The sequence below is a fragment of the Oncorhynchus tshawytscha genome, linkage group LG20 (assembly GCF_018296145.1).
Source record: "Oncorhynchus tshawytscha isolate Ot180627B linkage group LG20, Otsh_v2.0, whole genome shotgun sequence".
Taxonomy (NCBI): domain Eukaryota; kingdom Metazoa; phylum Chordata; class Actinopteri; order Salmoniformes; family Salmonidae; genus Oncorhynchus; species Oncorhynchus tshawytscha.
The window spans coordinates 39,276,628-39,330,523 of NC_056448.1; the positions used below are offsets into that span (position 1 = coordinate 39,276,628).

Genomic DNA, 53,896 nt, shown 5'->3' on the forward strand with positions numbered 1-53,896 from the left:
GGCCCAACACTCTAACCACTAGGCTATCTGCCTAGGCTTTAGCTAAAGCTTGTTATTGGTGTTCTTGGCCTACTGATAATTTATTTTCAAATACATTTAGGCCTAAATCACACAATTTTGTGGGAAGGGAAAGGTGAATGTGTGTTAAAGGTAATTATGCTTGTTATGTTTTAGGTCTCTCAATGTTCTCTGGAATGACAGCGGCTTCAACAATGCCAGGGAATGTCAGTCAAGCAAACACTGTCACTAATGCGATGTCAGTCTGTGCAGGTAATCCTTCAAATTATGTTATTTTGAATAATTGTTAGCAAACCAAGGTCTTAATTACTAGGAACCAAACAGAAGCAAATGGGCCAAAACAGGGCATAGGCAGCCAGTGAGAGGTGTCACCACCAATGAGTGAATGGTGTCGTCTGCGTAGATGTAGATCAGAGAATCACCAGCAGCAAGAGCCACATCATTGATGTATACAGAGAGAAGTCGGCTCGAGAATTGAACCCTGTGGCACCCCCATAGACTGCCAGAGGTCCGGACAGCAGGCCTTCCGATTTGACACACTGAACTCTATCTGAGAAGTAGTTGGTGAACCAGGCGAGGCAGTCATTTGAGAAACCAAGGCTGTTGAGTCTGCCGATAAGAATGTGGTGATTGACAGAGTCGAAAGCCTTGGCCAGGTTGATGAATACGGCTGCACAGTATTGTCTTTTATCAATGGCAGTTATGATATCGTTTAGGACCTTGAGCGTGAGGTGCACCCATGACCGGCTTGGAAACCAGATTGCATAGCGGTACGGTGGGATTCAAAATGGTCGGTGATCTGTTTGTTAACTTAGCTTTCGAAGGCCTGGGTAGGATAGATATAGGTCTGTAACAGTTTGGGTCTAGAGTGTCTCCCCCTTTGAAGAGGGGGGTGATGACCACGGCAGCTTTCCGATCTCAGACGATATGAGAGGTTGAACAGGCTAGTAATAGGGGTTGTAACAATTGCGGCGGATAATTTTAGAAAGAGAGGGTCCAGATTGTCTAGCCCAGCTGATTTTTTTTTGGGGGGGTGCACATTTTGCAGTGCTTCCAGAACAGAAACTTTTTGGAGTTTGTGCTACAGGATGCAAATTTCTGTTTTAAGAAAGCTAGCCTTTGCTTTCCTAACTGCCTGTGTATATTGGTTCCTAAATTCCATGAAAAGTTCCATATCGCGGTGGCTATTCGATGCTAGTGCAGTACGCCACAGGATGTTTTTGTGCTGGCCAAGGGCAATCAGGTCTGGAGTGAACCACGGGCTATATCTGTTCCTGGTTCTACATTTTTTTGAATGGGGCATGCTTATTTAAGATGGTGAGGAAAGCACTTTTATAGAATAACCAGGCATCCTCTACTGGCGGAATGAGGTCAATATCCTTCCAGGATACCCGGACCAGGTCGATTAGAAATGCCTGCTCAATTAAGTGTTTTAGGGAGCGTTTGACCGTGATGAGGGGTGGTCGTTTGACCGCGGACCTGTTACGGACGCAGGCAATGAGGCAGTGATCGCTGAAATCCTGGTTGAAGACACCAGAGGTGTATTTAGAAGGCAGGTTGGTCAGGATGATATCTATGAGGGTGCCTGTGTTTACGGATTTGGGGTTGTACCTGGTAGGTTCCATGATAATATCGGTGAGATTGAGGGCATCTAGCTTAGATTGTAGGACGGCCGGGGTGTTAAGCATATCCCAGTTTAGGTCACCTAACAGTACAAACTCTGAAGATAAATGGGGGGCAATTACTTCACATATGGTGTCCAGGGCACAGCTGGGGGCTGAGGGGGGTCTGTAACAAGCGGCAACAGTGAGAGACTTATTTCTGGAAAGGTGGATTTTTAAAAGTAGAAGGTCAAACTGTTTGGGCACAGACCTGGATGGGATGACAGAACTCTGCAGGCTGTCTCTGCAGTAGATTGCAACTCCACCCCCTTTGGCAGTTCTATCTTGGTAGAAAATGTTGTAGTTGGGGATGGAAATTTCAGAATTTTTGGTGGCCTTCCTAAGCCAGGATTCAGACACGGAATGGACATCAGGGTTGGCGGAGTGTGCTAAAGCAGTGGGGAAAAAAACAACTTATGGCGGAGGCTTCTGATGTTAGCATGCATGAAACCAAGGCTTTTACAGTTACAGAAGTCAGCAAATGATAGCGCCTGGGGAATAGGAGTGGAACTGGGGGCTACAGGGCCTGGGTTAACCTCTACATCAACAGAGGAGGAGTAGGATAAGGGTATGGCTAAAGGCTATAAGAACTGGTCGTCTAGTGCGTTGGGGACAGAGAATAAAAGTAGCAGATTTCTAGGTGTAGTAGAATGGATTCAAGGCATAATGTACAGACAAGGGTATGGTAGGATGTGAGTACAGTGGAGGTAAACCGATGCGTTGCCTCCAGAGACGAAACCTCTCATCGTCACGCATCAATTAACGTAGGTGAGGTCTCCGCATATGTGTGGGTTGGGCCAAAAGAACTAAGACATTTTGAGCGGGACTGAGGGCTCTACAGTGAAATAAAACAAAAACTAGCCACGGCAGCAGTAGACAAGGCATATTGACATTAGAGAGGGTCATAAAGCAATCACAGGTGTTGATCAGGAGAGCTGAGACAACAACGGGTAAATGGCGATGAATGGGCAGAGCGGGTCAGCTAGGTACATACAGGACCTGAGTTCGAGGCTGGGGCTGACAGGTAAACAAAATGAGGTATTGTGTTATTGAAACAGTCCAGGGTGCATCAGCTGTGTAGCCGAGTGATCATAGGGTCAAACGAGTAGCAATAGTTGAGTCAGGGTGCTGTTCTGTAGTCACTACTACGCTGGGCAAGCAGAGGACACAGCGTTCAGAAAAAGCTAGCGGGCCGGGGCTAGTAGATGGTTCTGCTGCGATATCGTAACAGAATAGCCTGTTGAGACCACATTGGGAAATCACGTCGGCAGTCCAGTCGTGATGGATCGGCGGGGCTCCGTGTTGACAATAAAGGATCGGATCCAGGCCAACTGGCAAAGGAGGTATTGTAGCCCTAGAATTAGCTGGTATATGAGCCTAGCTCAAGGCTAGCTGGTGCTTGCTTCGGGACAGAGGCGTTAGCTAACAGTAGCCATTCGTTTGCAGCTAGCTAGCTGCGATGATCCGGAGTAATGATCCTGTGTAATGATCCAGAGCGGCAGGAATCCGGTGATATGGTGGAGAGAGGCTGTCCAATATGCTCTGGGTTGTTATCGCGCTGTGTAGACTGGCAGGTGATTGTCCAAGCTAAGGCTGGCTGATTCCGGTGGGGGAAAGGCGAGGACCGCTAGCCGTGGCCAACAAAGACTAGCAGCTAGTTAGCTGGCTAGCTCCTGGTGGAGGTTCCAGTTATAAGGAATAAAAAATAAACTGATCCGTACCACATTACATTGGGTGAGGCATGGAGACTTCATGGATGTGTGCTCTGTTTTATACACCGGTCAGCAACAGGTGAAGCTGAAATAGCCGAATCCACTAATTCTAAGTGTTGTCCACATACTTTTGTATGTATAGTGTAGCTCAGATATAGAGGATGGGAGTGTCAAGTCATCAGAAAATGTTGAAGTGAAACGCATGCAACATTCTAAATGAATTAACTTTGAAACCATGATGTCTATCAAAATTGAATCAATAGAGGATATATTGCTTCATGGCAATTGAATGAAATGTATTCTCTCAGGTAAAGCAACAATTTTCAGAATCAGTTCCAGAAAATTCAAATGTTACAATAACTGAGGACATGATGGTATATTATACCAAGAAAGGAAGACACTAGGGCGGCAGGTAGCCTAGCGGTTAAGATTGTTGGGCCTGTAAGTGGAAGGTTGCTGTTTCCAATCCCCAAGCCAACTATATGTGAAAAATCTGTCGGTGTCGTTGAGTAATTTTGCTGGAAGTTTTTATGGTTTTTAACTACTGTCAACTCTTAACAAAACAGGATTTAAACATGTTTTGAAGATGATGTTCATATCCACACGTTTGCTTCTGTACTGTTTTTAAACTATAGAAGTCAATGGGGGGTGTTACAGCAACCTGTTACCTGAATCTAGACGAATGTAAGATAATGGTCAAGCTGAAACAAAAGATTCTGAATCAATGGTCTTGGAAACCGTGTCTATGGATGAAATAGATTTTTTTTTGTCTATCAAAGTGGACTCAATTGATGGAAACAAGAACATCAAAATAGTCACTTAGATACAGATCATGATGTTGACAATCATAACAACTGAAACTGTTAACGTTGAGACTGGTGTTTTGCGAGTACTATTTAATGAACCAACCAATGAGCTGGGCTTTACGGGAGTATCCGGAAACCATGTTTCGGTCGCAAAATGTAGCTACTAACCTTGTACGACAGCATGCCTTTTCATTTTGGACAAAAAATTATAAGGATATTCAGAGTTATGAAAACTGGTTGTTTTGCAAATGTTGAACTTATATAGCTACTAATACTTGGAAAGCTAAATCAAAGTCCAAGTATACAGATTTGACAATATTCTTGCAGAAAAATGGAATGAGTGATGGTTGCTGATAATGGACCTCTGTACGCCTATGTAGATATTACATTAAAAATCAGCTGTTTCCAGCTACAATAGTCATTTACAACATTTAATATCTACACTGTATTTCTGATCAATTTGATGTTATTTTAATGGACAAAAAGTGCATTTTTAAGTGACCCAAAACTTTTGAATGGTAGTGTATTTCGGGTCTGGGTGGGAAAGCCCCAGGTCTATTTCAGAAGGGGTCCAACTTTTTGTACCCATGAAGACCTCTAATTGGGTAGTCATAAATGTAAGATTATAATAACTTTCAATTTGCAAAAAATAACATTCTGAACCAATGCTTTACTTTTTCTTTGCACACATTCGGAGAATTTGCCAAGCTGCTGAAATTGCGTGCTTCCTAACTTTAGGCTATGCGATTTTAAAACCATCCACAATTATATTTTGGGAGACCCTAATGATCCTCTGTGGCTATATCATGCTCTGTGGTTTAGTATTTTGAATAATTTGATTTATTTCTGTAGACAGGAGTAATTTACATATTTTGGGCAAATGTAATTAAATTGACTTAGGGGGAAGCTTAGCTAACCTATTGGACGCGCTGCCTATGGGGAAGGGACTACCTCAATGTTTGTTTTCACTTTCCTTTGCAAAACGTTTTGCTACAGTGTGCACTACTGAATATGGACCAGTTGTTTGAAAACAATTCAAAGGCTTGTAAACGTATGTTTATTTTAATGCTAATGTAAAAAAAAAAGATTCAGACTGGAGTCCTGTCCAGCTGCTTTATTTGTACATAATCAAGATGCCTCATGCTACATAAACAGAAGATCTATAGGCTCCGGTTATATGGGCCTTTCTAACTCGGACAAGGCTACTTATTTTTAATTAATGAAATTAGTTTGTGTAATCCTCATTTGTAAAACCTGCTTAATTTAATTTATAGTTTTTGTGTGTGTGTGTGTGTGTGTATAAATGTGTGTATATATACTCATAATCCTTTTGTCTTTAGGTCCTGCAAAGGTTTGCAGTAAACCCACAGAGATGTCTTCATTGGAGAATGACTCCTCTCTGGGAGACACAGATGGACTGAATACAGACCCCTCACCAAGAGACACTGAATCCAACGTTGAGCATATGAGAGCTGCTCTGCCAGGGAGCAACGAGAGAGACGGCCATGAAAGCCAGAAAAACAGCAATACTATTAAAAGGATGCGATCCAAAGAAACCAAATGCTTCAAGTGTGATGTTTGTGAGAAGACCTTCAGCCGGAACAACCTACTGGTACAACACAAGCTAACTCACACAAGACCCTTCAAGTGTGATGTTTGTGAAAAGACCTTCAGCAGGAAGGGGTCACTGGAAGCTCACAAGCTAATTCACACACTGGTACATCAGATGTTAATTCACACAGAAGAGAGGCCATTCACTTGTGGTCAATGTGGCAAAACATTCAGAATGTCCAAGCAGCTCGAACATCACATGTTGCGTCACAGAGAAAAAACATTCAGTTGCAAAGTTTGTGGAAATGTTTTGTCTACCAAGAAAGATCTGAAACGACATCAGCTTGTTCATGCAGTGGAGAGACCGTTCAAGTGCCTGACTTGTGACAAGGGTTTCACGTCAAGGAAACTGCTTATCGAGCACGAGAGAATCCACACCGGTGAAAAACCATACACCTGTGCTGTGTGTGGAAAGAGTTACAGACAGCATGGTGGCCTAAATATTCATATGCGAACACATACAGGTGTACGTCCGCATTCATGTTCAGAGTGTGGTAAGGGTTTTATGACAAGCAGCAGCCTCAAAAACCACATGGTTGTTCATACAGGGGAGAAGGCATTTAAATGCGAGACATGTGGAGCTGCTTTCGGCCATAAAGCAAACCTTCAGAGACACCAAGTGCTCCACACAGGGGAGAGACCGTACAAATGTGAAGTGTGTGGGAAAAGCTACCTTCAGTCCACCGACCTAAAAGCTCACATGCACCGTCATGGGGCAACCAAACCATTTATGTGTGACCTATGTGGGAAGACTTTTATGTACAATTTTCAAATGAGACGACACAATCTAAAATGGCACACAGCTGAAGGAGAGAAGCAGAGGGAACGACAGAGAAGAGAGAGAACGAGAGAGAGAACCGCCAGGAGAGCGGGAACCTCAACAAAGCCATTCAGTTGTGACATATGTTTGAACGGCTTCAGCTCCATGCTAACTCTGAAAAACCATCAACGAAGTCACACGGGACAAAAGCAATACTCTTGTTCCATTTGCGGAAAGAACTTTGCCTATAAAAATACTTTGGACTACCACATGAGACTTCACAGTGGGGTGAAGCCCTACGCTTGTAAATTCTGTGAAAAGAAATTTGTTCTTAAGCAAGCTCTAGAAGGACATGAGCGAACCCATACAGGTGAAAAGCCCTTCAAATGCAGTTATTGTGACAAGACTTTCTCAGTCAACACCAATCTCAAAAGGCATGAGAGAGTCCACACGGGAGAGAAGCCATTCAAATGTGACGTCTGCGGGAGAGGTTTCAGCCAAGCCAACAACGTCAAAGCCCACATGCAAGTCCACACTGGAGTTAGGCCTTATTATTGCAAGAGATGTGGAAAGGGCTTTTCTGACATAAGACACTACAAAAACCATAGCTGTAATGGTGTGGCAGCAACACGTGATCGGTCTCGTAAATCTTCAGACCGTTCTTTCAGAAATAAAGGAGGTGAAGACCGCAGTGCTTGTCATAATGCTGCTGTGATGTCGACTCAGTGATATAATCTCTATCATTCACAGTGAGGCAACTTCCTGCTTTCAGACATCAGGAACAATGAGGATGTATCTGTAGGGTTAAATGTTCTGGGATGGGTTTCTGGAAAGCCTCATAGGAAATGAATGTGTGCTTTAGGAAATGAAATGAGTGCCTGCTGTAATGCTTGGAGATATTGCTGTAAGTCTTAGGGTCAATGTTCATGAGGCCAAATTCCTCAAAGACATGACTGTTTATTTCTGACATTGTACTGAATTGTTTAAGATTTTTCCTATTTTTAATTTTATTGTATAAATCATTAAACACCTAATTCATGTAAGTCATTCACATTTTGTCTGTCATTTTGTCTCCTTTGCCAAGATAATCCATAGGATTTCTGTTTGAGCTATACATACTTTTTATTGCCACCAGAGACTCTGGGTTCGCGCCCAGGCTCTGTCGTAACCGGCCGCGACGGGGAGGTCCGTGGGGCGACTCACAATTTGGCCTAGAGTCGCCCGGGTTAGGGAGGGGTTGGCCGGTAGGGAAATCCTTGTCTCGTCGCGCACCAGCGACTCCTATGGCGGGACGGGCGCAGTGCGCGCTAACCAAGGTTGCCAGGTGCATATTGTTTCCTCCGACACATTGGTGCGGCTGGCTTCCGGGTTGGATGGCGCTGTGTTAAGAAGCAGTGCGGCTTGGTTGGGTTGTGTATCGGAGGACGCATGACTTTCAACCTTCGTCTCTCCCGAGCCCGTATGGGAGTTGTAGCGATGAGACGAGATAGTAGCTACTAAACAATTGGATACCACGAAATTGGGGAGAAAAAGGGATAATTTTTTTTAAATAAAAAAATAAACGCAACATGAAAAGTGTACGTATTTCTCTGAAATTTTGGCCTGAATTTTTTTACATCCCTTTTAGTTAACTCCTTTGCCATCCACCTGACAGCTGAGGCATGTCAATAAGCTGATTAAACAGCATGCTCATTACATAGGTGCACCTTGTGTTGGAGACACCAAAAGGCCACTCTAAAATGTGCAATTTTGTCACACAGCACAATGCTACAGTTTTCACAAGTTTTGAAGGAGTGTGCAATTGGCGTGCTGACTGTAGGAATGTCCACCAAAGCTGTTGCCAGAGAATTTAATGTTAATATCTCTACCATAAGCTGCCTCCAACTTTGTTTTGGAGAATTTGTCAGTACATCCAACCGGCCTCACAACCACAGACCACGTGTAACCATGCCAGCCCAGGTCCTCCACATCCAGCTTCTTCACCTGCGGGATCTTCTGGTACCAGCCACCTGGACAGCTGATGAAACTGAGTGTTTCAGGCTGTAATAAAGCCCTTTTTGTAGGGAAAAACTTATTCTGATTGTCTGGGCCTGGCTCCCCAGTGCCCACCCCTAGCTGCACCCCTGCCCAGTCATGTGAAAACCATAGATTAGGGCCTAATGAATTCATCTCAATTGACTGATTTCCTTATGAACTGTAACACAGTAAAATGTGATATTGTTTCATGTTGTGTTTATTTTTGTTAACTATATAGATAGATCTCTTGGCATTAATGCACCTGAAGCCCTTTATTTTTTTTACACACTGATGTTCAGTGGCATCACTCACTGTCTTTTGGTGCTTGGTTAATTTCAATTGGGAGTTTGGAATTAGCTTGGGAATCCAGGATATTTTTATTTTTTTACAATCATTCTCAACAAAAACCTTGCATCAGTTCTACTTTTACAATTATTACATTTACAATTATACATTTATAATTATTTACAGTACCTGTCAAAAGTTTGGACACCTACTCATTCCAGGGTTTTTCTTTATTATGACTATTTTCTACATTTTAGAATAATGGTGAAGACATCAAAACTATGAATTAACACATGGAATCATGTAGTAACCAAAAAATTGTTAAACAAATCAAACATTTTATATGGCTACAGAAGGATAACGCTAGCTGAAGTATCTTTGCCAATACCTTCTTAGGGCTGAAATCCCTTTAATGGGATCGATATGACAACAGCCAGTGAAAGTGCAGGGCGCCATATTCAAAACAACAGAAATCTCATAATTACAATTCCTCAAACATACAAATATTTTATACCATTTTAAAGCTAATCTTGTTGTTAATCCCACCACAGTGTCTGATTTCAAATAAGCTTTACAGCGAAAGCACCACAAACGATTATGTTAGGTCAGCACCTATTCACAGAAAAACACAGCTAAGCCTTCGAAGTAGAAACCGACCACAAACCATTGGTGTCAATCATGTCTAAGCCACTGAATGATTGTCCAATGAGAATCCAGAGAATGTTGATCAGACTGCAAAAGTATGATGTGAAGATGATTTCCATACCGGGAAAGTTCATGTTTGCCACTGACACTCTTTCTCCAGCAGTCGACAAAAAAGAGAGCGCCGACACATAGAAACATTGAGATTCAGGCCTACATCAACATGATCGTAGCACCATTTCCTGTGTCTTCTGAGAAAATGGAGCAGATCAAACGAGAGACCTCAGCTGACCAAACAATGACAGAGTTGAAAGAAACAATACTGATAGGATGGCCCACACAGAAAAACAACTGTCCAAGAAGAACACAGGATTACTGGATGTGCAGAGCGAAGCTCACCATTGTGAATGACATAGTGTTCAAAGGCAACAAGATTGTCATTCCCATGACACTACGCAAAGAAATGCAAAATAAAAAAGAAAGGTGGCCCACTTGAGTGAGGAATAATACAAATGACGAGCAGGAGAAGTAATGTACTGGTCAATAATGAACCAAGAAAATCGGCCAGACCACTGCTTTATGTGAACTGTGTTTACCTACAGTCGTGGCCAAAAGTTTTGAGAATGACACAAATATTCATTTCCACAAAGTTTGCTGCTTCAATGTCTTTAGATATTTTTGTCAGATGTTACTAGTGTCAAAGGCTTTTAATGACAATTACGTGAAGTTGATGCAAAGAGTCAAATATTTGCAGTGTTAACCCTTCTTTTTCAAGACCTCTGAAATCTGCCCTGGCATGCTGTCAATTAACTTCTGGGCCACATCCTGACTGATGGCATCCCATTCTTGCATTATCAATGCTTGGAGTTTGTCAGAATTTGTGGGGTTTTGTTTGTCCACCCGCCTCTTGAGGATTGACCACAAGTTCTCAATTGGATTAAGATCTGGGGAGTTTCCTGGCCATGGACCAAAATATCGATGTTTTGTTCCCCGAGCCACTTAGTTATCACTTTTGCCTTATGGCAAGGTGCTCCATCATGCTGGAAAAGGCATTGTTCATCACCAAACTGTTCCTGGATGATTGGGAGAAGTTGCTCTCGGAGGATGTGTTGGTACCATTCTTTATTCATGGCTGTGTTCTTAGGCAAAATTGTGAGTGAGCCCACTCCCTTGGCTGAGAAGCAACCCCACACATGAATGGTCTCAGGATGCTTTACTGTTGGCATGACACAGGACTGATGGTAACACTCACCTTGTCTTCTCCGGACAAGCTTTTTTCCGGATGCCCCAAACAATCGGAAAGGGGATTCTTCAGAGAAAATGACTACCCCAGTCCTCAGCAGTCCAATCCCTGTACCTTTTGCAGAATGTCAGTCTGTCCCTGATGTTTTTCCTGGAGAGAAGTGGTTTCTTTGCTGCCCTTCTTCACACCAGGCCATCCTCCAAAAGTCTTCGCCTCACTGTGCGTGCAGATGCACTCACACCTGCCTGCTGCCATTCCTGAGCAAGCTCTGTACTGGTGATGCCCCGATCCCACAGCTGAATCAACTTTAGCAGACGGTCCTGGTGCTTGCTGGACTTTCTTGAACGCCCTGAATCCTTCTTCACAACAATTGAACCGTTCTCCTTTAAGTTCTTGACGATCCAATAAATGGTTGATTTAGATGCAATCTTACTGGCAGCAATATCCCTGCCTGTGAAGCCCTTTTTGTGCAAAGCAATGATGACGGCACGTTTCTCCTTGCAGGTAACCATGGCTGACAGAGGAAGAACAATGATTCCAAGCACCACCCTCCTTTTGAAGCTTCCAGTCTGTTATTCGAACTCAGTCAGCATGACAGAGTGATCTCCAGCCTTTTCCTCGTCAACACTCACACCTGTGTTAACGACAAAGCCACTGACATGATGTCAGCTGGTCCTTTTGTGTCAGGGCTGAAATGCAGTGGAAATGTTTTTTGGGGATTCAGTTCATTTGCATGGCAAAGAGGGACTTCATCTGATCACTCTTCATAACATTCTAGAGTATATGCATATTGCCATCATACAAACTGAGGCAGCAGACTTTGTGAAAATTCTCAAAACTTTTGGCCACAACTGTACAGGCCAAAACAGCAAGCAGAGCCGCTAATGCCTCATCCAGTACCCAAACGACCCTACTACAAAATTGGAGGTGACCTTTTTGACTGCAATGGCAAAAGTCACATTATTTTGACCAACTACTACTCAAACTACCCTGAAGTAGCAACACTGCCAACTACCTCCAGCAAATCTGTAATCACCTACCTGAAATCAGTCTTCGTAAGACATGGGGTTGCATCTGAACTGTACTCGGACAATGGCCCGCAGATCATTTGCTAACAACTGGGGATTCCAACACGACACCCCCAGCCCCAACCCAATGGCTTAGCGGAGAGTTCAGTCAATTGTCAAAGGTCTGATGGGCAAAGGCACACGGTGGAAAGGAGGATTTCCTGAAAAGTCTGATCTACTTCAGCCCACCGCTGCAGAACGGACTTTCACCTGCACAAATGTTAAATGAACGTCGCATTGTAACGAACCAACCTACAATAAAATGCAAATGAATTACTAAAAAATCATACAATGTGATTTTCTGGATTTTTGTTTTAGATTCCATCTCTCACAGTTGAAGTGTACATATGATTAAAAAAATTACAGACCTCTACATGCTTTGTAAGTGGGAAAACCTGCAAAATCGGCAGTGTATCAAATCTTGTTCTCCCCACTGTATAGAAACTAAATTTAAAAAATGATCCTATACGATACCAGGAACATCTGCAAAAAGACAGGGAGAGATAATGGAAGAAAAAAGAGAAGCGAGAAGTGAAATCTATCTCTGAGCTTACAAAGCGAAAACAAAGAAACAAGAGATGGCAATGGAAATGTAACCAACGGAATAGAAGACAGACTTTAAAGAGAACACTTGCAATGGAGACCTACCTATCAGGCAACACAACACCTCAGTCACCAGATGACTTGCAGCCATCATACCTGCCCCTAACTTACCTGCCGCTGATGCACATCCTGATACCCCTTCCTCATCGTCTGCAACAGGAATGAGAAGTCGAATACTTGCTGGAAGGAAAAGGGTTGGAAGAGGTCGCTCAAAAGCATACAGAGATCTTAGTATGACAATATGTCAAACTTGATAATGCTTTAAGTAAAGCTGAGAAATACAAAAAAGGTATGATTTGACTGATGAACAAAAGGACAAGATTCCAACAAAGACAAAGACAAAACAGCAAATGAAGGGAACTCCGAAGATCTTGAGAAGGATTTTATTGTTTCAAAATGCCATAATTGCAGAGTTAAAACAAAAGTATTAAAAAAATGTGCAATGCCAAGGACAAACAAGTGGCTTCAAAAATGCTCAGAGGCAACATCCTGAGAAAGTATGGCCTTGTCAAAGCCGCAAACAGAGAATTTGGATTTTCAGCAAAAGCAATAAGGGCAAGTGAAAACAGGCCATCAAGTCTTCAATACTCCAGGAAAAATCAGTGTAACAGAATTAGCACTGCCACAGAAGAGAAAATCATTAGATTCTATGAACGTGATGACAACAGCAGAGCAACAACAGGGAAAAAGGACACACTAACGAGGAACAAGAAGAAAAAGCAGAAGCGCTAAGAAGAAGTTTAAGAAAATTAAAATGTCCTACTGTGATTTCTGCAAAATACGTCCTTTTTGGGTTGTCAAGTCAACAGTCCAGGATAGGGACACGTCTCTGCAAAACCCAAGCCAACCTCCAGTTCATGGCGGACAAACTACAGCATCACAAAGCGATCAGCTGCAGCAACGTTGAGAAAGTTAGTGAGTCTTTGTGCTGTGGGAACCTGATAAAAAGAGTGCATGTACACAGTTCTCCCTTTGCCAAGCAAAATTAAAACATCTGACTGTGATGCTGGTGAGCAGACATGGTGGTTTGAATGGAAAAACAAAGCTGAAGAGAGAGAGAAGAAAAACAAAGAGGGAAACATGGAGAAATTCATTGTACATTTGACAGTAAAATAAAATATATGTGGCACACTGTAGATTCTATTGGAGGACCTCTCCAAAGGATTGAAATGAAGTTGGGGAAACACGTGTACGACATTCGACACCAATACTCCAAACTGAGAGAATTAAAAGAGAATCTGGGGAAAGAGGAGATCATTGTGCATATTGACTTTGCAGAGAACTACCTGTGTAAATACACCAGTGAAATCCAGGCAGTTCACTTTGGTGATTCTCAGAAGCAGGTGACCCTCCACACCTGTGTTGGATATACCACAAATGATACAGTTTCAATTTGCTCACTGAGTTCTTCTATGCGGCATGACCCATCTGCTATCTGGGCCCATCTCTCAAAAACACTGGCCTACTTTCTTGAGCTTTGCCCATCAGCTACTGCTGTACACTTGGTGAGTGATGCGCCTACAACCCAATATAGTTCTAAAAATAATTTTTACTATCTCTCCACCCTTCCCTTTGAAATGGGTCTCCAGAGAGTTATGTGGAATTTCCTAGAAGCCGGACATGGAAAAGGCCCAGCTGATGGGGTAGGAGCAGCTGTGAAACGAAGAGCTGCTGAAATTGTGGCACAAGGCAAGGACCTCCCAAATGCAAAAACTATTTGAGGAACTGTCAAAAGACCAGTCAGCTATCAAGCTCTTATATATCTCAGAGGAGGAGCTAGAGAGCATCGAGGCCCTCCTACCGGATCACCTGGAGACAATCAGTGGGACAATGAAGATACACCAGGTAATAGTTGTGGGTTATTTCATGTTGAATTTCACATTTGTTATACAAACATATTATCACTACACTTTGTACCACTAGACTATGTTATGATTACATATTCCGAATGTGCATAACTTTTTGAATTTCCTATGTTTCCAGATCGTCACCGACAGTCCAGGGGAGATAACTTGGCGGCTACTCAGTTGCTTCTGTTCCTTTCCACATCACTGCAGCTATTTAAGCCCACAGACTGTGACTCTGGTTGAAAAAACTGAGGCAGACCAAGATGGAAAATTCAACTCATCTCAAAGCACCTACCAGCCCATTGAAGATCTAAGTGAAGCATTGAATGGAAAGTGGTATGTAGTTGAGTATGATCAGGACGTTTACCCTGGTATTGTGCAAGACGTTCACGCAGAGAGTGGTGCTTTTGTGAAAACCATGAGTCGCATTGGCCCAACCGTTTTTTTTTTGGCCAATGAGAGACGACATCATATGGTACAGACCACAGCATGTCCTTGGACTTGTCCCTGAGTCCCATCCAGTGACCAAAAGGTACATGGAGCTGGATGCCTTGGTCTGGGAGGAACTTAGCTCTCTTTCTAAGCCTTAGATACACTTGGAAACTCACTATACAGTACATACAAAGCAGGGCATAAAATCATACATTAAATAAAACGTGTAGCTCTCAATGAACTCTTCCCTCTATATATGTGCTAGAATTTCTATTTGTAGCATCTGTAACACATTGTTCTCATGTTGTTCTGGTGATTTGTTCAAAATGTTTGCAATAAAATATTGTTTTCATCCATACATTTTTTTTTTTTTTTTTACATAGATGTCATTTCCACCACGCCCCATATTTTGAGGTAAATTAATATATTATGCATAATTACATACATTTATTTGTTTTAGATATGGAAATCATATGGTTGTTATCATAATCTCACAAAAAGGTTGCCTGGATATATCTTATTTTTCATGATAAATAAATGTTTTCAGCTGTCACCAAGGCAAGTTTATACATTCACGCATCGTGTTGAATTATTCATATTAGGAAAACCTTAAGAATCTCTTTAAATAATATTCAGTACAAGTTCATGTACAAATGTATAAGACATCCGTTATAAATCAACTGTTCGATATTTAATTTTCAACTAAAATGGATGTTTAATGACGTGATGGAAATTACATTTGTCTATGGCTGTCTGGGAAAAATGACAAAAATATATACATTCCTGAATAGTACGATCGCAGCCATTATCAGATATTGTTTCTAGACAAATCAAAGAAGAGTACAATACTGGTAAAATGGTGTTTGAATAAGTTTTAATTTCTGAAAGTTTTGAAGTTGCATAATCACCCATAAATGTCACTAGAAAACAGTTTATGCAAATGCAGCTACTTTGCTGTTATTCTGTCTGTTATTTTGATGACTAAATTAGCCGTAGTTGGCATGGCTAGTAAGCAAGGGATAACAAGGTTGCCAGCCAGTATGGCAATGGAACAATAGTCGCGTCTCCTGCAACCCTAGATTTGTGTCGGGACTACATCTTGTGGAAGGATGAAATAAAATGAATAAATTAATCAAAATAAAAAATCATATGAAAATATATCAGTCATTATTTGAATATGTTGGTAACCCGTTGTATAAAAGTGATAATGCCCTCAAAACCGGTGTTTGGAGGATATATTGGCACGGTTTGCTGGCCCGAGACGAACCCGTACCAATATATCCTCCAAACACCGGCTTTGAGGGTTATTATCACTTAAATAAGGAATCGTGCAAAACATTTACAGTCGAGAGGAATATGTTAGTTAACGTAGAGACAAACAATTATGTCTTGTTTTGCACACTTTGTACAAAATAATAAAAGGCAGTACTACAGGATATTTCTCAACGTAGCTCTTCATTAGCTAGCTATAAGTGGCATGTTCAAGTATCGCCAACTAGGATCAAACTGACCATGACCTAACCAATTGGGTGGTCTTAACCAATCATAGCACAGTATGATATGGCAGTAAAATGCATCTAATTACAATTCAGTATGTTTACACATATGAATATGACATATTATTTAATTTTTTTGGTCATAAAGTTAAGTTACGAAAATCGCTATTTAGCAAGCTAGCTGACTAGCTAATATTAGCCAGCTAGCTAACGTAGCTAGCTTGATGGGCATTGAGTAGGTTATGAAATTGTAATTTGTGTTGTTTAATGTTTTCGGGACTCCTTAGAAAACCACCAAATCGGGTTGTCTTGTTAATTAAACAGTGGATGTAAATAATCTAGCTAGCTTAAGCATTTACTGAAATTGCATACAATTTTGTAAGCTTGCTTTGCTGATACTCGCCATGCAATGCACCTGAAGTAACATAGCTAACTAACTATTTTCTTGCTTATTGTGTAGTGGATGATTTAAAATAACTGTATGCGTATGGAAGTGTAGCGGCCTATGTAGCCGATCTGTGTAGGGACCCTAAAATGTTTGGTATATATATTTGTTCCGAATCTAGCTATGAACCTCAGCTATCATAGCCGGTTGTATCGACTTCAAAACAGTCTGAATGGCATCAATGAAGCCAATCGATTGAGTATAATATAACTTGTGCCAAGGGTGCAAGTTGTATATACATGTAGTTATTACCAAGCATGAGATTCTCACATTGTAGCCAGTACATTGAATATATTCACTGATCATGTATCCTACCTTGGCAAATAAAGGTGCGGTTCAGGTATGAATGTCTGAGAGACATTATTTTTCAGTCATATCCAATACCAGGAGTATCAAACTCCGGTCTTTGAATGCTGCTGGGGTCTGAATACCTTTGGAAAGTATTCAGACCCCTTCATTTTTTCCACATTCTGATACGTTACAGCCTTATTCTAAAATTGATTAAATACATGTTTTTCCTCATCAATCTACACACAACACCTCATAATGACAAAGTGAAAACAGCTATTTAGAAATACCTTATTTACATAAATATTCAGACCCTTTGCAATGAGACTCGAAATTGAGCTCAGCTGCATCCTGTTTCCATTGATAATCCTTGATGTTTCTACAACTTGATTGTAGTCCACCTGTGGTAAATTCAATTGATTGGACATGACAAAAACCAAGCCATGAGGTCGAAAGAATTGTCCGTAGAGCTCCGAGACAGGATTGTGTCGAGGCACAGATCTGGGGAAAGGTACCAAAACATTTCTTCAGCATTGAAGGTCCCCAAGACACAGTGGCCTCCATCATTCTTAAATTTAATAAGTTTGGAACCACCAAGACTCTTCCTATTCCTGGCCGCTCGGCCAAACTGAGCAATTAGGGGAGAAGGGCCTGGTTCAGGGAGGTGATCAAGAACCTGATGGTCACTCTGACAGAGCTCCAGAGTTCCTCTGTGGAGATGGGAGAACCTTCCTGTAGGACAACCATCTCTGCAGCACTCCACCCATCAGGCCTTTATGATAGAGTGGCCATACGGAAGCCGCTCCTCAGTAAAAGGTACATAACAGCCCACTTGGAGTTTACCAAAAGGCACCTAAAGACTTTCTGGTGAAACCAAGATTGAACTCTTTGGCCTGAATGCCAAGCATGGTGGTGGCAGCATCATGCTGTGGAGAAGTTTTTCAGCTGCAGGGACTGGGAGATTAGTCAGGATCGAGGGAAAGATGAATGGAGCAAAGCACAGTGAGATACTCGATGAAAACCTGCTCCAGATCTCAGACTGGGGTGAAGGTTCACTTTCCAACAGGACAACAACCCTAAGCACACAACCAAGACTACACAGGAGTGGCTTTGGGACAAACCTCTGAATGTCCTTGAGTGGCCCAGCCAGAGCCCAGACTTGAACCCGATTGAACATCTCTGGAGAGACCTGAAAATAGCTGTGCAGCAACGCTCCCCATCCAATCTGACAGAGCTTGAGAGGATCTGCAGAGAAGAATGGGAGAAACTCCCCAAATTGTAACCCGAAACAGGTGTGCCTAACTTGTAGCGTCATACCCAAGAAGCTTCAAAACTGTAATCGCTGCCAAAGGTAATTCAACAAAGTACTGATGTAAATTTAATATTTCATGTTTATTTATTTTAATTTTAGAAATGTGCTAAATGAATTGCTTTGTCATTGTGGGGTAACAATACCCCATAATGACAAAGAAAAACACTGGTTTTTAGAAATGTTAGAGCATATTACTATTTTCCTGTGAATAAATTCATGAAATGGAGACTGGATTAAACTATTTACCCATTTAATAACCAGACCTTTATATACTTAATTGTTATGTAAAATGTTTGATGCCTAATCGAACGTGCTGCTATATGCTGCCAGCCCACCCACAGGCGAACCACTCTGGGCGGACCACTCTAATGTACACATACGGTAAAATAGGTTTCTAGCACGTTCAAAATCGACTGGAGTGATATTCTGAAAAGCAGTGCTTGCAGAGGTGTCGTAAACAGAACATACCAATGCTTTTTAGTGGACACAATACAGTAGGTTGATCATTAGGAGAGATAGGTTTAGGGGGAAATAAGCTGTCCTGTGTAACATTACGTACTTTACAAACACAATTATCCAACAAAAGTTCGTATTACAGAACACAAGAGCAACATCAGAACTGGTGAGATAAGTCCCCTGTAGCCAGACATTTTAAGGCAGTCGCACCTGTGTGCCAACAGGTTCCAGGGCTTAGAAGTTGTACAGCCACTTAACAGAGGAGGTGATAGAGAACAGTTGCTGTTACAGAGTGTCATATTATATCCATGCCTTACAGAGACCCTAGAAGCCTTCGAACTCCTGTTAGTTTGCTTCCTGTCAACAACAGGTCAGCTTTTTCTTTGCTTATTATTTATTGTTAAGCTCTTGTGGGAAACAGAAAATGAAAGTAAATTATGATTGAGAAAAAAGAAAGAAGCAGTACTACAATGTGCCATCCTCTATATACAGTGAGGGGGAAAAGTATTTGAACCCCTGCTGATTTTGTACGTTTGCCCACTGACATAGAAATGATCCGTCTATAATTTAAATGGAGGTTTATTTGAACAGTGAGAGACAGAATAACAACAAAAAATCCAGAAAAACTCATGTCAAAAATGTTCTAAATTGATTTGCATTTTAATGAGGGAAATAAGTATTTGATCCCCTCTCAATCAGAAAGATTTCTGGCTCCCAGGTGTATTTTATACAGGTAACGAGCTGAGATTAGGAGCACACTCTTAAAGGGAGTGCTCCTAATCTCAGTTTGTTACCTGTATAAAAGACACCTGTCCACAGAAACAATCAATCAATCAGATTCCAAACTCTCCATCATGGCCAAGACCAAAGAGCTCTCCAAGGATGTCAGGGACAAGATTGTAGACCTACACATGGCTGGAATGGGCTACAAGACCATCTCCAAGCAGCTTGGTGACAAGGTGACAACAGTTGGTGCGATTATTCGCAAATGGAAGAAACACAAAAGACCTGTCAATCTCCCTCGGCCTGGGGCTCCATGCAAGATCTCACCTCGTGGAGTTGCAATGATCATGAGAACGGTGAGGAATCAGCCCAGAACTACACGGGAGGATCTTGTCAATGATCTCAAGGCAGCTGGGACCATAGTCACCAAGAAAACAATTGGTAACACACTACGCTGTGAAGGACTGAAATCCTGCAGTGCCCGCGAGGTCCCCCTGCTCAAGAAAGCACATATACATGCCCGTCTGAAGTTTGCCAATGAACATCTGAATGATTCAGAGGAAAACTGGGTGAAAGTGTTGTGGTCAGGTGAGACCAAAATGGAGCTCTTTGGCATCAACTCAACTCGCCGTCTTTAGAGGAGGAGGAATGCTGCCTATGACCCAAAGAACACCTTCCCCACCGTCAAACATGGAGGTGGAAACATCATGCTTTGGGGGTGTTTTTCTGCTAAGGGGACAGGACAATTTCACCGCATCAAAGGGACGATGGACAGGGCCATGTACCGTCAAATCTTGGGTGAGAACCTCCTTCCCTCAGCCAGGGCATTGAAAATGGGTCGTGGATGGGTATTCCAGCATGACAATGACCCAAAACACACGGCCAAGGCAACAAAGGAGTGGCTCAAGAAGAAGCACATTAAGGTCCTGGAGTGGCCTAGCCAGTCTCCAGACCTTAATCCCATAGAAAATCTGTGGAAGGAGCTGAAGGTTCGAGTTGCCAAACGTCAGCCTCAAAACCTTAATGACTTTAAGAAGATCTGCAAAGAGGAGTGGGACAAAATTGTGGTAGCATTTTGTAGTGTGAATGATTTTACTAATTGCATTTTAGTACTATACAAAGTTAGGTGTGCAATTTGATAGATTCCCCCGCTCCCCCTACCTCGGGCTTCCAGTGGGGAGACCTGAGGTCAACCTACCCCCGCCCCCCTCCCCATCTCGTACTTCTGAGTGGGAGACCTTCCCAGGCAGTAGCCTGCCTAGCTCACAAACTAGAATCAGGGCGCCCATTCCGACAAAGTTAATTGACCCACAGTCCTACACGGTGACATGATATCATTGAGGTGACATGGAAATAAGAGATAGAAAACTGATTGCGCAAATGTCACCAATTCCGATTTTTTTTGTGCGGGCACCCGTTCCGGCCCCGGCAAGATGCCGCCCTAGGCAGCTGCCCATGTCGCCCATACCTAAATCTGCTACTGAGATGGGGAAAAGGTAGTGGAATAGTGTTGAAGTTTTAATAGTGGAGGGCAATTTAAGAGTGGCAGGTAACCTCGAGGTTAGAGCATTAGGCCAGTGACTGAAAGGTTGTGGATTGAATTCCAGGGCTGACAAGGTGAGTGAAGAAAAAAAATCTGTCGCTGTGCCCTTGAGCAAGCCACAACCACAATTGCTCCAGGGGCGCTGGGCAATGGTGACCCTGGCCGTGACCCCACTCCCTGCAGGTGTCTCATTGGGATTTGGGATATGCAAGGAACACATTTCCATTACACACTTGTGTGTTGTTAAGATAATGGGTATAATGCCAACCCAGAGATGGTGCTAGTGGGGCCCCTATCTAGGATATATAAACAGGTGCATTATGAGTGTCCTATTGAAAGGAGATGATCGTGGACTTCAGGAAACAGCTGAGGGAGCAGCCCTCTATCCACATCGACGGGACAGTAGTGGAGAAGGTGGAAAGTTTTAAGTTCCTCGGCGTAAACATCACGGACAAACTGAAATGGTCCACCCACATAGACAGCGTGGTGAAGAAGATGCAGCAGCGCCTCTTCAACCTCAGGAGGCTGAAGAAATTTGGCTTGTCACCAAAAACACTCACAAACTTTTACAGATGCACAATCGAGAGCATCCTGTCGGGCTGTATCAACGCCTGGTACGGCAACTGCTCCGCCCACAACCGTAAGGCTCTCCAGAGGGTAGTGAGGTCTGCACAGCGCATCACCGGGGGCAAACTACCTGCCCTCCAGGACACCTACACCACCCGATGTCACAGGAAGGCCATAAAGATCATCAAAGACAACAACCACCCAAGCCACTGCCTGTTCACCCCGCTATCATTCAGAAGGCGAGGTCACTACAATTGCATCAAAGCAGGGGCCGAGAGACTGAAAAACAACTTCTATCTCAAGGCCATCAGACTGTTAAACAGCCATCACTAACATTGAGTGGCTGCTGCCAACATACTGACTCATCTCTAGCCACTTTAATAATGGAAAATGTACTTAATAAATGTATCACTAGCCACTTTAAACAATGCCACTTTATATAATGTTTACATTCCCTACATTACTCATCTCATATGTATATACTGTACTCTATACCATCTACTGCATCTTGCCTATGCCGTTCGGCCATCGCTCATTCATATATTTTTATGTACATATTCTTATTCATTCCTTTACACTTGTGTATTTAAGGTAGTTGTTGTGAAATTGTTATATTAGATTACTTGTTAGATACTACTGCATGGTCGAAACTAGAAGCACAAGCATTTCGCTACACTCGCATTAACATCTGCTAAACATGTGTATGTGACAAATAAAATTTGATTTGATTGGGACGTTGTGACCTGTAACATGTTATACCTGAGTAAAGGATTATGCTTGAACTTTACCAAACTTTCCGAACTGAGTTATTCACATACACATACAAACAGGACAAATAAAAAGCAGCCCCCAAATTATTTTTTAATTTTTTTATTCCCTGTTCCCTATCCCCTTTCTGTCACAAAGTGAAATTAATTCACACTCCAGAACAGTAGGCGGACACAGCCCACACAGTTGGTGGCGGCATGCAAGGACACATGCCATCCGGTCTTGTCTAGAATGGATACAGTAATTTAACGTCACATTTTTGTGATGTGAATTTTAGCTAATCCTATCTCTTTATCTGCTGTGTACGTTCTAGCCTGCTACATAAAGTCAATTTTGACCGAAGCTGTATCCTTTCTAGACAAACCCCTTCCTTCCCGCCTTTGGGACAACAACCCTGTTAGGGCGGAGACAAGACCATATCTGAGTAGCTTCACATTGCTGGCAGCATGCTAGGTAGCTACAGTATGTAGTTAGCTTGGTTCTTATTCTATGCGAATGAGTCTGAGGGCAAAATGGCTACAGCTTACAATATGTTTCAGTCAGAAACAACATCGATTATGGCCGTTGTCGTCGAGACGGTAATTACAGAAATTAGTCCATTTTTGCGCGTCGTGCCAAACTCGTACAATCCGGAGAGAGAGGTGAGTACAGCGTGACTAATGACGTTACCGAGTTGCACAAGTTAACGTTAGCTAAAGTTGCACCAACATTTACTGGTAACTAAAGTTAGCTGCAATACGTTGTCTAGTAGATAGTTTATCAAACATTGGTGTTTAACCACATATGATCATCTCTAATGTAATTGGCAAAGTAAGCTAGCCACGTTAGCTTCATGCAATTAGCTTATCAAGCTAGCTAACGTAGCAAGTTAGCTTGCTTACTTATTGGTTTCACATCTTTGCTGTAGCACGTATGGAAAGCTGGCTTCTTAGCTAACGTGTTCCCCCCTATTCTCTACACAGCTTTGCACAATTATGAATCTGGTGACGGGAGAGGCTATTCGTAAAATCTGCCAACTATTCCTAGTGGCTTCCTCGAGTTTACAAAATGAGAACGTGAAACTGAAGACCAAGGTGGAGCAGATGACCCAGTTGTTTGAAAACAATACACATCCTGGTAAAAGTATGCTTATTTTGACGCTCATGTAAAAATGTATGTTGCCATTAGGGTTGGGCGATGTCAACCTTTGTCTTATCGTGATGAAGTACCCATAAAACGTGAATCATGACTAAATATATTTTGTAGACTAATCTTTTTTAGTAACCTATTCCTCTCTGTTGGAGCTGTTGCACGTAAACGTGTGTGTGCGCGCGGTAATGCAAGTGACCGTCAAGGATGAGCCCTCGCTGGCTGTGCGTATTGTGAAGTGTTGTAAGATTAAATTTATGCTTGATCCGAAATGTGGTCGGAGGCGCCCTGGACGGTGGGACGTAATTTCGCATCCCCCGGGGGCACGCAGCGGACAGATTGAGCTCTGTACCACATCGCTGTGCGCCTGTAATGTTTTGTAAATTTCGGAGGGCTCCAGTTGACAGTAGGTGAGGGCGGGAAGTCCTGTATAAACACAAACTCACTTCCTTGACAACAGCTCTGCGCTGGGGAAGAGCAAGAAGTATGAATTCCCTGGCTTCTGCAGAGGCCATATCACGTAAATGCTGCACATCAATACAGATAACGGATTGACCATATAGTGCCTTTTAAATAAATCACCAAGGGGGAAAGGTGAATACCTAATCAATTGTACAAATGAATGCATTCAACTGAAATGTGTCTTCCACATTTAACACAACCCCTCTGAATCAGAGCCCTGCTGCAACTCTGCTGTCCCCAGAACGGGATAATCATTCAATGAGTCACATTTTTGCACAATCTTCCTCTCTTATTATGCCTATGCTTCTATACTCCTACTATCATTGAAAAGGGCCTACACTACACAATTTATTTCAGAAGCTGTGCTCAGCTGTAAGTTCTTTTGACTTCTCATTTAAATTTTTCCATTTTGATACTGTTTGCTCAATTTCACTTGTTGCCCCTAATATTTGTCTTTTAAAATAAAGCTGTGATGAAGAGTCTCATAGACTGACCTTAAGTTCCCATTTGAAAGCTGATACTTTAGGACATAATAGCTTATTTGGGAAATACTCTCCATAGCTTTTGATAGGCTATTTTAATTAGTAGGATTTGGCATTTGGTTCCCAATCACAAGGAGGGGGATGCATGTGTTTCTTTTATAGTAGACTAAGCTTTGCTCAACTGTAAGGTTTGTTCAAACTGTTGTAAGATGTATCTATTTTCCTATTGTTTGTTCTGCCGCTCTCATTCTTACCGTAGGCCTATCATGTTTTTGGGTTATTCAAAAACAACTTAAAACTTTGAGAGCCTAGAAGACCGTTAGATAAATTCATGGTTTGATCATGAAGTAGTGCAGTGAGAGAAAGCCAGCATGCATAAAAACTGAAGTCCTATTCATATATATATACAGAAAATATAAAATTTGGCTTTTAAAATAATTGGACACGAGTGTCCGCTATAAAATATATACAAATGTAATAGGATTAGGCTACATGGCCCAGATCATCTGACATTGAGATGGAAAAAAAAATTTTTTTTTACTGGCCCGTTAGCGCTGCTTTGATTAAATCTTAGCTATGTCTACATTCTCTTGCATTCTGTAAATTGTTTATAACATATTTATTGAAATATGTTATGCAGTCTATAGAAAAATCATAGGCTACTTGTGATGGTCCTGCTGTGGGCTACCCGGTCAGCTCATTACTGCGTGGTGCCAGTCAAGTTGAAATAGGCTATACATTCTGTCATATCACAATGTCGTCGCCATCAACGATGGCTGTCAATCATCTTCGATATCTGATACGATTCTAATATCGCCCAACCCTAATTGCCATATATTGGTAGACTTATTTGACTAACTAAATTAGACAAGTGTCCTGTTCAGCTGGTTTATTTGTACATCAAGATGCCTCATGCTACACAATCAGGAGATCTATAGGCTAATATGTATATTACTCATATTCCTTTCATCTTTAGGTCCTGCAAATTTTTGCAGTAAACCCACAGAGACATCTTCATTGGAGAATGACTCCTCTCTGGGAGACACAGATGGACTGAATACAGACCTCTCCCCAAGAGACACTGATTCCAACGTTGAGCATATGAGAGCTGCTCTGCCTGAGGGCAACGAGAGAGACGGCCATGAAAGCCAGAAAAACAGCAATACTACTAAAGGGACACGATCCAAAGAAACCAAACGCTTCAAGTGTGATATTTGTGAGAAGACCTTCAGCCAGAACAAACGGCTGATACAACACAAGCTAACTCACACAAGACCCTTCAAGTGTGATGTTTGTGAAAAGACCTTCAGCAGGGAAGGGTCACTGGAGTCTCACACGCTAACTCACACAAAACCATTCAAGTGTGATGATTGTGACAAGACCTTCAGTCGGAATCGCTTGCTGGTACGTCACAAGCTAATTCACACAGGAGAGAGGCCATTCGCTTGTGGTCAATGTGGCAAAACTTTCACAATGTCTAAGCAGCTTGAACATCACATGTTGCGTCACAGAGAGAAAACGCTCAGTTGCAAAGTCTGTGGAAATACATTCTTTACCAAAAAAGATCTGAAAAGACATCAGCTTGTTCATGCAGTGGAGAGACCGTTCAAGTGCCTGACTTGTGGAAAGGGTTTTACAAAAAGAAAACTGCTTATTGAGCACGAGAGAATCCACACTGGTGAAAAACCATACAGCTGTGCTGTGTGTGGGAAGAGTTACACACAGAGTGGTGGCCTGAGTTATCATATGCGAACACATACAGGTGAACGTCCGCATTCATGCTCAGAGTGTGGTAAGCGCTTTATAACTAAATCCAGCCTTGAAAAGCACAAGGTAATCCATACAGGGCAGAAGCCATTTACATGTGAGACTTGTGGAGCTGCTTTCGGCCATAAAGGAAACCTTGTGAGACACCAAGTGCTTCACACAGGGGAGAGACCGTACAAATGTAAAGTGTGTGGGAAAAGCTACCTTCAGTCCACCCTCTTAAAAGCTCACATGCACCGTCATGGGGCAACCAAACCATTTATGTGTGACCTATGTGGGAAGACTTTTATGTACAATTTTCTAATGAGGCGACACCATCTAAAATGGCACACGGCTGAAGGAGAGAAGCAGAAAGAACGAGAGAGGAAAGAGAGAACGAGAACCGCCAGGAGACCGGGAACCTCAACAAAGCCATTCAGTTGTGACATATGTTTGAACGGCTTCAGCTCCATGCTAACTCTGAAAAACCATCAACGAATTCACACGGGACAAAAGCAATACTCTTGTTCCATTTGCGGAAAGACCTTTGCCTATAAACATACTTTTGACTACCACATGAGACTTCACAGTGGGGTGAAGCCCTACGCTTGTAAATACTGTGAAAAGAAATTTGTTCTTAGGCAAGCTCTAGAAGGACATGAGCGAACCCATACTGGTGAAAAGCCCTTCAAATGCAGTTATTGTGACAAGACATTTGCAGTCAACACCAATCTCAAAAGGCATGAGCGAGTCCACACGGGAGAGAAGCCATTCAAATGTGACGTTTGCGGGAGAGGTTTCGGCCAAGCCAACAACGTCAAAGCCCACATGCAAGTCCACACTGGAGTTAGGCCTTATTATTGCAAGAGATGTGGAAAGGGCTTTTCTGACATAAGACACTACAAAAACCATAGCTGTAATGGTGTGGCAGTGACACACGATCAGTCGAACAAATCTTCAGACCGCACTTTCAGAAGTAGAAAGGGAGAAATGCGGTAGAGGCAGGAGTGCTTGCCTTTATGCTGCTGTGCTGTCGACTCAGTGATATAATCTCTATCATTCACAATGGGGCAACTTCCTGCTTTCAGACATCAGGAACAACGGGGATGTATTCAGCAGGGTGAAAAGTTCTGGGGTGTGTTTCTGGAATGCCACAGCTGTCATATTACATTTCACAATACCCAGGCACAAGTAAATTTGCTCCTCACAACCCAGAGCCCCTATTGCCTCGTCCTAGTTTGCTCTTACTTTGAGGCATGTTCACATTGGGGAGAGCCTATTTGACTTGTTTTATTTCTGTTCAGCTAAACTACAAAGCTTATCTTTTATTTTTATTTTAGGGATTAAGGTTAGCTGTTTAGGAATTGAGGTGTGTGCCTGCGGTAATGCTTGGAGATCCAGGGTTTATGTTCATGAGCCCATTATTTCTGACAGTTTGAATTGTCTGTTTAATATATATTTTTTCCATTATGTAAAGATCATTAAAACACATACAAATATCAGAACTTTGCAGTTTGTCTATCAGACAGGACAGCTTGGTGACACCTATTCAGGTGATGGTGCAGTAGAGGCTGGTGGAAGGAGCTGTAGGAGAACGGGCTCATTGTAATGGCTGGAATGAAATAAATTGAATAGAGTTGAGGTTTCCGTATATTTTTGTTTGACAGCTGTCCATTTATTCCATTGCAGCCATTACAATGAGCCCTTCCTCCTATAGCTCTGCCCACCAGCCCCCACTGCGGTGAGTATATCATTTCTCCTGACTGAGTGGTGAGGTATTATAAGTAGGTCAGAGTTCTGAGTTATTTGTCGACTGGTACCTGTTTGGCGACACTTCCCACGTCCGAACCTATATCTGGAATAATTACGGACAATTCCACCATGAACCGTAGCGATAAAATAAAATAGAGGTGTGTGTGTATATATATATATATAATTCCCCGGTGCCCTTTAGCTCCAATAGTGCATTTCAAATGCTTCATGCGCCATCAGGAGTTTTCTATAAGAGTATGTGACTGACGTCAGCGCTATCACCATCTACTGGTTTTAATGTCTATGATATTGACAGGCTGATTAGCTAGGACAAAATGGTGTGACAGATTTACACGCAAAGTTTGTGGAATTTAAGAATGGGATGGTAGTATCTAACAATTGCGTCCAAATCTGTCTTTGACACCTTTTTGTCCTAGCTAATCAGCCTGTCAATATCATAGACATTAAAACCAGTAGATGGTGATAGCGCTGACATCAGTCACGTACTCCTATGGACAACTCCTGATGGAGCATGAAGCCGGAAGTATTTGAATATGAAATACACTATTCGGGCTGAAGGGCACCGGGTGAAAAAATAAATATATATTTTTGCTACGGTTCATGTTGGAATTGACCATAACTAGCAAAGGATCATGGTCGACGTAGTCCTTTTCATCCTGCCTGAGTGAATCTACCATAGCAAACGACGCATTCTTTATCAGAACGGTCTACCAACTGCGGATATTCCCCCGAAGTGGGAAAAGCATAGCGAAACAGGCAGATGTAGGTCTGTAAATATGTTGCACGGTGGGCTAGATCATTTTACCTTTATTTAACTAGGCAAGTCAGTTATTAACATTCTTATTTTCAATGACGGCCTAGGAACAGTGGGTTAACTGCCTGTTCAGGGGCAGAACGACAGATTTGTACCTTGTCAGCTCGGGGGTTTGAACTTGCAAACTTCCTAATAAGGTTGCCTTTACACATTTACGTATCTTGGCATTAAAACACACCGGTAGGTAGCTCTTTTTGTCAGGTTTGTACTTTCCTCAGTGGTACCACCAGTCTTTTGTAATAAGTAGTATTTTGTGTTTAGTGAAGTTAAATTGGTCAGCCAGACATGACATTGCCAAAAGTATATGTGGACACCTGCTTGTCAAACATCTCATTCCAGAATCATGGGCATTAATATGGAGTTGGTCCCCCCGCTATAACAGCCTCCACTCTTCTGGGAAGGCTTTCCACTAGACTTTGGAACATTGCTGCAGGGACTTGCTTCCATTCAGCCACGAGCATTAGTGAGGTCGGGCACTGATGTTTGTCAATTAGGCCTGGCTTGCAGTCGGCATCCAATTCATCCCAAAGGTGTTCGATGGGGTTGAGGTCAAGGCTCAGTGCAGGTCAGTCAAGTTCTTCCACACCAATCTTGACAAACCATTTCTGTATGGACCTTGCATTGTCATGCTGAAACAGGAAAGGGCCTTTCCTGCGATTACTTTATTGAGATCCTCCATTAATCTTCTTTGTGAGTTGATGCTGTTCAGGTGGGTGCCTTCTCCCTTGTTAGTTCAAATGTTTTAAATGAAAGTCAATTAACTAAGACCATACCCAGCTGTATTGGTGTCTATGGGAGACCCACCCATTGTGACCTCTTTCCAGTACAAGACATCCTTAAATCATGCACAGATGCGTGCGACTCTTGGCTGCAGTAAGACATCTGTAGCCTAGATTTACGTTAATACTTATAAACATAATGTTTGGGGTTCTCATACTTACAATGATGTTTTGATTGTTGCTTGACCAGTTGCTAAGATTCTATTTGGTTGTGATCTTTGCTAAATAACTATTTTGGGTGCATCAGTTGCTTACACTCGTTGACAGTCTGTAGCAAAAGCTAACCAAATAACCATGTTACTGGTTGAAGTGTTTATAATGCAGTTGGTTTACGATAGTGACAAACATATTAGTGACATAGTGACAAACAAAAGTATTATGAAATGCACTCGTAAGCAAAAGGTAAATAGAGGCTTTTTTTTGTTGCTTGCGTTCTGTAAGAACTCGTTCGTGTTGTGCCACCAACTTGCGCGCATCGCCCTCGTGCGGCAAAGTTTGACCACACAAGAAAGGGAGTCTTCAATACCACCCGGTTAAGGCCTGCGTGAACTGTCGTCAGTTTTCAAACTGAGGCGCAACATCGCGGGAACGCTTGCGAAAAGACCAGGCCGGGGTTTGAGTAGTCAATGACAGAACGTTCTTCATTACAAGTTAATTTACTCAATCTAAAGACCCAGCCCAAAATTAAGCAAATGTCATAAGTAGTTGAACATGTTTAAATTTTTTTTTTTTTTTTAAATCCAATCTCGTGAAAGTGACAAACTGACACGTTTTGTCGAAAACAACTAATATCAAAGGAGTGCATTTGATTTGAGACCCTGCACATGCGCAGTTCAGCACGAGACGACGGATAATGTTAAGTGTTTCTGAGCATGAGTTTTTTTTAAGCTAGCCATGACATCGCCTACAGGTGTGATCGGGGATTTCTATTGGAGACAGAAATTGCTTCAATATAAATACTGTTCTTTCTTTGATATTGTCATTTATCCACGGTCATTGCCATACGTCCCAATGGTAAGGACGTCCCAAGGATTCCGAATAGCACTAGCAATTTATTCACCGTCTTAGTGAAGTTTTAACATTTTAACAAAGGTGAAAGAGATTGACCCGGAACAACATAGCTAAGTAGCCGGAAAGAGGTTTACAGAAATAGTAGTTAGCAAAAAGAGGGATGTATCCAGCTAGATTGGACCTGACTAGGTAACGTTGTAAAAGTATTAATCTACGTTTATGTAAGAAGTATATCTATGCAAGGTCTTTGGTGGATGTAATGCTTAGCATTACCTTACATTTTAATTTACATTCTTCGGAAATAAGCAGGTTCCCTCAGTCCAGCTAGCTAACGTAATGCAGCTAGCCAGTAAAGCTAACGTTTTTGTTTTTCTTCAGCTTATAAACTAACGAGTTGACATTTGCTAAATTTACTTTTCTGACTAAGTGTTCTATTGTAAGAGTTTTTGTTTTGTAGAATGACAGGCCAAGAATAAGTTTTTCCTGTCCGCATTGGCTAGCTAGCTTGTGAGCTAGCATAATACCTCTCACCGATACGGGTTCTACGGGAAATGGTACGTTTTGCTAGCTTTTGTATTGTACTATTTACCAACTAGCAAGGTGTATATACCACTTAAGTTAGTTTCAGTGGTAAGGTATTGAGCAACTTGGCTAACTTTGTACACTAACGTTAACTAGGTAACGTTATCTGCATAGCTAGCTAGTTACATTCCTTGAATTTTTACCGTTGCCCATTTAAAGTAATAGCTAACTAGCTAGATAAACTACTGTTCTAAGTAAAGTTTACTCAATACAACAAAAGCAGTATTGTATCTAACGTTAACTAAGAACTCATTTCGCCGTAAACATTGATCAAACTAGGCTTAAGTAAATTATTTGAAGTGGACGTTTACTGGTAGTGTTCCAGACTGGCAAAGGTGATTTTAAGTAGATAATGTTATGTAGTTAATTATCATTACTCAACCCTGAAACCGCAGGTCGACGTTCTCATGTGCCCATGGAGAAGGCGGTCTTTGAGGGGTGGCTGGAGTCAGTCTCCGCCTCTTTCCTCTCGCTTAGTGACCAGCAGCGCAACCAGTCCCTGGACCAGCTCATCTCGCTGAGTAATGCTGTCCAGCTCCGGCACCTGTCCAATGGGCTGGAGGCGTTGCTTAAGAGGGACTTCCTGCGCCTGTTGCCCCTGGAGCTCACTTTCTACCTGTTGCGGTGGCTGGACCCGCAGACCCTGCTTACCTGCTGCCTGGTGTGCAAGCAGTGGAACAAGGTCAGGCTCTCTCGCTCTGTTGGCTCCCTGGTGTTTAAGCATTAGATAGAACCAAGTTCAGAATTCATGTTATATTCTTTTCACACCATCGTGCTGTCTAGCCCAATATTGGACTATATGAGCCTAACGTTAGTCTTTAGTCCAATGACTTTACATGTTCAGTTTAATGGGCGAATTGGCTCTTGAACCTAAAACAGCCAAATACTTCATCTAAATGTGAATCTGTTCTCAATTGCGGTATGGTTCTCGATATATAAATCCCTCTACATTCATATCACTAAATAATTTCACAAATGCAAAATACACACTTACTCTAAACTGTTTTCATACAGTTGCATCCAACAGTATTTTTAATTGAAAACACGTTTGGTGTTTTTCTTCCATTTAGTCTCAGGTATTCGGAGACGGAGAAAGCTAATTAGCGCAGGTATTCCATTGTCTTCAGTCTGTTTTCTTAAAGCAAGCGCAGTAACATGGAACAATTAGTCTGTGTGGGAACCCTATAAAGGTGTTTCAATTGAAACCTTTGTTCTTTGACAATGTTTTCTCAACGATATTAAAGATAGTCTTTATTTTTCCAAAACTGTACCACAAGCAATAATATGTTAATGTTCAGTAAACCGCCACGCTCTTCACAAAACCTCCCCCTACAGAAGACTCCTTCGTCCGTTGACTTTTATGTGTAATGGAACAGTGATCAAGGGCTATGTGCTGAACCGTACTGAGCTGGCTCGGTTATTTTCTGTTCACTTTCCGGCGTCGTTCTAGCAGCTATTGGTGGATGTATAATAGGAGCAGGACCAGTGGTTCATTTGTAAATCAGGAGGTGCTAAAACAAAAACTGAATGCGAGCGGTGGGTGATCTGGGGAGTTCTGAGGTACCGGAACACTTTTTTACATTAAATATCAAGGCATTTGCATAGTGACAGAGCAGTAGAGTGGAGGCACTTAAATAAGTTGAACACATGGGGAACGTTTTTAGTAGCCTAGGGTCTTGGGAAAATGTGGCCTTTCATTAAAAAAAAAACATTGTGAAAGTATTTTCAGCCCAGGGCCTCCCGGGTGGCGCGGTGGTTAAGGGCGCTGTACCGCAGCGCCAGTTGTACCACCAGAGACCCCAGGTTCTGTCGTAACCGGCCGCGACTGGGAGGTCCGTGGGGCGACGCACAATTGGTTTAGCGTCGTCCGGGTTAGGGAGGGTTTGGCCGGTAGGGAAATGCTTGTCTCATCGCGCACCAGCGACTCCTGTGGCGGGCCGGGCGCAGTGCGTGCTAACCAAGGTTGCCAGGTGCACGGTGTTTCCTCCGACACATTGGTGCGGCTGGCTTCCGGGTTGGATGGCGCTGTGTTAAGAAGCAGTGCGGTTGGGTTGTGTATCTGAGGACGCATGACTTTCAACCTTCGTCTCTCCCGAGCCCGTACGGGAGTTGTAGCGATGAGACAAGATAGTAGCTACTAAAACAATTGGATACCACAAAATTGGGGAGGAAAAAGGGGTAAAAATATATATATATATTTTTTGCAGCCCGGGCCTAATATTCTAAGAGTTGATCCGGGTTGGGCCGGCATGAGTTTATGGTTTGGGCAACATAGTAACCCGTTTGAGACCAACGCTTGGCTGTGAGAAGATCACCAGTATCTCTCATAGAACGTTTAGCTAATTCTAGTTATATGATCTCTCCCCCTCTGTTGATAGTTGAGCCTGCAACTCATCTCTCCAGCGTTGCACTTCATTTATTTCCTTACAGAAGCGCGAAGGGTTCTGAAGGAAGTGCAGCACCCCTGATAAATTGAGAGACATTTGCTAAAATTATAGAATTACTGCTGTCTGTTAATGAAATAACTCCGAATAGCCTACTATACCATTGGAAAGCCATTTGCTTTCTAACGTGTTTACCCTCGATTGTATTGGAAATATTACAAAAGGCCTGTTTTGTCTGCATTGTTATTTCAGACAGATTTGCCGTGCGTTCCCGACTGTAGGCTATTCCTTGTTATTGGGCTACACCAAGGTAAAATAAATGAGTTCATTAACAGACAGCAGTAATTCTATAATTTTGGCAAATGTATCAGCGGTGCGGTACTTTATTCAGAACCCTTCGCACGGCTATGCTTCTATAAGGAAATAAATGGTGAAGTGCCACACTGGAGAGATGAGTTGCAGGCTCATGTCTATCAGAGCAGAGAGCTCATAGAAAGTTAACCTAATTCTCGTTATCTGAGATACTAGTGCGCTTCTCACACAGTCACGGCCTAGCGTTGGTCTCAAACAGGTTACAATGTTGTGCAAACCATAAACCCAGTACGGCCCAACCCGAACTCATAGAATATTAGGCCCGGGCTGAAAATCTACTTTACTTTTTTTGTGGGGGAAGGAGAATTAACGAAGAGGCAACTCGAATGAACTTGGGTTGCTTTTATTATGATTTTTACATTGAAAAAGGTTAATTATTTTTTTCATGCCAAAAGAGGTAAGGATCCGGCCAAATAGGTTCCGGAACAAAACAGTCCAACACGGAGAGGTGCCTGATTATGTTCCGGCAGGATCCGTCTCAAATTAAGCACTGAGCGGGACCATACCAGTATCGCCCTTCTCATTAGTATCGTGGCAAGGAAACAAGACATGAAGCAGATATAACTTCTTTAGGAAAACCAACCTAATGTTGGATGCACATCAAGTTGTCATCCAGATTCACATTGATTTATTTTCCAAGCTATAGCACACACTATTTCTCATACAGCAGGTTTTTAAACAACAGATTTTGGTCTGCTTTGTGTTAACATTTTTCCAGTGGAAAAAATATTGCGATACTGGTTTCGTCACAGCCCTAATGCCTAACCAGACCAGTGGTTTCATTACCACACCATGATGTATGAAAGGGGTATTTTGTTACAAGCTTGTGTGCAAGCAATTGAATAAGGCAAAGGTCTCCCACACGTGACACTGATATTTTTACCCCGTTACTGAAGTTCACTTTCATATTGGCTCTTCACATTTTGTACCTTTCCCCCTAAGATTTGCGTCTGTTATCTGGGTTTCTTTGTCCTCTGTGGTTTCGGTTGAACTGTGACATCCTTTCAGGTGATCAGCGCGTGCACGGAGGTGTGGCAGGGTGTGTGTCGGGACCTGGGCTGGCGCATCGATGACTCCATCCAGGATGCGTCCCACTGGAAGGGTGTCTACCTCAAGGCCAAGCTGCGCATGATGCAGCTGAAGAACCAGGAGGCATTTGAGACGTCGTCGCTCATCGGGCACAGTGCCCGTGTCTACGCCCTCTACTACAAGGACGGCCTTCTTTGCACAGGTAGGTTATAGGCTTATGGTCATTTTGGGGTGTAATATTCTTCTGCCATAATGTTGACTGGATGGGCCTCTTAATTTGGTCCTCTTTGGCTTTCTGGGTTGAATTTAAGGTTTTGGTGTAAGCAGCTGTGAGTGCTAAGTGTTTTTCTGTTGTGCAAAATGGAATATCTATAACAATCGCTAGTTTGCTAGTGATCTTTTGTAGTCTGTTAAAATGATGTTGCTGTTACACTGTGTAATTCCTTATTGTAAAATTCACAAATTATTTTGAAGGCTCTGATGACCTTTCTGCCAAACTGTGGGACGTACGCACCGGGCAGTGCATCTACGGCATTCAGACGCACACCTGCGCCACCGTGAAGTTTGATGAGCAGAAGCTGGTGACTGGTTCCTTTGACAACACCATTGCCTGTTGGGAGTGGAGCACGGGGGCCAAGATCCAGCAGTTCCGTGGGCACACGGGTGCAGGTCAGGGGACCCCTGGGTCGTCTCGAACCTTCCCATTTGCTGACTTGAGGTGTTTTGCAGATCATGCGTACTGTGTCCAATTCCTGACATGAAGGGATATTCCACAATAGTGGCATAATGAACAAGCTTTGGGTTTTTTTACAAAATGTGTCCATATGAGCCAACTTGTGAAGAAATATTTAATTCTGAGGTTTTCTGATAAAGGTGTGTTTTGTGGGAATTGTAGTATTGCAGTCTTTCTCCCATACTTTTATATTATGCCTGGTGGTTCCTAGAGACAGCTGACCTCTGCTGATCTGTGGGGTTTTGATTGACAGGCAAATATAAACTGATTTTATGCATGAGCTGCCACTCCAAGTAGCCTCTGTTGCAGAGAAATTGTCAGTCTGTTTTCAGTATTCTAGCATCAAATGTTTCTTCACATATCAATCCTTATATTTCTTATGTTACATGGAGAAAATAACTTCTAAGTATATGAATTATGTTGCATAGCCCTTTGGATTGGTTACTAACGCCAGGTCTCTCTCCTTGGCTCGGTCAGTGTTTAGCGTGGACTACAATGATGATCTGGACACACTGGTGAGTGGCTCGGCCGACTTCTCTGTGAAGGTGTGGGCGCTGTCGGCAGGCGCCTGCCTCAACACCCTGACGGGACACACCGAGTGGGTCACCAAGGTAAACTCTACCAATATGTCCCGAATTACGTTCATGATTGCTGCTCAACTGCAGATGGTTTTGAATCAGAATGTTATATCTACATGTTTGTGGGGATCTGTTGAGGTCCTGGGGCAGAATAATGCAGAATTACAAGTCTTGATCACATGATAGGTAGCAATTTTTGGATACAAGGTGATTTGTAGATCACTGATTGGGTACGTTGCAATCAGGACTACGTACAATCTCAAACGTGCACATTGTCTTGTGCAAATGACCGCAAAATGAATGAAAGGAGAAGTTTGCACAGTGTTGCATTCCTGAGCAAAGCCCTGTCTAGCACACACTGCTTTTTCTGCTGGTAAATTGTCCAAAAACGGCAAGCTGCCCAGTGTTCAATAGGAATTCTAGATGAAGGATCCATACTAAGCTGCCCAGTGTTCAATAGGAATTCTAGATGAAGGATCCATACTAAGCTGCCCAGTGTTCAATAGGAATTCTAGATGAAGGATCCATACTAAGCTCCCCAGTGTTCAATAGGAATTCTAGATGAAGGATCCATACTAAGCTGCCCAGTGTTCAATAGGAATTCTAGATGAAGGATCCATACTAAGCTTCCCAGTGTTCAATGGGAATTCTAGATGAAGGATCCATACTAAGCTGCCCAGTGTTCAATAGGAATTCTAGATGAAGGATCCATACTAAGCTTCCCAGTGTTCAATGGGAATTCTAGATGAAGGATCCATACTAAGCTGCCCAATAGGAATACTAAGCATACTAAGCTGATCAATAGGAATACTAAACGCAGCAAAAACAAAACAAAAAAACTTCCTCTCACTGTCAACTGTATATTTTCAGCAAACTTGTGTAAATATTTCTATGAACATAAGATTCAACAACTGATTAAGTACTGCAGTGCATTTCCTCCTCATGGACTGCACCAGATTGGCCAGTTATTGCTGTGAGATGTTACCCAACTCTTCCACCAAGGCACCTGCAAGTTCCCGGACATTTCTGGGGGAAATGGCCCTAGCTCTCAACCTCCGATCCAGCAGGTCCCAGACATGCTCAATGGGATTGAGATCCGGGCTATTCGCTGGCCATGGCAGAACACTGACATTCCTGTCTTGCAGGAAATCATGCACAGAACGAGCAGTATGGCTGGTGGCATTGTCATGCTGGAGGGTCATGTCAGGATGAGCCTGCAGGAAGGGTACCACATGAGGGAGGAGGATGTATTCCCTGTAACGCACAGTGTTGAGATTGCCTGCAATGACAACAAGCTCAGTCCGGGTTTGTGCCCATAGGTGACGTTGTTGCCGGTGAAGTCTGGTGAGGACCTGTCTTACAACAGGCCTACAAGCCCTCAGTCCAGCCTCTCTCAGCCGATTGCAGACAGTCTTAAGCACTGAAGGGATTGTGCGTTCCTGGTGTAACTCGGGCAGTTGTTGTTGCATCCTGTACCTGTCCCGCAGGTGTGATATTCGGATGTACCGATCCTGTGCGGGTGTTTACATGTGGTCTGCCACTGCGAGAACAATCAGCTGTCCTTCCTGTCTCCCTGTAGCGCTGACTTAGGCGTCTCAGTACGGACATTGCAATTTATTGCCCTGGCCAAATCTGCAGTCCTCATGCCTCCTTGCAGCATGCCTGAGGCACATTCACACAGATGAGCTGGGACCCTGGGCATCTTTCTTTTGGTGTTTTTCATAGTTAGTAGAAAGCAGGGACGTTTCTTTTTTTGCTGAGTTTAGATGGAGCCAAACTTGAGTCTGAAGACTCAAACCTTTCCCCTGTGTAGGTGATTCTCCAGAAGAGTGAAGTAGAGTCCATGGTCCACTGTCCTGGTGACTACATCCTGTTGAGTGCTGATAAATTTGAAATAAAGGTAATGTGGTTCATTCATTTCTGCTTCTTTGTATCCAGCGCCTCGTCAACTTTCACGCAACGATTGACCCTGTGCGCTGTCTTGTCACTGTAATACTTAAGATGCACAGTGTCCCCCCTCAGCTCCATTTGACCACAGCACTGCGTTATGTCTGCAGACGTGTGTGTGTGTGTGTGTGTGTGTAATATATATATAATTTTTTAAAATGTATATATTCATTTTTATGTATTTCACAGGTTTGGCCTATAGGCAGGGAAATTAACTGCAAGTGCTTGAAGACTCTGTCCGTGTCAGAGGACCGCGGTGTGTGTCTGCAGCCTCGCCTGCAGTTTGATGGCCGTTACATTGTCTGTAGCTCGGATCTGGGGGTCTACCAGTGGGACTTTGCCAGCTTCGATATCCTCAGGTAAAAACTGTCCGGGGCCTTGTTTCCTGATAAACAGAACTTAGCGCTTCATCTTCTATGCTCAGACAGGCCAGGTATGATCGGACACGCTTACGTGGTCTGCTTTTTTTACTGTCTCAAATAGCCGACTAATCATCCTGTTACTAACCCTTAATAAACTTCTGGGAAAAATGGTGTTTGACCAGATACAAGGCTATTTTACAGTAAATAAATTGACGACTGCCTTTCAGCACGCTTATAGGCAAGGACATTTAACAAGTACAGCACTTGTACAAATTTTTGGCTGAAGAAGTTGATGTTAAAAAGATTGGGGGGGCTGTTTTGTTAGACTTCAGTGCGGCTTTTGCCATTGATCATAGTCTGCGGCTGGCATTTACACCCCTTGCTATATTGTGAATAGAGTTATCTAACAGAACACAGAGGGTGTTCTTTAACCTCTTAGAGCTAACTCCCTACTTTTTTCAATTTCCGCCTGAAGACATACTCAAATCTAACAGCCTGTAGCTCAGGCACAGAACCAAGGATATGCATATTCTTGGTACAATTTGGAAGGAAACACTCTGAAGTTTGTAAATGTGAATTGAATGTAGGAGAATATAACACACTAGATCTGGTTTAAATAATACAATGGAAAAAACATGCGCTTTTTAAATTTTTGCATCTTTAAAATGAACAAGATAAAACAAACATTCAGATAGGATGATGGGGACAATTTCAGTGAAAAACATAAGAGGGCAACAGTACTTGTGCAAAGTTTCAGAATGATAACTTCCAAAATGAGTGTGCTACATGATATTTATCATGAAGTCACCCAGGTGTCCCACACAATTAGCCCAAGTGGCCAAATTGGGGAAGGTATACATTTTGAAACAAATAACTATATACAAAATACCAAAATGGTATTCTAACAGACCCTCCCAAAAAATGGAGGGGAAAAAATGAAGAAAAAAATATATACATTTACAAAATAACGTAACTATTTACACACTTTCAATATTTGGAAGATCCTCAGTCCTCTATCAAATCAAATTTATTTATATAGCCCTTCGTACATCAGCTAATATCTCAAAGTGCTGTACAGAACCCCAGCCTAAAACCCCAAACAGCAAGCAATGCAGGTGTAGAAGCAAGGTGGCTAGGAAAAACTCCCTAGAAAGGCCAAAACCTAGGAAGAAACCTAGAAAGGAACCAGGCTATGAGGGGTGGCCAGTCCTCTTCTGGCTGTGCCGGGTGGAGACTATAACAGAACATGGCCGAGATTTTCAAACGTTCATAGATGACCAGCAGGGTCAAATAATAATAATCACAGTAGTTGTAGAGGCTGCAACAGGACAGCACCTCAAGTAAATATGAACAGTTTAGGGTTCCATAGCCGCAGGCAGAACAGTTGAAACTGGAACAGCAGCTAGGCCAGGTGGACTGGGGACAGCAAGGAGTCATCATGCCAGGTAGTCCTGACGCATGATCCTAGGGCTCAGGTCCTCCTCCTCCGAGAGAGCATACTTAAATTCACACAGGACACCGGATAAGACAGAAGTACTCCAGATATAACAAACTGACCCTAGCCCCCGACACAAACTACTGCAGCATAAATACTGGAGGCTGAGACAGGAGGGGTCAGGAGACACTGTGGCCCCATCCGATGAGAGCCCTGGACAGGGCCATACAGAAAGGATATAACCCCACCCACTTTGCCAAAGCCCTACACAATATTGTGCTGCTCATGCCAGGTGCCATAGCAGTCCCTTTCTGCTGTAAAACATAGGGTCACCAAGCATGTGGCGCATGTGATGGGGGACTTAATTTTGTAAAGAACACAGCGACGCCTCCATGCTGTGCCCTTTTGGCCCTGAGGCACATCCATTTCTGCAGAAATAAATTTGGGCAGATGAACACCATTTGTGGCAGGAGCTGGATGAACCAGCTTCAGTGGGGGATGGACACCTTGGCCCTGGGGACTGCCATTCGGAGTCAGTGTCACTGACAGAAAATGTTCAGTCAGAATAGTTTAACATATGAGCCTTGTATCAACAGGTATAATAAACATATGTTCCCTGTACTCATATAGAGATATATATATATATGAGTACAGTGAACATATCTGTTTATTGTACAGTACTGTGATGTGTGTGTGTGTATAAAATATATATATATATAAAAAATATGGTTGAATATATTATTATAACCTGCTAGATCTACTGTCTCCATTTCACTTTGGCCATTGTGGGCCTGCCCTCCCCTCAACAGCCTCAAATAGGTTATTTCATGTGGGTTGGGGTGGGGCGGCAGAGACACGCATCTCACATTTCATGACATTACATGTTTATATATTGCTTCTAAAATTAATTCTAATTAATAATATAAAACAAACATTTTATATTATTAATTTCAAACAAGGCATTAGCATGATAAGAACTTACCAGTCCAAAACGATGTCCCCTCCCGTTCAAAAAATATTCCTCCACAATCGCTAAATTAATCGTTCTACAACAATCTGTCTCACTTTCCCAATCAATTTATTCTAAAATTGTGTGTACATCTGTATATCCAGACTTAGATTTAGCTTTCCCTGACTTAGTCGCCATAATGATTGATATATAAACAGCTGAATCTGCGCGTTTACAACAACAACGCTGTGCGTAATATGTGTTTCTCCTTCCGGTATGAAACTTCAATAGTGAATTGCTCTCTTTACGCTGGAGTTTACTACATGGGTTGGTCTTGCAACACATAAACATGACCTATTGCCGTTTACCTCAGCTCATTGGTGACCCAGCTAGATTTCAAGACGATCCGTGGTCATTGGGTTAAAATAGTCAATCAACGAAACAGCGGGCAAATCATTGGTGCAAATCAAATCAAATCAAATTTATTTATATAGCCCTTCGTACATCAGCTGATATCTCAAAGTGCTGTACAGAAACCCAGCCTAAAACCCCAAACAGCAAGCAATGCAGGTGTAGAAGCACGGTGGCTAGGAAAAACTCCCTAGAAAGGCCAAAACCTAGGAAGAAACCTAGAGAGGAACCAGGCTATGTGGGGTGGCCAGTCCTCTTCTGGCTGTGCCGGGTGGAGATTATAACAGAACATGGCCAAGATGTTCAAATGTTCATAAATGACCAGCATGGTCGAATAATAATAAGGCAGAACAGTTGAAACTGGAGCAGCAGCACAGTCAGGTGGAAGTTGAAACTGGAGCAGCAGCATGGCCAGGTGGACTGGGGACAGCAAGGAGTCATCATGTCAGGTAGTCCTGGGGCATGGTCCTAGGGCTCAGGTCAGTTGAAACTGGAACAGCAGCATGGCCAGGTGGACTGGGGACAGCAAGGAGTCATCATGTCAGGTAGTCCTGGAGCTCAGGTCCTAGGGCTCAGGTCCTCCGAGAGAGAGAAAGAAAGAGAGAAGGAGAGAATTAGAGAACGCACACTTAGATTCACACAGGACACCGAATAGGACAGGAGAAGTACTCCAGATATAACAAACTGACCCCAGCCCCCCGACACATAAACTACTGCAGCATAAATACTGGAGGCTGAGACAGGAGGGGTCAGGAGACACTGTGGCCCCATCCGAGGTCACCCCGGACAGGGCCAAACAGGAAGGATATAACCCCACCCACTTTGCCAAAGCACAGCCCCCACACCACTAGAGGGATATCTTCAACCACCAACTTACCATCCTGAGACAAGGCTGAGTATAGCCCACAAAGATCTCCGCCACGGCACAACCCAAGGGGGGCGCCAACCCAGACAGGATGACCACAACAGTGAATCAACCCACTCAGGTGACGCACCCCCTCCAGGGACGGCATGAGAGAGCCCCAGTAAGCCAGTGACCCAGCCCCTGTAATAGGGTTAGAGGCAGAGAATCCCAGTGGAAAGAGGGGAACCGGCCAGGCAGAGACAGCAAGGGCGGTTCGTTGCTCCAGAGCCTTTCCGTTCACCTTCCCACTCCTGGGCCAGACTACATTCAATCATATGACCCACTGAAGAGATGAGTCTTCAGTAAAGACTTAAAGGTTGAGACCGAGTTTGCGTCTCTGACATGGGTAGGCAGACCGTTCCATAAAAATGGAGCTCTATAGGAGAAAGCCCTGCCTCCAGCTGTTTGCTTAGAAATTCTAGGGACAATTAGGAGGCCTGCGTCTTGTGACCGTAGCGTACGTGTAGGTATGTACGGCAGGACCAAATCAGAGAGATAGGTAGGAGCAAGCCCATGTAATGCTTTGTAGGTTAGCAGTAAAACCTTGAAATCAGCCCTTGTTTTGACAGGAAGCCAGTGTAGAGAGGCTAGCACTGGAGTAATATGATCACATTTTTTGGTTCTAGTCAGGATTCTAGCAGCCGTATTTAGCACTAACTGAAGTTTATTTAGTGCTTTATCCGGGTAGCCGGAAAATAGAGCATTGCAGTAGTCTAACCTAGAAGTGACAAAAGCATGGATTAATTTTTCTGCATCATTTTTGGACAGAAAGTTTCTGATTTTTGCAATGTTACGTAGATGGAAAAAAGATGTCCTTGAAATGGTCTTGATATGTTCTTCAAAAGAGAGATCAGGGTCCAGAGTAACGCCGAGGTCCTTCAGTTTTATTTGAGACGACTGTACAACCATTAAGATTAATTGTCAGATTCAACAGAATATCTCTTTGTTTCTTGGGACCTAGAACAAGCATCTCTGTTTTGTCCGAGTTTAATAGTAGAAAATTTGCAGCCATCCACTTCCTTATGTCTGAAACACATGCTTCTAGCGAGGGCAATTTTGGGGCTTCACCATGTTTCATTGAAATGTACAGCTGTGTGTCATCCGCATAGCAGTGAAAGTTTACATTATGTTTTCGAATAACATCCCCAAGAGGTAAAATATATAGAGAGAACAATAGTGGTCCTAAAAACGGAACCTTGAGGAACACCGAAATTTACAGTTGATTTGTCAGAGGACAAACCATTCACAGAGACAAACTGATATCTTTCCGACAGATAAGATCTAAACCAGGCCAGAACTTGTCCGTGTAGACCAATTTGGGTTTCCAATCTCTCCAAAAGAATGTGGTGATCGATGGTATCAAAAGCGACACTAAGGTCTAGGAGCACGAGGACAGATGCAGAGCCTCGGTCCGATGCCATTAAAATGTCATTTACCACCTTCACAAGTGCCGTCTCAGTGCTATGATGGGGTCTAAACCAGACTGAAGCATTTCGTATACATTGTTTGTCTTCAGGAAGGCAGTGAGTTGCTGAGCAACAGCCTTCTCTAAAATTTTTTGAGAGGAATGGAAGATTCGATGTAGGCCGATAGTTTTTTATATTTTCTGGGTCAAGGTTTGGCTTTTTCAAGAGAGGCTTTATTACTGCCACTTTTAGTGAGTTTGGTACACATCCAGTGGATAGAGAGCCGTTTATTATGTTCAACATAGGAGGGCCAAGCACAGGAAGCAGCTGTTTCAGTAGTTTAGTTGGAATAGGGTCCAGTATGCAGCTTGAAGGTTTAGAGGCCATGATTATTTTCATCATTGTGTCAAGAGATATAGTACTAAAACACTTGAGCGTCTCTCTTGATCCTAGGTCCTGGCAGAGTTGTGCAGACTCAGGACAACTGAGGTTTGGAGGAATACGCAGGTTTAAAGAAGAGTCCGTAATTTGCTTTCTAATAATCATAATCTTTTCCTCAAAGAAGTTCATGAATTTATCACTGCTAAAGTGAAAGTCATCCTCTCTTGCCGAATGCTGCTTTTTAGTTAGCTTTGCGACAGTATCATAAGGAATTTCGGATTGTTCTTATTTTCCTCAATTAAGTTAGAAAAATAGGATGATCGAGCAGCAGTAAGGGCTCTTCGGTACTGCACGGTACTGTCTTTCCAAGCTAGTCGGAAGACTTCCAGTTTGGTGTGGCTCCATTTCCGTTCCAATTTTCTGGAAGCTTGCTTCAGAGCTCGGGTATTTTCTGTGTACCAGGGAGCTAGTTTCTTATGAGAATTTTTTTAGTTTTTAGGGGTGCAACTGCATCTAGGGTATTGCGCAAGGTTAAATTGAGATCCTCAGTTAGGTGGTTAACTGATTTTTGTCCTCTGGCGTCCTTGGGTAGGCAGAGGGAGTCTGGAAGGGCATCAAGGAATCTTTGTGTTGTCTGTGAATTTATGACTTTTGATATTCCTTGGTTGGGGTCTGAGCAGATTATTTGTTGCAATTGCAAACGTAATAAAATGGTGGTCCGATAGTCCAGGATTATGAGGAAAAACATTAAGATCCACCACATTTATTCCATGGGACAAAACTAGGTCCAGCGTATGACTGTGACAGTGAGTGGGTCCAGACACATGTTGGACAAAACCCACTGAGTCGATGATGGCTCCGAAAGCCTTTTGGAGTGGGTCTGTGGACTTTTCCATGTGAATATTAAAGTCACCAAAGATTAGAATATTATCTGCTATGACTACAAGGTCCGATAGGAATTCAGGGAACTCAGTGAGAAACGCTGTATATGGCCCAGGAGGCCTGTAAACAGTAGCTATAAAAAGTGATTGAGTAGGCTGCATAGATTTCATGACTAGAAGCTCAAAAGACGAAAACGTCATTTTTTTTTTTTTTGTAAATTGAAATTTGCTATCGTAAATGTTAGCAACCCCTCCGCCTTTGCGGGATGCACGGGGATATGGTCACTAGTGTAGCCAGGAGGTGAGGCCTCATTTAAAACAGTAAATTCATCAGGCTTAAGCCATGTTTCAGTCAGGCTAATCACATCAAGATTATGATCAGTGATTAGTTCATTGACTATAATTGCCTTTGAAGTAAGGGATCTAACATTAAGTAGCCCTATTTTGAGATGTGAGGTATCATGATCTCTTTCAGTAATGACAGGAATGGAGGTGGTCTTTATCCTAGTGAGATTGCTAAGGCGAACACCGCCATGTTTAGTTTTGCCCAACCTAGGTCGAGGCACAGACACGGTCTCAATGGTGATAGCTGAGCTGACTACACTGACTGTGCTAGTGGCAGACTCCACTATGCTGGCAGGCTGGCTAACAGCCTGCTGCCTGGCCTGCACCCTATTTCATTGTGGAGCTAGAGGAGTTAGAGCCCTGTCTATGTTGGTAGATAAGATGAGAGCACCCCTCCAGCTAGGATGGAGTCCGTCACTCCTCAGCAGGTCAGGCATGGTCCTGTTTGTGGGTGAGTCCCAGAAAGAGGGCCAATTATCTACAAATTCTATCTTTTGGGAGGGGCAGAAAACAGTTTTCAACCAGCGATTGAGTTGTGAGACTCTGCTGTAGAGCTCATCACTCCCCCTAACTGGGAGGGGGCCAGAGACAATTACTCGATGCCGACACATCTTTCTAGCTGATATGCACGCAGAAGCTATGTTGCGCTTGGTGATCTCTGACTGTTTCATCCTAACATCGTTGGTGCCGACGTGGATAACAATATCTCTATACTCTCTACACTCGCCAGTTTTAGCTTTAGCCAGCACCATCTTCAGATTAGCCTTAACGTCGGTAGCCCTGCCCCCAGGTAAACAGTGTATGATCGCTGGATGATTCGCTTTAAGTCTAATGCTGCGGGTAATGGAGTCGCCAATGACTAGAGTTTTCAATTTGTCAGAGCTAATGGTGGGAAGCTTCGGCGTCTCAGACCCCGTAACGGGAGGAGTAGAGACCAGAGAAGAATCTGCCTCTGACTCCGACCCGCTGCTTAATGGGGAAAACCGGTTGAAAGTTTCTGTCGGCTGAATGAGCGACACCGGTTGAGCGTTCCTACAGCATTTCCTTCCAGAAACCGTGAGAAAGTTGTCCGGCTGCGGGGACTGTGTCAGGGGATTTATACTACTATCTGTACTTACTGGTGGCACAGACGCTGTTTCATCCTTTCCTACACTGAAATTACCCTTGCCTAACGATTGCGTCTGAAGCTGGGCTTGCAGCACAGCTATCCTTGCCGTAAGGCGAGTACAGCGGCTGCAATTAGAAGGCATCATGTTAATGTTACTACTTAGCTTCGGCTGTTGGAGGTCCTGACGAATCGTGTCCAGATAAAGCGTCCGGAGTGAAAATTGAAAAAGTTGAGGAAAAAATAAATAAATATATGAACGGTAATTAAAAAGTGAAAACCGTAAAGTTGTCAGGTAGCAAAACAGGTTGGCAACAAAACGCACAGCAACTCGAAAACAAGCCTGCAAGTTGTGACCGGAAATGACGTATCATTTCACAATGTCATGTGCACAATGTCATGACTTGACGGTTTCTTTCAGTCAATACGTCCCGCGAAATGACCCATCAAGTTTGATTGTGTTACAAACAAACCAGTTGATAGCAGTGAAACCAAGCATGACTGGAAAAGTCAAGTTCTGTGTGGGTTATTTACCTGGAATGTGTCGTCGTCAAATGGAATGAGACGAAATTCACGACAAGCGGTTCACAGAATGTTTCGCGTTAGGCTATAAAAACTGCTTTTTATCAAACAACAGATCATTCATTGTGTAACAATGAGCATTGGAATTGCAAACAGATGAAGATCGTCAAAGGTAAACTATTTATTTTTAATGTAGTTTGTGATTGTTACGCCTGTGCTGGTTGAAATAGTTGTTTTTTTATTGGGCTTTATGCTCAGATAATTGCATTGTATTCTTTCACAGTAAATCCTTTTTTAAATCTGACAACGCAGTTGGATTAGCAAGATTCTAGGCTTTCGATACATGTGAGACACTTGTATTTTCATGAATGTTTAATATGACTTTATGTAGCAATCACCGTATGTTGTGGGATTTCAGCCCGCTACCGGGTTCCGTGCTCAGAGAGGTTAATGAAAGCCTCTCCAATATAATCCAGGTAGAATCAGGAATTCCCCAGGGCAGCAGTCTAGGCCCCTTACTTTTTTCAATCTTTACTAACGACATGCCACTGGCTCTGAGTAAAGCCTGTGTCTATGTATGCGGATGACTCAACACTATGTCAGCTACTACAGCGACTGAAATGACCAACGCTTTTAAAGAGATGCAGTTTCAGAATAATTTAGTCCTAAGTATTTCCAAAACTTAAAGCATTGTGTTTGGAACAAATCATACACTAAACCTCAACTAAATCTTGTAATGAATAATGTGGAAATTGTGCAAGTTGACGTTGCTAAACTGCTTGGAGTAACCCTGGATTGTAAACTGTCATGATCCAAAAACATATTGATACAACAGTAGTTAAGATGGGGAGAAGTCTGTCCATAATAAACCGCTACTCTACCGTAACTATCAACAAGGCAGGTCCTACAGGCCCTAGTTTGTCGCACCTGGACTACTCTTCGTACTGTGGTCAGGTGTCACAGAGGGACTTAGGAAAATTACAATTGGCTCAGAACAGGGCAGCGCGGCTGGCCCTTAAATGTACATGGAGGGAAAACATTATTGACATGCATGTCAATCCTTCATGACTCAGTGGAAGAGATTAACTTAATCACTACTTGTTTTTGTCAGTGTTGACAAGCGGAATGTACTGAGCTGTCTGTTTAAACTATTAGCACACAGCTGAGACACCCATGCATACCCCACAAGACATTAACAATCCCGAAGTCCAGAACAGATCATGGGAGGTGCAAAGTACCACATAGAGCCATGACGACATGGAACTCTATTCCACATCAAGTAACTGATGCAAGTAGTAAAATCAGATAATAAAAAAAGGTAAATACACCTTATGGATCAGCGTGGACTGTAAAGACACACAAAGGTACATGTGCACACATGCGTTATCACACGCACCCCCACACACACATAGAGGTATGGTGGTATTATACATTTTGTAGTGTGTGTAGTTATTCAAATGTAGCAATATTCTGGTGGTAAAAAAGGCCTCTAAGCGTTTGACATAATGCTTTTGATTCCCTCTTGTTTAAATGCCATTCATGGAGCAGTAGACACATTTTACCCTTTAAATATGACCAATAGATGTCAATCTTAACCTGATGAGAAGCTGACGGCCTCAGCAGGTCAGTGCAAGTCGCCACTAACCAGGAACAAGTTTTATTAATAAGACAAAGAACTAGAGACCGCTGCAATCAGAATAAGTATATCAATGAGAATATCTGTGGTTGCAAACAAAATTACTTGTGTGGGTATTCATATATAGAATGCAACGGAACTTTACCTGCCAGCAATAGAATGCAACGGAACTTTACCTGCCAGCAATAGAATGCAACGGAACTTTACCTGCCAGCAATAGAATGCAACGGAACTTTACCTGCCAGCAATAGAATGCAACGGAACTTTACCTGCCAGCAATAGAATGCAACCGAACTTTACCTGCCAGCAATAGAATGCAACCGAACTTTACCTGCCAGCAATAGAATGCAACCGAACTTTACCTGCCAGCAATAGAATGCAACAATAGAATGCGAACTTTACCTGCCAGCAATAGAATGCAACCGAACTTTACCTGCCAGCAATAGAATGCAACCGAACTTTACCTGCCAACAATCTGTTACTGAATCTCCTTGTGCTTCTTTCCAGGGTCATCAAAACACAGGACCCTGCCAACCTCTCCCTGCTCAGCTTTGGTGAGGTGTTCTCGCTCCTCTTTGACACTGACTTCCTGTATGTCATGGATCTGAGGACAGAAAAAATAACTGGCCGCTGGCCCCTGCCTGCCTACAGGAAGTCCAAACGAGGCTCCAGCTTCCTGCCGGGAGTCACCTCCTGGCTCAATGGGCTGGATGGGAGAAATGACTCTGGCCTCGTGTTCGCCACCAGCATGCCCGATCATAGCATTCACTTGGTTCTGTGGAAGGAAAACACCACTAGAGGTGAAACCTACGATGGCTAGGTTGTCAACTGCCATGTAAACGGGGTGCTCTGACTTGAAACCCATAGCCAAGTTAGATAATGCATGGACCAAAGTGTTAATGTTTTTTCTACCTTTTTCTTTCTCGACACATGCTCTCATAATCAAACATCATGCAACGTGCTTTCAGAAAGACTATTGGAGATGGTTTCACCAACTGAAACGCTGCTATGAATACAAGGGGATGAAAGGCCCAGTTCAGAGGGCAAAGGCAGCGGTTGGTGTTGGTTCCAACCCTGCCATGGATTCTCTCTTGAAGGAAATACGACGACGGGGAGGGTGGCTGAATGAAGACGGAACTCTCGAGAAACTGTGTGGTCATGTCAGGCTCCACAGCTGTAGATATTGCCCCTGTATTACTATGTATCGGGACCTTTACACTTCGGACAGGGTTCTTCAAGCAGCTCAGAGACGGGGAGTTGCCTTAACACAGTACTACTTTACAATGAAATACATTGACTGTGTCCTAGGTTTTTCATAGACTGACCAACCCATCCCCATGAGAGTTCCTTGTTGACATTTTCAAAGTGGTTTAGTGCATTGGATTTGTACAATGTGATGCGTTTGTTGGATATTCAGTGTAACTCCATTGTTGGATAATGCTTTTCTTAGTGGTGCTTGTTTTAAAAGTCAACTTGAGAAATTTAGTCGTGCCTTTTTCGTTTGATTTAAATATCCATCTGTGCGATAAGAATTCCATTACCCAGGCACACTGCAATAACATGACTGTGTTGTACATTTTCTTTCATACTATAACAAACTGCATACAATGTATTTCTAATACCACTATTTACCCTACATGATTCACTTGAATATATTTTGTGAATTGCAGTATTGAAGTATAGACCAAGTTCAGTTCTAGGTTATTTTTCTAAAAGGCTTTGAGGTTGGAAGTCTTCACAATGTAGTGATTTGAAAGTGGACAATTCCACTTTGTTACAGCCTGAATTTGAAATGGATTCAATTGATATTTTGTCACCGGCCTACATAATTTCACGTTTACACCACAAAGACCAGGGACGTATTGGTAGAAGGGTTTTAAAAAAACATTGAATTTCCTTAAGAGCATTTTGTAGTTATGACACTTTAGATGGTGTATCAATGCACCCAGTTACTACAGAGACACAGGCATCCTTCCTGACTCAGTTGCTGGAGAGGAAGGAAACCGCTCAGGGATTTCACCATGAGGCCAATGGTGACTTTTAAAACAGTTACACAGTTGATTGGCTGTGATAGAACACTGAGGATGGATCACCAACAATGTAGTTACTATACCATACTAACCTAATTAACAGAAGGGAAGATAAGGAAGCATGTACAGAATCAAAAATACTTTAAAACATGCAACATGTTTGCAACAAGGCACTAAATAAATTCTGCAAAATAATTGGTAAGCAATTCACTTTTTCTCCCAAATACAAAGTTATGTTTGGGACAAATACAACACATTACTGAGTACCACCATACATATTTTCAAGCATCGTGGTGGCTGCATCATGTTATGGGTATGCTTAACATTTTTAAGGACTGGGGAGTTTCTCAGGATAAACAAATAAACTGAATAGAGCTAAGCACAGGCCAAACCCTAACGGAAAATTTATTCAGTCTGCTTTCCACTAGATACTGGGAGATTAATTCACCTTTCAGAAACACAATAACCTGAAACACAAGGCCAAATATACACTTGAGTTGCTTACCAAGAAGACCCAATGTTGTGGCCGAGATAGTTTTAACTTAAATCTACTTAATTCTATGGGAAAACCAGAAAATATTTGTTTAGCAATGATCAAGAGCCAATTTGACAGTGCTTGAATAATTTTAAATAGAATAATAGGTAAATGTTGCATATTCCAGGTGTGGAAAGCTCTTAGAGACTTACCCAGAAAGACTTGCAGCTGTATTCACTGCCAAAGGTGCTTCTACAAAGTATTGACTCAGGGGTGTGAATACTTATTTAAATGAGATTTCAGGATTTCATTTTCAATAAATTTGCAAACAATAAAAAAAAAACATGTTCATGTTTTCACATTATAGGCTACTGTGTGTAGATATATTTAATCAATTTTGAATTCTGGCTGTAACAGGAAAATATGGAATAAGTCAAGGTGTATGAATGCTTTCTGAAAGCACTGCATGTCTTATTGTGACATTAGGTTCAGCAGTGTACTTGGAGGAACTGAGTCACTCATGTCAGCGTTAAAACCAATCCATGCAGTTTTTAAATGCCCATTTCAATACTAAACTCAGCAAAAAAAGAAACGTCCTCTCACTGTCAACTGTGTTTATTTTCAGCAAAGTTAACGTGTAAATATTTGTATGAACATAAGATTCAAAAACTGAAACATAAACTGAACAAGTTCCACAGACAGGTGACTAACAGAAATTGAATGTGTCCCTGAACAAAGGGGGGTCAAAATCAAAAATAACAGTCAGTATCTGGTGTGGCCACCAGCTGCATTAAGTACTGCGGTGCATCTCCTCATGGACTGCACCAGATTTGCCAGTTCTTGCTGTGAGATGTTACCCCACTCTTCCACCAAGGCACTTGCAAGTTCCCGGACATTTCTGGGGGGAATGGATGGCCCTAGCCCTCACCCTCTGATCCAACAGGTCCCAGACGTGCTCAATGGGATTGAGATCCGGGCTCTTCGCTGGCCATGGCAGAACACTGACATTCCTGTCTTGCAGGAAATCACGCACAGAACGAGCAGTATGGCTGGTGGCATTGTCATGCTGGAGGGTCATGTCAGGATGAGCCTGCAGGAAGGGCACTACATGAGGGAGGAGGATGTATTCCCTGTAACGCACAGCGTTGAGATTGCCTGCAATGACAAGCTCAGTCCGATGATGCCTTGACACACCGCCCTAGACAATGACGGACCCTCCAAATCGATCCCGCTCCAGAGTACAGGCCTCGGTGTAAAGCTCATTCCTTTGACGATAAACGTGAATCCGACCATCACCCCCGGTGAGACAAAACCGCGACTCGTCAATAAAGAGCACTTTTTGCCAGTCCTGTCTGGTCCAGCGACGGTGGGTTTGTGCCCATAGGCAACGATTTTGCCGGTGATGTCTGGTGAAGATCTGCCTTACAACAGGCATACAAGCCGTCAGTCCAGCCTCTCTCAGCCTATCTGAGCACTGATGGAGGGATTGTGCGTTTCTGGTGTAACTCGGGCAGTTGTTTGTTGCCATCCTGTATCTGTCCCGCAGGTGTGATGTTTGGCTGTACCGTCTGTAAGCTGTTAGTGTCTTAACGACCGTTCCACAGGTGCATGTTCATTAATTGTTTATGGTTCATTGAAAAAGCATGGGAAACGGTGTTTAAACCCTTTACAATGAAGATCTGTGAAGTTATTTGGATTTTTACGAATTATCTTTGAAAGACAGGGTTCTGAAAATGGGACGTTTCTTTTTTTGCTGAGTTTATTTACATATGTGATTTCTCTAAAGATCACGTTTGTTGCTCTGAGGTGAATTTTTGCCCAAAGATTGAAGTCTCTTTCAGAGTATGGAAACACAAAAGTATCAGGACAGTCTTCCCAGTTTCCATGATGTGACAAGACAGCAGCTCATGAGTGGAAAGATGGCATAGATTTTTCACCATGGCTGTTTCTTCCGTTTCATGCTTCGTCTGACCTTGTTTTTTCATTTTCTTGCCCTCCCTCAAATCTCAGGGAGGGACCTAGGATCTTCTCCTCCAATACACTTTGAGAGGTAGGGCAAAGAGTGGAGGAAACAAGGACAGAGGGAGCAAGTATTGAAAGCTAGTAACATTTTCAGACATGGCTTATCCTTACCTTCTCCCAAGGATTCCCACACTGAAGTTCTGTACCAACGGGTAGCTCTCCTACCATTCTGTTGATGCCTTACTAAGGAGCTGGTAAATTGTCTAGTAAACCTAGACTTTTTTGTGGATAAATCTGTTTCTGAAATAATATATTTCATTGAGTTTTGTAAGCACTACATGCATCGCCTCACTAAACTGTAGTCACACATCCATCCACAATCATGTTCCTTCACAAGCATACATCAATCAGCTTAATTCAGGTCTGTTGGTTGTATAACACTATTGCAGTTTTAAAAATAAATGAAAGTAGCTAACCTTAATGATAGTTACTATTTTCTTCCCTATGTTTTTAATGGATAGTTCAGAAAGTTTAATATTTGTTTCCTTACCTTGAAAGTTGTCTATGGACAAGGAGAGACTGCAATCCACAGTTTTCTTAAATTCTCAAATGGATTTTGTTGCATTTATCCCCAAATATTGGCTAGCTGTCACTCTGGAGGTAGTCAGGCAAACATTGTGGCTGGATGTTACAAGTGACAGATCTGGACAGTGAAACCATTTAAACCCTCATTATCCTGCCCTCTTAAACTTGTTGTCCGGTGGCACCATTGACTTACGGCATCAATATGTGTCTTAAAATAAAAATGTGTCTTAAAATAAAATCTGTATGTGCCATTCAGAGGCTGAATGGGCAAGACAAACGATTTAAGTGCCTTTGAACAGAGTATGGTAGTAGGTGCCAGGCGCACACCGGGTTTGAGTGTTTCAAGAACTGCAATGCTACTGGGTGCTTCACGCTCATATGTTATA

General features: G+C 42.7%; 3 protein-coding genes and 1 long non-coding RNA gene across 8 annotated transcripts in view; all 4 read left to right on the plus strand.

The window, feature by feature from the left end:
• LOC112220025 (zinc finger protein 665) overlaps nt 1-7,615 on the plus strand; it is an 8,920-nt gene extending 1,305 nt beyond the window's left edge. Inside the window, exons 3-4 of the mRNA XM_024381580.2 lie at nt 175-270; nt 5,538-7,615. Of these exons, the coding sequence (XP_024237348.2) occupies nt 175-270; nt 5,538-7,297 (1,856 nt within the window). The 3' untranslated portion in view covers nt 7,298-7,615. The remainder of the gene's footprint in view (nt 1-174; nt 271-5,537) is intronic.
• A 4,607-nt stretch (nt 7,616-12,222) lies between these two features.
• LOC112220021 lies at nt 12,223-14,525 on the plus strand. Its single transcript, XR_002948815.2, has 2 exons — nt 12,223-14,269; nt 14,408-14,525. It is a non-coding gene; the product is annotated as an uncharacterized LOC112220021 (long non-coding RNA).
• A 7,964-nt stretch (nt 14,526-22,489) lies between these two features.
• LOC112220019 (oocyte zinc finger protein XlCOF6) lies at nt 22,490-27,621 on the plus strand. Of its 2 annotated transcripts, none has more exons than XM_024381567.2 (3): nt 22,490-22,942; nt 23,264-23,423; nt 25,350-27,621. In XM_024381567.2, exons 1-3 carry the CDS (start codon nt 22,814-22,816, stop codon nt 27,116-27,118), a joined length of 2,058 nt encoding a protein of 685 aa, XP_024237335.1. In that variant the 5' UTR covers nt 22,490-22,813; the 3' UTR covers nt 27,119-27,621. The 2 variants fall into 2 exon arrangements, with proteins under 2 accessions (XP_024237335.1, XP_024237336.1); XM_024381568.2 differs by having other exon boundaries at nt 23,264-23,417.
• Nucleotides 27,622-30,238: 2,617 nt separating this feature from the next.
• On the plus strand, nt 30,239-51,638 carry LOC112220020 (F-box/WD repeat-containing protein 2). Of its 4 annotated transcripts, none has more exons than XM_024381570.2 (9): nt 30,241-30,685; nt 30,938-31,050; nt 31,474-31,760; nt 34,843-35,065; nt 35,338-35,532; nt 36,074-36,207; nt 37,988-38,074; nt 38,311-38,480; nt 48,966-51,638. In XM_024381570.2, exons 3-9 carry the CDS (start codon nt 31,494-31,496, stop codon nt 49,276-49,278), a joined length of 1,389 nt encoding a protein of 462 aa, XP_024237338.1. In that variant the 5' UTR covers nt 30,241-30,685; nt 30,938-31,050; nt 31,474-31,493; the 3' UTR covers nt 49,279-51,638. The 4 variants fall into 4 exon arrangements, with proteins under 4 accessions (XP_024237339.1, XP_024237338.1, XP_024237337.1 ...); XM_024381569.2 differs by having other exon boundaries at nt 30,954-31,050; XM_024381571.2 differs by lacking the exon at nt 30,938-31,050 and having other exon boundaries at nt 30,239-30,685.
• The last annotated feature ends 2,258 nt before the right edge of the window (nt 51,639-53,896 follow it).

Coding starts and splice junctions, on each gene's coding strand:
- LOC112220019 (XM_024381567.2), top strand. CDS start 22,814: ATGGCTACAGCTTACAATATGTTTCAGTCAGAAACAACATCGATTATG. Junction 22,943..23,263: donor CGTACAATCCGGAGAGAGAG/GTGAGTACAGCG, acceptor TTCTCTACACAG/CTTTGCACAATTATGAATCT. Junction 23,424..25,349: donor CAATACACATCCTGGTAAAA/GTATGCTTATTT, acceptor TTTCATCTTTAG/GTCCTGCAAATTTTTGCAGT.
- LOC112220020 (XM_024381571.2), top strand. CDS start 31,494: ATGGAGAAGGCGGTCTTTGAGGGGTGGCTGGAGTCAGTCTCCGCCTCT. Junction 35,066..35,337: donor GGACGGCCTTCTTTGCACAG/GTAGGTTATAGG, acceptor ATTATTTTGAAG/GCTCTGATGACCTTTCTGCC. Junction 35,533..36,073: donor CCGTGGGCACACGGGTGCAG/GTCAGGGGACCC, acceptor TGGCTCGGTCAG/TGTTTAGCGTGGACTACAAT.